Genomic DNA, 71,848 nt, shown 5'->3' on the forward strand with positions numbered 1-71,848 from the left:
TACTTGAGCAAAAACAGATGCCATGCTCGTGAGTAGCAAGCCTTACACTGGAGAACTGTGAGTACTGCACTTAGTTTACGTCATCTAGACCAATCAGTAACTAAATAGGCAAGTCTTTGTTTATTATTTGTGCCCTTTCTTCTTTAATAAGATTGATACTGCAATGTACAAACTTCACATTTAAGACCTGCATTAAACTAGTGGTTATCATGTTTGACAGTTAGCACTTACAGTTAACTGCACTGTGTAATAATTCAAATGTAGAAATGCCTTTTTTCAGTTTTTACGTCTGTTAATGCTGGGTGGCATCAGCAGATATAGATTTGTTCAAAAAGTATGTACTTAGAAATTGCTGTAAGTAAGTTGACAAATCGATTGTGACTCAATGTTTAAACTTGTTTTGTGTCTTTGTTCCCTCTGATATGAAATGCAGAGGATGCACTAGTGCCCAGACTCCAGCTATACAGAAAATCTTCAGTGATTGCAAGTGTGCGCAGAAAGTTTGCTATTTACTTCCACTTTGCTTTTAGAATGCAGTCTGACTATCTGTGTCCCAGCACTTGTTGGTTGCTGTAGATTCGTTGATCTTACTGGTATTTTACAGTGTACACAGTAACATACCAGAGCCCGCTCTGCTTAAACTTGTGAAATGAGTACATCCTCTTCAATCAATCTGAAGTGATTGTAAAAAGGTGAAAATTTGGATTGTCTCCTTCACTTAATGGGCTTGTGTGTTGGACAAAATGAAATAAGTGATTTGCATCAGGCTAACATGATGGTCTCTGTGTTAATTTTTAAGGACATGGTGCTGTAGTCGCATTGGATTTCATTTTAGTGTAAAACATTTCTGTTAATTCACCTAACCTGTAACCTATTTTCTGCTTGTGAATAATCTTTCTCGCTGTACAATGATGATTTATTAATCATCATTATCATTGAACCATTTGAGATTTTCACTTCAGGTACTAGGAGTGTGCTAATACATGCAAAAAAAAAAAAAAAAAAAAAAAATGAAATGCATGGTGAAATAAAACTTCTTACATAAGCTCTGGTACCAGGGATTGAATCCATAATGCATGATTCTGCACCTCACTGCACCTTTACTTCCAGTGCCAAGGTTAAGTGATAGTCCTGAAAGCAATGTTTCCTTTATATACTGAGGTAGAGATGGTGAATGGTTGTGTAGTGACACTGAATCAAATCCCTAACTATAATTCAGTTTGTTATTTGAGTGACAATTTTCACAATGTAATTGTAATAGCCACAATTCTTTCTTAATTTTAATGCCAGTGTCAGTGGATTGGATTACTCTGGAATTCTAAAATGAGGATAATACTTTTATTGACTGCTAATTTTATTATTGAATTAAATATCTGCTCTGGTTTTGGTATATATTCCTTATCAGGTCTTAAAATGAGGTAAACACAAGCTGAGATGAACAAGGTTACATTTTATAGTGTCATTATTTATTAAAAAAAACAAACAAAACAAGTTACAGAAGAAGTGTGTGAACAATTTAGTAAAGCCCACGATTCAATAGCTTGTAGAACCACCTTCAGCCATTATTTTCCGTTTGACTTTACCAGTCTCTCACATTGTTGTGGAAGGTTTTGGCCCACTCTAATTTAGATTGTCGAGGTTTATGCATAGCTATCTTAAGGTCCCACCACAGTATTACAATCATGTTGAAGTCCAGGCCTAGACTGGGCCATTGCAACACCTTGATTTTTTTTTTCCTTTTTCTGCCATTCTGTTGTAGATTTGCTGCTTAGGGTCATTGTCACATTTGACCTAGTTCTGGCAAAGCTTTAGCTGTCAAACAGATTACCTCACATTGGACTTTAGAGTTCACTGTCAACTCAGTGACTGCAAAACAAGCCCAAATATTCAGCCCTCCACCACCGTGCTTGACAGCTGGTGTGAGATGTTTGTGGTCATGTCCTGCGTTTGTCATGAACTTTAACAGTTAACATACTATCTGATGCCTGTAGAGTCTGAGATGCAGTTCTTGGTTTGTTTTTGACATCTCTCTGAGCACTGGACAGTTGAAACTTGATGTCAATTTGCTGGGATGTCCACTTCAGGAAGACTGTTAACTGTCTGTCGTGAATTTTTTTTTTAAATGATGGACTTTAAATTATTTGGAAATGGCTTTATAACAATTTCCAGGCTCATGGGAAGCAGCAACTGCTTATTGATGTCTTTCATCCTTGGTACACCTGAGCTACACGGGAGTTTTAGCAGCATGCTTTTTAGTTAAGCATTCTCCAGACCAGCAAGCCGCTAAAGCTCCTGTCTTTTATAGAGGTGCTCACACTTGCTAACGATCAGTTAATCAAGTACATTTGATTAGCAGCACCTGGCTACTACTTACCCTGCTCATAATTCTTAGTTTTTTCCACACGGCACTTCTGTTTAATTTTTGTTCACTAAATAGTAACATTTAACTAATTTTTAGACCCACTAGAGTTATTTTTATTAGGTCTTGTTTTGAATATCAGAATTGACTGAGGGTGTATGGCTTTATCTTACTAGCCACAACTTCCATGAAAAAGTCTAAACCATTTGTTTATGATAGCACATGTTTCTCAGTATATTCTGACTTCCTTACCCAGCCAGAGGTACCTCCTTGCATTTGAAAATGTAACTCTTTTGAAAAGGTCACAAATATAGTGTGTCTGCTGAATGGTATTTTCAGTTAAAATACACATTTGGTGCGCAAGAGAGTGTTTACAGTGCCTCAAAAGTGCATGTGGGATCAAATTAAAATAGACCACAGTGGATACATTCATCTTAATGTGCTAACATGTCACCCTGTGGAAAAAAAAAAATGGCTCACTGGTGTAATAAATTCAACTCAAGCTCTGTTGAAATGAAAACAGAATTCAGTGACTTGAAAAGTCCTAAAAGTAGTACAAAGAGAATATATAAACAATACATTTTTAAAGAATATGTGCTTATTTGATCCCAGCAACACATTGAAAATAAGTGACAAGATGACATTGAGCCAACAAACATGCTTGTGTCCCAAGACTATTTAAAGATTCTGAAGTTAATTCAAGAAGATAGATATACACAAAATGTATATATAGTTTCATACATTTCAAATATAAGGGAAGGGGTTTATAGTTTTGATCTAAAATGGACATCTATAGCACAAAAACATACATTAGGCTGCAGCCACTGAGAAAACAGCTGTTATCGGATCAGTTTATTCACAATAGGTAGCCATAATTTTTTGTTAAGGTAAAGTATAGTTAACTTTTCCATGGAGTTTCTGCTTATATTTTAGCTGACTGAGCTTAGTGATGAGCACCACTGTAATTGGTTCTCTCCTCTCTACTTCTTTCCCTCTGTCTCCTTAGCTCAGCACTGCAGTATTGTCAATCCCACTGGGAGTTTCGTTGCTGAACTCCCTCCTACGCACACCATCACACACAGACACCAACGCAATACTGTACCGAGGCAAACAAGCACCACAAACAAATACACAAACACACGATCTGGCACATGGGGGGTCTGTATACATGCCACTACATTCTCACAACCTCTCTCTACACTTGCAAGCATCACCACTGTTACCTCCCACGCATGTAATACACACACACATATGCACACGCACTCACACAACCTTGGACCAACAGTAGACTCGTGGCTGTGTGCGCGCTGCTCATTAGGCAATAATAGATTCAGTAAGCTTAACTTTAGGCCCTGGGAGAGCCTTGAGGTAAACTAAAACCTAATAAGCAAGGGTGACAGACACTGAAACACACATGCACATACAGATAGACAAAAATAATCACACCCAAAATAGTGTTCATCACCGCATTTATCAGTTAAATATGGGTGTCAAAGGAAAATGAATGTTGTTTGCTCACTTTGCTCACAAGTCTGCCTTTAGTTGCAGATGGCAGTCCTTTACTTATTCTCAATCATCCTGATACCATCATACATCCACCCACCCACACATACGCACACACACATACAGACACCTCTCTCTGCAAAATATACCTTTCTTCATAATCCTGTCTTCTAACACCTTTGCTTCCTGAGACAATTCACACTTAACAAATGCTGCAGTTTGCGTACAGAATACGCTAACAATGTCACATGCAGAAAAAGTAGGGAAAAAAGCAATGTATGAATCCCTGTACAGAAACACATGTACACCCTTTGAAGAAGCTGTGTGCTTTATGGCAATGGTATAAAAAAAGGTTGCTATTTTCAGCATGGGAGGGAACTTGCGGCTGGTGTAAAATCGAAGCACTTTTCCCTGTACATGCTCCTCGCTGAAGCCTGTGGAGGCAAAGTAGGAACATGGTTAATTTATGAAAGTGACTCAGAGTCAGCGGGATCCTCTCAGAAGTGGAAGACAGCGAGAGAAGGCAGTGGGTGAAAGTGTGTTTCATGAAGCAATGCATAGATGCGCACTTGCAGCCAGGGTCACGAGGTTTGGGCGTTGTTCCAAGTGATGAGCTCAGTACTTGATGTCAGTGGTCAGCCTGTCCCTGGAACCATATCAGCAGAGCTGAGGCGGACAGTGGAAATTAACTGAGTTTGATGCAGTAGAGAAAAGTGAGAGGACAAGGGCAAAAACAGGGAGAAGCTGGTTGGGTTACTCTTCAAAATAAAATAGGGTGTGCACTCACAGGCCAGTTTATAAGGTACACCTTTTACCGTCAGAAATCCTTAATTCTTTGTGGCATCAATTCAACAGGTCTCTGGAGACATTCATCAGAGATTTTTGTCCATGTTGACATGATTGCATCACATAGCTTTTACAGATTTGTCGGCTGCAATTCCATGATGTGAATCTCTTATTCCACCACGTCTCAAAGGTGCTCTATTGAATGACGATCTGGTGACTGTGGAGGCATTTAAGTACAGTGAACTCAATGTAATGCTAAAATACCGTGCTCTTAAAAAGAATGGACATGGTCACCAAAAATACTCGGGTAATGCTGTGGCATTTAAATAACGATCAGCTGATACTGAGGTGTCCCTTATGTGGCACAGATTTATCCCCCATACCATTACACCACTAGCAGCAGCCTGAAATCATCGAGATGAAGCAGGATTGGTCTATGCTTTTAAGTTGTTTACACTAAATTCTGACTCTACTGCCTACCATCTCCATATCATGACAAAGCGTCCTAAAAAGAAATTGTCCAATTTTGGTGAACCTATCCAAACTGCATCCTCTTTTTTGTGTTTAAGATCGGCACCTGGTGTGGTCTTCCTCTGCTGTAGCCCATCTCTGTTGAGATTCAGAGATGCTCTTCTGCATACCTTGGTTCTAGCAAGTGGTTATATGAATTACTATAACCTTCCTATCAGCAGGAAACAGTCTGGCCATGCTCCTCTGACCTCTGACATCATCTCTATGAACTGCCAATGAGTATTTTCTCTTTTTCAGACCATTCTCTGTAAACCCCACAGACAATCTGAAGATCAGCAGTTTCTGAGTTACTCAGACTCAGAAACTCCATTTTCAAAGTCATTTAAATCTCATTTCCTCCCCATTCTCATGTTCTGTTTGAACGTCAGCAGGTCATGGATTTGCTGCATGTGACTGGCTGATATTTGCGTTGAACAGATGTACATAATGAAATGTGTCTGGTGAGTACTGATCAACTGACTGCAGATGCATACAAACCTTTATGCTAAAGAGGCGAATACATATTATGCTGATTATGATTTCCATTTATAAAATTACACTGCTAATGTTTATTTCTCGTTCTCATATCCAGAAAAGACTGCATCATTTTCTTTCCTTTTTTAGACATTTTAAAAGTTTAAAATTGTCTCTCAATGTTTTCTCACTTCTTTAGTTTTAGTCAAGTTGGGGTGTTTTTCTCTGTAAAGTAGCTGAAAAGACTTAAAAGGAGATTTTTTTTTTTCTTCTACCAGGTCTCGTTCAATATACAATCAAAACATACCCAGTGGAGCTCATTAGCAGTCTGAGATAGCAAGTGCATATTATCTCTGACCATCACAGAGGCTTGAAACAGCTTCACTTGGCTTTTAGTTGAAAGTTGCTGTTCTCCAATGTAATGTCTCATTACTTTCAGTAAATAATATGCTTGAGGAGGCATGTGAACGCCACGTGATATGTAGGGTTTGTGAGCTGCAGCTCCCACACAGGCGATAATATCTGTAAGCTCTTTGGAGGAGGGCCTGGTTGTATATGACACTTCACTGCATTCACATAACTTTGAGGAAATTCTATAATTTATAGACTTTGCATTCATTTTGGCAAGTCTGTGAAACATTTAAGTAGCCCCGTTGTCAATTATTTATTGGTCGGATTTGAATTCATAAGAGAAGCACACAATCTTTTGGGAGATCACAGAATTATTCATGTGCCATGCAGCTATATATTTTAGTGAGAATCTGTTAAGGTTATGTAAGTCTGTTGCTGCTGTCAGACTATGTAATAGCACCCTGGAGCCCTTACAGCTCTGGATGAGGAGATATTTTAGCAAACTAGGTTTTTGTCTTTATTCCCCTGACTGGATTCAGTGAAGCAAATCACTGGTGCTTTAATGCTTAAAACCAGAATAGGCTTCTTCCCTTTTTCTTCTATTGACTAGATGCAGTGAGGCAATTATTAAAATGCACATCAAAGAATAAACAATCTCTCTTAACTTTGGTGCTACATATGAGGCTTTCAACCTAAATTACCACTGGCGTGATTTGTCTCCTCTCTCTGATATGATCTTCAAGAGCGCACAAGCAGGAGGACACAGACAAGCTATTAAAAATCAGTGTAGTGCTGTGCCGACAAAGCCATCCACCCTGAACTCCTCCCTACTGTTGCTTTATAACATCCCATTGTTTTCCTCTTTCAACAACAAGATAAAACCTATGCTGTATATAAAATCAGAGCAAATATTTTAGAGACAAGTTAAATGTGAAGGCATTCAAGAAAAACAAAGCTCAGAGGTTTCCAGATGTTCCTTCCATCTGTAGAAGCTAAGCCTCAGTAAAGTCCACACTTCATTTCACCATTAACCATTTTGTGTCATTACTGCTGAGTCATATGACCGATCTTGATTATTCTGCACAGTCACTGATTCCCCTCCGAGAAAGAAATGCATCCCTCTCAATTTGTAGCTGAGGCAAACAGACTCACTTGCTGCCTAATTAGAGTTTCATTTTGTCTGAATGCTTGCCACGTGTACAGCAGGGTGCCTTTTAATTTGCACGCAGTGCAGAGGTGTTGTTCGGTGAAATTGGTTCTTAATCTTTCCTTTATAATGGGTTTTCTTTTGATCAGTACAGCCACTCAACACAGTTGCACCATTGTTCTCTGATAAACACAATAGTTAATCAGTAAAACTTGTGTGTTTCACAATCAACTGGTATTTTAAACACATAAAATACTTTGCTAACTAATGGGTGAGTTGATTCTTTGCATCTTTTATATACAGTGAGTCCTAGACAATTATAGTGTCAATTAAAAGAGTCAATAAAAATTCCTGGAGCTGGTTCTCTCTCTCTTTGTGATTGTGGATTTTGCTACTATTTGATCATACCAAATAATTTGAGTTAACGGGACATAAAAGAGTACAGAAATGCACTCTTTTATGTAAACAAACAATCAAAAACAATATGTGTTAGTCTCTGATTAGTTCAAAGCAGTGAGTGTACATCTGATAGTTTAGACAGTAATATTTTTATGTCTTTTGTCCTGTCTCCCTCCCCTCACCTCCAAATGCTCACAGCAGTTGGCTGCCCTTCTCTGAGCCTGATTCTTCCTGTTATCAGAGAGTTTTTCCTTCCCACTCTCACCAAGGGCTTCCTCAAACGCAGTCGTCTGATTGTTGAAGTTTTCTCTCAATTATTGTTTGGTCTTTACCTTTCAATTTAAAGAGGTGACTGTTGTGTTGGGCTGTGATTTGGGACTTTATAAAGAAAATTTAACTGAATTAAAATGTCGCACAACTAATTATGCTTTAAAATTCTGAAACAAAATTGGAGTTATCAAAACTTTAAAAAAGTACTACATGAACCTTATGAATCACATGATATCTTGACGCTCACTGCACAGATCTTTATTTTAGCACGATGACATTCATGCTAAAACCCACTCATGTAGTCATGGCTTGGCTTTTCTGTCATAAGTGTATATAAAACACCACCTGCTAAGATGCTACTATGGAGATATGGCAGACAACAGGTGTTGATTGCTACTTCCTATAAATTTTACCCTAACCTAACATAATCCTGGTAATCGTGGTGGTGGGGCGGGTCAACAAAAACACTGCCTTGTAGCTCTTCCTACTTGTAATTCAAGTCACACTTTGACATTAGCTGCTAGAAATGCCGTCGAGCAGTATGAATTTAGAGATGAAGGTCAAGTAGAAAGTAATTTTCTCATCAGTGCAGCAGAGTGAGTAAACATTTGCTTCTAATTGCTACACGAAAAGCCATGAAGCCTATCATATATAAAGCGTATGTAATGGTTAATAATTCACGTGTTATTGTTTTACTTTTAAGGCAGCAGCCAGCTCGCAACTAGAAACACAGCTTTGTTTTTTTTGTTTTTTTTTTACAGCACACAACATCCATGAAAGCGTAACCGGAAAGTGATTCAGCTTTATTGTACACGGGTGTCAGATCAGGAAATTAAACTGCTCCTGCCTTATTGGTACAGAGGCAAGGGCATATGCATAGACGGGATGAGATGTGTGTCAGTGTGAGCGTGAAGTCCGGCTGGATCAAAAGAGCCAGTGACAGTGGTTCACTACCATTATCCCTCACATGCAGGCCTGCTGTGATGGAGACACGCATTGGATGTCACTGTCCTCTTTGGTCCTCAGCGATACAGATTCAGAAAAAAGGGGAGAAAACAAGGGAGGACTGAGGTGAGGTAGGCTGAAGGAGGGAGAGAGAGTGGGAGGAGCCAGCCCTGACTGCAGCAGAAAAATGAGTGAGCGGAGGGAAAAAGGGGGAGGGCAGAGTGGTGATGAGGAAACAGTGAAGGATTTGGAGGAAGGGAGAGAGAGACAGAGAGAGAGAGATGGGAAGAGAAAGAGAAGGGGAGGGGAGGCAGCATCTGCTTGCTGCAGAGCCTTTCATTGATAAAGTAGCACCGGAGTGAGCCAGAGGACTGCAGCTGGACTCATCACACACACGCTTCATCATGCTTTCATTCATGCACTTCGCGAGACTTCCTCTGTGCACTCACCCACAGTGCACCTCAAGTCTTTGCACCAGTGAGGACGCACACGCTCACCCACTAATCACACAGTGACATGCTCTTTTTTTAACAACACCATCGCCTCAGACTTGCTTCTGTTCTCTGCATCCTATTTTTGGGAATGTAAGCTTAGCCCAGAGAGGGACACTTGTAACTGGGAGTTGTTGGTGTTGGTGTTGCATCTGATCTGGGACCGGGCTTCGGAGGAGTCTCCAGACAACAACAAATAAAAAAAGACAGGCTGCAGCGGGATCAGCAGAAACCAGCCAGCGCAACGGCATAAAGGTAGGGATGGAGAAATTAGGCATTCATCCAGACTTGTAGAACCGTGCTTAAACACATCCATCTTGTAAATACACTCGTGGATGCACGTGTAAACTTCACACACTGCTGACATTCACTGAGATGCTGAGTGTGGGGTGCTGTAAACAATGCTGTTTCCTGCCCACATCAACAGGAGCCGGTGTATTTGTCTCTCCATCTCTTTCTTTTCTGTGAATTTCTCACTTTCTCTCTTACTTCAGCCCGTCTTCATCTCTGTTCTGACAGGTTGGTTTTGAGGTAATCTCATTCATATCACAGCGTCTCACCCTCAAATTTTTGGTCCATCTGCATCCTCCTGCTGCCTCTTGCTCTCGCTCTCCTCTTGCATCTCAAATCTTCCTCTCATCGCGGAGGCATCACTCCTGCTTTCGTTCCCGTATTGAACTCTTTCTCTTGCTCTCTCCCTGTCTGCCAGTCTGCCAGTCATCCTGGGATCTACAGAAGCAAGCGGTGTGCCGGTGTCGGCCATGAAGCTGGTTAATGGGGGAGGAGGAGGCGGCGGAGGAGGAGGAGGAGGGGGAAGCAGTGGCGTGGGAGGTGGAGGTGGGGGAGAGAAAACTGCCTTCTCCTTTAAGAAGTGCTCTGCCTTCCAGTTTGTCAAGAGAAAGGTGAGTTTGGATAACAAGCATACATTTTGGTGGGGGTGCATCTCTGTGCCTACACATGAGCTGCATATTGGCTGCGAGAGGTGGTGACACAGCCAGAGTGTGTGTGTGTGTGTGTGTGCAAACCAGAGATGATGTCATTGTGAAGGCTAAGCCGCTCTAATCAAGCGTAAGATTGGACTCCCTGCTTGTCTGTGTTTACAGCGTGTGTTAGGTTTTTATCTTTTTTTGCTTGTGTGTTTGTGTATTCCAAAACACTGTTGCACTTCGGGACCCACAAGTGTGTGTTGTGTTGAAATCACTGAGTTGAAGAGAGGTCCTGTGGTTAGGATCTAGTCAGCATATCCTGGGTTCTGCTGCAGTGCTGCCACAAGGCTCATTACTGGTGTGTAATGTTGATGGTTTGCATTAAATGTTTTCTGTGATGGTTTGTTTGTGTAGGTCTAATTAATGTACTTAAAACTGTACTTAAAACTGTACTTAAAACTCAAAACGGTACTTAGGTCTCACTGTCTAATAAGGTTCACCTCACAAGGATACATTATACCTGTCACCCTCACTAGAGGTCAATAAATCAGAATTATGCATATTGCATATTACTGTCAAATTGCAGAATAATTATATCAATGGGCTGCAGAACATCTGCAAGACTTTGCATTGCATATTTCAGACTATCATAGCTATATGTTGTAAAACTCAAGTTCTAGCTAAATAAATAATTGAACAAATAAATGTGTACTCATTAAGTTATTACATTCAATGGGGAAGTAAACACAAAAGTGAACAACACCTCGTTCTCCTTCTTCTTTCGGCTGCTCTCTTTAGGGGTCCCCACAGCAGATAATCTGCTTCCTTCCATCACTTCGTCCCTAGCATCTTCTTCTGTCACACCATCCCTCTGCGTGTCCTCCTTCGCTACATCCATGAATTTCTCTCTTGTCTTCCTCTTATCCTCCTGCCTGGCAGCTCTATATTTAACATCCTTTTGTCCAATATCCCTCCTCTGCACATGTCCAAACCATCACAGTCCCCACTCTCACTTCTACACTCCTGTCCTTCTTTCTCTCTCACTGCCTCTAAACATGCCTTCCCTCCCTCTCCTACTCTTTTGTATTTGTTCGGCAGTAGCGCACTACCCACTGGGCCCCTGCTGGTCAACTGCATTGGTTTCAGTCATCGTTAACCCAGGCTTCAACCAGTATGCAGTATGAAAAGCTCATTCGTATTTAATTTTTGCACCAGTTTTATACCGAATGCCCTTCCTATCTGCATTAGCCTAAATCTCGCTTAAAACAATAATGAATATATTACAACAATAGTTTGTACCACGCTTTTTCAAGTTTTATAACTGATTAATTATTAGTAAACCAGTCATTAGTTGTAGCCCTAAGAAACTAGCGGCAAGATTTACTAAATGGGGCAAAACAGTTGTGAGTGCAATCCAAAAAACCCACACATAGTTAGTTTTATGGGTGATTTACAAAAGTTGTACTGTTTTCTAAATACAAGCACAGAAAGTTCGCTTCAACATGAAGCACAAAAATAAAACATGCTTTTTATCTGCATTACATATTAGGGCAGTTATCAGTAAATTGCATGTCACAGATGTTAATAAATCAGTTTGCATACTTGATTGCATCGTGAGAAATGACCGTGTATGACTGCTGCAGGTTTGTTAGATTTCGAAAAGTCACTGTATGCTGTAATCTGACTAAAACATGTCAATCTTAAAAACAAATTTAATTATGCTCCCTGAATAATTTGCAGTCGATTTACATGAGATCAAAAGAAAAAAACACAAAACAGCGCGCAGTGCCTGCAGGCCATAACAGGAAGGATATGACTAACATTACTTCCCGCTTGTGGAAGAGAGGTAATGCACTCAGTCAATAATCACATTGCTGCTTTGGGGATACAACAGAACTTTTTTTATTTTTATTTTTTATGTAGTAAAATAATTCAAATTCAAACGAGTTAAGGGCTGATTGCAGCTGTTATTGACTTCATGTTGCCACAATTTCAGCCTTAGGCAGCGAACATCTTCCCAGATAGCAACAAATCAGCAACAATCACTTATGCTCTTGAGTCATATTAGTTTCTTATCCGGTAGGTTACTGGACAGATTTACATACATTTCTGATCTGATTGTGTCACTGCTGTGTTTTTGTTTTGTTTTTTGGTTGTTGTTTTTTTACTCAGAATATGAGTGGTCCAAAATGTGTGTTCTTGTGTGTCTGTGCTGGCTCAGATGGAGTACAGTATGGTGTGGATTACTGATGAATCGCCTGGTGAATAAGGACAGATTGCGTTAACACCCACACACACACACAACTACGCATGTACTCCCACAGGCGCTCTATGCTGCAATGAATTTCCCACAGAGTATCTATCGATGTAAACTTAACATTTTTCTTTTCAACTTTTCCAAAATGATTTCAATTTTGGCTTCCCTTCTGCTCCATCCAAGCGATGATAAAAAATAAAATAAAAAAACAGAACCTTGCAGAACATTCCCGAATCCCGGTTGATGCTATTGCTGCCCCTCAGGGTTTATTTATTTCTCTAATTGCTTCAGAATAATCCTAATTGCATAATAAGGAAAGCATGAGTCCAAACAGAGCCTTGGGTCATGCAGAACAAGGAATAGAAATGTAAAGTCAATACAGCTGCATTCTGCATGTAACTGTACTTTTATCGGTCACTGTATATTTGAACATTTACAACTTGTTACACAGGAGCAAATACGTAACAGCGATGATGTCGTGCACAGCTTTTCAGTGATCCAAAAGAAAGCTAACATTTTCACGTTCCAAGGAGCAATGGATGACTGTGTTTTTGTGCCAAATTCAGTGGATTCAGCACCTATAATTAGTTTCACTGTCAGCGCGGCGCGGTGAACAACAGGTATGACAGAACACTGTTTGATCTGTCACATTCCCTTACCTCTTTGAACCTGATCTCAAAAACAACAAAGGGTCATGTAATTAGATGGAACTCCAATCACGTGCAGCCAGTTCATGACTCGCGATGTGTGAAGAAGCTTGTGTTGCTTTCTTATTTTAGGTGTGTGTCATCCGTTTTCTGTGGCAGCCCTACAGCAGCTGGCTTGTTTTTGTGTTGACCTGCTGGAGTGTTTTTCCAAGTCTGTTTTCTCTTCGACCCGACATGCCTTGACAGGCTGTCGAGGCCGCCCTTCGACTTAGGCGTTCGATCTCAGCGTGTCTGCTGTATGTGTGTGTGTGTGTTACTGCATTTTGGACTCTGTGCTGCTCAGCCGCCACAGGCTACAGCCCTGTGGTGTGTGTTTTCTAAATTTTCGAGTCACGCAGCAGGATGAAATTTCACAAGGTTCCTCTCACTGTCAATCTCCTTCTGTTTCTGTGTCTGTTTATCGGTTTCCTCTTCACTTTCACCAAGGTTTTTTTTTTTCTGTGTTTCTTTCCTCGACACTCACACCCACACACACAAACGTAAACACACCGGTGTTTCCTGTAAGTGATAGTGCTTCTCTGGTCTTAGTCACTGAAGGAGCATGGTGTGTACAGTATGCATTGTTCTTGCGTGCACTGACTTGTGCCGCGTTTGTTGACAGCATAAGGGTAATAATTAGAACACGTGCTCATGACGTGAATGCATGAAGGTTTGACTTGTGGTTCTTCATCACAAAAGCACACTTGAAGACTGATGTTCTCCTCAGCTTTTACGAAGTATCGGTGAAGCAACACTGGTGTTGAAAAAAGACATGAAAGCCAAAAAACAAACCCGGGAGTAGACAAACAAGGCTGTGCTTTCTTTCTTCATCGAGACAGACTCAACATCATACTTTGCGCCATCAGATGTCTTTGTGTGTGCTTGCATGTGTGTGTGTAATACATATATGTCATTGTGTGAGTGCACCCCCTCTGATTAATGTGTGGCAGAGTGGAGACACAATCTGTGCCTCTCATAAGTGCATTCCTTCATGTGTGTATCTCTTTCTAGCCAACATGTAATCATGGATAAGATTACAAACAGCTGATGATGAGTTGCAGCTGGTAAGGTGTGTGTGTATATGCACTGTATGCAAATTTGCGTCTGTGGAGATGCGCTATTGCGCTATTACCTTTAACAACAGAGGAAGAAACTGAGATGTTATAAGTCAGATCAGAGCATTTTTTTTCTTATTTAGAATAAATATTGTTCTTTTTTTCCTGTGCAGGTACGGAGATGGATGAGGAACCCGAAAGTGAGTGTGGAGAAAGCTCAGGGGAAAGGCCTCCTTTACTCCTGTCCAAAGTGTCCGCTGGCCGAGGACCTGTTTTACACCCACTTCCCATCACCGTATGGCTGCTGTCATTATGCAGGACTGCAGGGTGGCCTGTATTACCACCAGGAGCCCTGCTCACCTTGTCCTGCAAATGGGCAAACGAGTGGCCATGAAAAAAGCAAGGGCTGCAAGGTAAATGGAAAAACAAACAGAGAGAGGACTTATGTGTGTGTCTAAATGTTGTTGTGTCGCTAATCGTGAATTCCATTGTTGGAAAAAAACTACTTTGGACTTCCAAGCTATTAGTTCACTTTGGTAATTTGACTACAGAGAAACTGTATCAGGGGAATCTAGTTTGGTAAATAAAAGCTACTTAGAAGAAATTTAAGATTAGAAGAAGTAAAAAACATTAGAAAAAACATGGCAAAAGACACATTTCAGCAAAAAATTCAGCTTGACTGAGTTGCAGCAAATGTCCAATGTTTTTCACAGGTCACACATTTAAAAAGTGCAAGTAATATTAGCTTTTGATCTTTGGTCTCACTCTGGCCTGTCATATATTTGCTTATTCATTGTGATATTTGGAAAGTTTGTCCATGTTGATGTCACTGTGTGAATAATGAACAGAGCTCACCCTTTTGCACATGCAGTACACAAAGTCAAATTTCTGACCGATGAAGGGACTGCCTGTACGTGGATAATGAACAAAAGTACTGTGCCACCTACACATTATCCCAACAGGGGCTGTGCTTCCATGGAAAGCAATGCCATGAAGCCATGTTAGTGCTGGAGGAGGTTTGGAACTGCTTAGTTATCGAGTCACCAGTGTGACTTTTATGGACTATGCTGCTCTGTATGCTCACTCTGTAACTTTCCGTGGTCTCCCACTGAATTGCTGTGGTTCCTAAACAGTTTCTCTGTTCTTTTGACTGATCAGACAAAACTTGAACTTTTTGGAAGTTTTGAGCTGGTGTCTGGTGTAAAACTAACACAGCATTTCATAAAAAGAACATCGTACCACCAGTGAAACACGGTGGCGATAGCGTGATGGTCTGGGGCTGCTTTGCTTCTTCAGGAACTGAACGACTTGCTGTAATTGATGGAACCATGAATTCTGCTCACTACCAGAAAATCCTAAAGGAGAATGCCCGGCCATTAAAGCTCAAGTGCTTCAAGGGTTATGATCCAAAACACACCAACAAGTTCACCTCTGAATGCCTCAAAAAATAAATAAAATGAAGGTTTTGGAGTTTGCTATATAAGCCAAGACGCTTTAACATGACCTTAAACAGGCTGTTGATGTTCAAGAGTGGGCTAAAATTCTTCCACAGCAATGTGACAGATTCATCCTCAGTTATCACAAAAGCTTGATTGCAGTTTGTTCAGGCAAGGGTGACACAACCAGTTATTAGGCTTAGGGGGCAATTACTTTTTCACACAATAGGTTTGGAAAGCTATTTTTTTTATTAATAAATAAAATCATCATTTAAGAACTGCAATTTGTATTTCCTGCAGCTTTTTGATTTCTATCAATTATCGTACCACGCAAAGTCAAGGAACAAAACCAGCTGTTAGGAACTTCTTCGGCTTGTGCCACTAAATACGTCATTGTTTACTTATGACCCATTACTTTGACTAGCTTTAGATTAAGTGTGCGCTTTCAACACATTTTGGGGACATTTGGGGAAATTCAAAGGATTTAATGTATTTATTCTAGATCTAAAGGGAAAAAAAAATGTTTCCACATTTGAAAATCTCATAAATCAATTTTCTGAGCACCAAATTCTAGTGTCAGTTCAACAAGAATGATTGTCTCCCCCACAAAATTAAAAATTAATAAAATTCCAATATTTGTCTTTAGTTTGCAGAAGGAAAAAAACATTTTTAATCTTGAATTTAAATAAAATATGTGTGAAACGGTACAGCCATTACAAGAAATAAGAAAAATCATCACCATCTGTAGACAAACTAAATTGGATTAATGTCTCTGTCACATAAGCTTTATTCTTACATGTGAACAAATTGTTAATTTAAAGAACAAGCGAAAAGTTAACAAGAAGAATGTGACCTATTTCATGGTAAGGGAGAGGCCGCCCACTCACCTGCTGCCTTTTCACCTAAAATCTCCTCATGCCCGCAGGAGGAAGCATATCCCCGACACACTCCAGAACATCACTTGACTCATTTCACTGATGTCCCACCGAAGGCAAACAAAACAAACCAAATTAGGCTTTAGAAGACTCTAGATAATGTTGTGATCCTCATGTTTTCCCTTTAAGCTCCATCACGAGTGCTGTTATGTAACATAAACAATAAGGCAACTGAAGAAAAGGGTGTTTTTCCAAAGTCCACCTTTGTTGTTGCTGTAAATGAGTGCAGGAGGCCTGCATTTAGCAGAGAATGCGGACACTCTGTTAAAAATCTTTACCAAAGAGGAAGTAAATTCACACCTGTGCACTGGAGGAAAAGTAACTGTCAACACACACGACTTGCCCAAACATGCATGGCAGGCCTTTTATGTCGATGCTGCTGCAGATGTACTTGGTTATGCAACTATGATTACAATAGCTATCCCACTGCCTATCAATCATTTTAGCCATCAGATGGTTCCCTGCTTGTGTGTTTTTCCAGACCCATGGGCATCAGTAGGGAATGAGTCATCACTATCCCACTGAGCTAAACTGTGTTTGTTGAGAAACCATGCTAAAGGTGTGTTTGGATATGAAACAGCACACTGTTGTTGCACAGCACTCTATTCCCTTTCCCGTGTCGCTTTTTTTGTTTCGCTGACTCTCCATCTATTCCACCTCTTGACCTCAAAACCAATAGATGTGTCTGCAGTAGTACTGATGTGTCTCAGCAGGTGTAATTGGTGTGTGCATGTTTGTGTGTGGCTCTGGGGTTAAAGAGGAGGGGGCTCGGTGGTGAGCCACGGCTTGTTTATAGTGTAGTGTAGTGTTTGAGCTGTGGTAGTTGTTCACATTTCAGACGTAGTCAAAAATGGGTTTTGATCCAAGATTTAGTTCAATGATTGACAGCATACAAACAGTAGCCCTCACTATGTGTCTTAATATGGGGAATTCCACCATTCGACTTGTTCTGCCATTGCCAAACACTACACAAACATCACATTTGGTCTTGTTCCCGACATACTGTGCTGTATCTTTGCATGCTTTGTCCAAATATTTTACAACTCAGGGCATCAGGCTCAGCTTGCCAAACACTGGCAGAGCGTGATGCTTGTTCAACAAATGGAACACTGATAGAAACATTTCCCTCGCACGTCAAGCTCGCTGCTCTGTTCTCCAGGAGGCCAACTTCAGCCTGACTCAAATTTAAATGAGAAAAATCTTCGCTATGAAATTTCACCAGCCCGTCAAAGCAAACTGCAATTTAAACAGCTGTCTCAAACTGGGACTTCAGAAAGTGGGATGATGACGCTGAAAGACTGCTGTCACTGCTGACACCAGATGACGGAAACGCTCTCGGGACACTTATCGCGGTCTGATACATTGCTCCTTGTTCTTCGCTTTTTGTGCTCTGCATTGTTAAATATGAATGTTCAACTTTAGCCCGGCTTACTGCAGCTTTTCTCATTCAGAGAAGAGGCTTTTGAAACTGTTAATCTGCGCTTGGCAGCAAAATATCATTGCAGTTGTTTGTTGCCAGAGGAGCTGCGCTGAACTTGAATTAAAGTTTTAACCAACCCACAAGAGGCCAGAGCAATAAATAAAATATGAACCGTGCAATATCTGAATTGATAAGTTTAGAAAAGGCAACAGTTTAAGTGTTGTTCTCTCTCCAAGAGAGTCCTCGCTGACAGAATGCCCACTCGCTCTAATCACAAAGCATCAGTACCATTAAAAATGCAGGTAGCTCAGCTTGGCCTTGACACAGTGCGCTACATCACCTTCACTCCACCGCCACAGCGCCTGTGAGCAATGCTAAATATAGACCGAGCTTTATGGTGATGATTATGTCATAAAGTGTGAGTGTGCTAAATTTATGACACAGCAGTTTTCATCGAGGGGCAATGAGGCTTACTGGAAGCAAGAGGAAGGTGGGGGAAGTGAATGTAATAAAACAGAAGTGGAAAAAGGTGGAAATATAATAATATTGTTGGAGAGAAAAATAAAAGGGAGGGATTGGGGGAGCTGAGGGGAGGGGCACAAACAGAGGAAAACAGTGATAGAGAGAGAGATGAGAAGAGCTGAGAGGATAGTTTTATTACGAGATTGAAGATGAGGTCAGCGTTTGTGTCCCACCGCCAACGCATGAACAGAAATCAAAAGTATATAAATCCTCCTGATAAGGAGGGCCTGCACTGTCCCGTATACACAACAGCAGACGGCCAGATACACTCACGAACACACACACACCCACACACATGGCTAATGCAAATGCAGCTTTTCCACTAATCTCTTAAATCGAGCCTGCACCGTTCTTGATGAAGACTTAATGAAAAATGAAAACAGCGTGAACCTTTGGTGACTACTGGTTGTCCCAACATGTGATTTCTCTCTCTCCGCTTATGATTTCAAGAGTGCCTAATTGCACATCAACAACCATTACCTGTGCTTTATTCAGGTTTTCTCAGAAATCTTTGAAATTTCGTTATATAAATGGATAAAAAAAAAAAACCCAAAATAACTGTCCATACTGTTATTTTCTAAGAATTTTACAAAAAATACAATTTCACAACTTGGACCATCTTATATAACTCATTAATATTTAAGTTTTATACTTAATCTTATCTCATTTAAAGGGCTAATCGTGAGTTTTATATCAGGGAACTTTAAGGAAGTGCTGTGTTGTATTTATTCACAGTTTGGAAGAGTGACTCCTGGATTACCTTGACACTGAAAAAGTCTTTAAAATGGAATAATTCTTAAGCAAGTACTGGAGTTTTAAGGGGTCCCTTTTTTGTGTTTTTTGAATAAGTGTATATTACGTCTGTGCATTGAGATTTGACTACATTTTGACTAACAGAAAAAACCCACATCCAATGTTAACTGCAGCGATGGCAGGATTGAGGATCATAACTGACCTCCAAGAGCTAATTGTCAGCCACTGCTATAGAAGTGCATCTCATCCCTGTTGTTTCCTAAACCGTTTTTTCCTTCTACTTACTTGTCCTCTCGCAAACCCCCTGACATTATACTGTATAAAATAATTACAGTTTAATAGTTTAATATAAGAGCAATATATTGTCATTAATCACGAAAAGTAATGTATTACACATTACTTGTTACTTTTCTTAAAAGTAATGCTGAAGGTTACCTAACGAAACAAATTTCCCACCTGTGGGACTAATAAAGGTCATCTTATCATATCATATCTTATCTTATCTTATCTTAATTAGTAAGTTGTTACAAGACTTGCTACTTTCTCATTACTCTGTAAAATGACATGAAAAGCACTGTCTCATTACTACCAGGTAATTATATAAACCTATAGACTACTGTCCCGCACACCAACACAATTCCCTACCCTAATGAGGACACACACAAGATCTCTCCTTCAGTTTTTAGGTTTGAGCACAAAGCTGACAAAGCAATCTTGGCTAGCTTAGCATTAGCATGCTGGTTGTGCAAATGTAAGCAAAGAGATAAATTTGTGTTAGCAGTTTGATACAATTGCTCCATCCTGGATGCAGTTTCCACTTTATCTTCATGCTGTCCTTTTGTGCAATAAAAATAAAAGTAACGTCCACAGTCCTCAAAAGCTGTCTTGCTGGACCAACTTCACCATTTTACTCCTGCAAGACCTGAACTAAAATCAGCTAACTGTAGCGCAAGTGCGCAGGAAGGAAAAAAAGAGCATGTTTGTTTGGTGGATTTCTCTCTATCCACCTGGTGCGCAGATAACTCAAGAATATACTATTATAACACAAGCTACAACATAATTGTAACTGTAATGTGGTTACTTAATTTTGCACAATAATGCATTACTTTGTAACACTTAACACTGTATAAGACTTCATTTCTCATAAGAGCAGCTCTGATTTGCTCAGTGAGATTAGTGTTTAGTAATTTCCTTACATCCTGTTCCGGAAGCTGATCAGGTGATATTGTTAATAAGTCCTTGTATTCAGTATGTTTTAAACACCAACCTTACCCAGAATGGCCTGGCCCAGTCTATTCCCTTTTCTGTTTACTGTCCAAAACTCATTCATGCAAGAGAAAGAGAGAGAGTGCATTAGACCAAAGTAGGAAGGAAGGAAGGAAAAAGCAAAAAGGATGAGGGCCAAAGAAATCCTGAGAGATGAGGGAAGTCAAGAAGAACAGTGATATTTATCTACGCTGATGCATCCCTGTGAGACAGGATTCACTATCCATTAACTCACAGCAAAGCACATTTCAAAAGGTTTCTTTTGAAATGTGCTTGGATCCAGAAAAAAAGCCTCATTTGACAGTTAAGTAAGCTCTTCTTGTTAATATTTTGTCAGAGTCAGCTCGATCATAGTGTACCTTTGTACCGGCTCAGATGATACCGGTGTCATCTGCATTTTAAAGCAAATGTCTCATGGGTCAGTTGGCCGTGACGTTTTGTTCTCCACAGAGGTAGGCGGTCTATCATAAATCTACCTTTTCTGTTCTCCTTTAGCAAGTGACAAGGCCCTGCGGGCTAAAGTCCTCTTCCACGAATGCTGATGCATTGTATCTGAGTCAGAGAAGGAGATCAGGGAGGAAGCATGATGCTAGTGTTAATTCCTTCGCAAGATCCTGTCAAGCGACTGTAGGGGTGATCACGAGTACAGCTGCGTGTAAGGTGTTGAATCACACATGCTGGCAGGTTTCAGAGGTAGAAATGGCCCTGTTGTAGGCCCACATATTGGCTGTTGACACTGACTTCTCAGATAAGTGGTATTTTTTTTTAAAAGTGTAAATGTGCTATTGCTGCACTTTGCACTTGAGACTCTGGCTCCTGACGTAGCGTTACCTAAGAAGAGCCCTTGCTGTACACTCTGTTACTTTTTGATGATGCTGATGGTTAATGACTTGTGAGTCATATTCAGAGATTCCACTGATTTACTTGTGACCTTTTCACTGGCACACAAACTCACTCTGGATTCCAGCCAGATCTCCCAGCTGGGGGATGTGACCTGTGAAAACTGGATGGAAACCCTCAAGCTGCTTCATTTTCAATTAAATTTATGAGTTTACAGTTTTTTAACAATGCACTCCACAAAATAACAAAATGACATGATTTATTACAGGGCTGCTGGCCCTATATTAATTGCAACTAGGTGTACTTAATGAACTGCTGAACTTTGTCCTCTGTTCACCAGCTTGAGTCGCATTTACCGTGAATTGCATTACTGTCAAAATATAGGTTTTAGCTACTACTGGGAATAAGAAGGAATTAAGAGTAACAACCCTCAAGGCCCAATTATATTTGATACAAAGAATTACACAGAGAGCACTGGGAGCCAAAATCCCGTTCCAAGTTGTTGGCTTGTCATGCATACTGTACCAATACCAGGGGAAAAAGACCTCTCATTCCAAACTTCTGATGGTACTCTTTTGAATAGTTTAGCTAATTGATTCAAAACTTCCTTTTGCCTATGTTCACAAATTTTTGCCATCTGTGTGACGGCAAAAATTTAAAACCACACCAGTCTGTTGAATGCCGCACTTGGTGAGGTATGATGAGGTGAGGTAAATAGATTGGTACTTATATATAGCACTTTTCTACTTTAATTGAGCACAAGTCACATTCACAGAAGTGTTTTTATTAACATTCACAACCTCACAGTGTCTTGGATACATCAGACGCAACTTAGGGTTCAGTATCTTGCCCAAGGAAACTTCAAAATACAGATTAGAGGACCTCGGGGCTCGAACTCAGACCTTCTGACCCTCCTCTACCACCTGAGCAGCCCCCACCACATATGGCACCTGCTTAGCACTGGTATGAAGATAGTTGCTATCAGTTTGGCCTGCTGCCTGCTTTGGCTTGCTCACCTGGAAAAACCTGAAGAAGTCAACTGGTTGACGTTTTCTTGACTGTTGCAGTTTACCTACATCAAAGGATGCGTCATATCATTTACAACCTTGATACTTTTACATTATTACCAGTTACGCCAATGACTAATAATATCTCCCCCAATTTAAAAATATTTAATTAACATATAAATAAAGGAAGTCTCCCAGGGACCCGGAAAGCAGTTCTAAGCTACCACTGTTTAGCATAAACTTAGCAATGGAAAACTGCTAATCCTTTCCTTTTCTTTTGTTCCACAGCCAAGTGCTCTGGCAGGCGAAGAATGTGGTTGGCGCTGCAAACTTGGAGTTGCTTTTCTCGCATGATCTCTCATCTTTGCTCACAGTGAATACATATATATGCTCTAAAATGGCACAGTGCATTTGTTTCCATTGTTACTGCAATATCATACAGGCGGGCTTTTTTCTTTGCCAAGCCCCAAGAAAAGATAAATAAACAGAGTGGAGGCACTTCATACCTTGGCTACAGTTTCCTGTATCTGCTGTGGGAATTTTGCTTTGTGGAGATTCAGCCAGATCTATCAATAACAAACTAGAGGCAGGTGAGGCAGAGAAAGTAAGGCAGATTGTTTGTGGTGTTAAGAGGTATTCTGATAATCTCTTTGAAGTTTGAACAGACATTGAAGGCATTCAAGGTACACAGGAAGAGATACCTGTTTTATGACTGCTTGCCGTGTAGTGACAGGTTAGTTTGAGGAAGTTTTTACCTGATATTTTGAACAAAGAGCGATTGAAGACAGGGTTAAACAATAAGAGTAACTGACACAAACAAATATTTTGAATTATGTTAATGCCGATGACTGTCTTGAGATTCACATTCATGTTACTACTTCTCTTCCTCTTTTCTTGACCCACTGGAAAAAAACTCCCTTGTTTCATTGTGAGGGAATTTGGGAATTTCTGTTGTTCTAATCTACCCTGAGAACCCCGCTAATCCCATCTTCCTCCTTGCTGTCCCAGAGCTAAAGCCAGAAATGCTGTGCCACAGAGGCTCAGCAGCTCCCTGAGAATGAGGCAAAACATTTGCTTCTCCCAGTAACATGCTCATCTCAGCTGGAAATGATTTTTGTGCTGTACTGTGGCCTTAGTACCCAAATACAAGCTGCTCCTGTTGTGCATTGTGTGCATTTTGCTGTAATTTGTGTCTCAATTTTGGCCTAAATCTGTACACTATGTGTGTAATGTATAGATTTCGACTGGATATTTGTTGTCCTATGAGAAAACATCCTAGTTTATACTGCAAGAGAAAGTAGCTTCAACTATCTTTTGGTAGGTGAGTCAGATCTTTATTCTAGCTTTAAATAATTAACCTCCTGAGACCCAAGTTCTCGTTTGGGAAACATTTTTAATTTCTCCTAGCTATTTGGGATTAGTTGGGCCTGATGAATATAAAAACAAGTCTTCGTCAGGAAGTTGAGCAGGAAGTTGTTATTTTGCTGTGTTTAAAAAAAAACTGTATGTCCTTAGATGGGTTCACTGTTTTTTTGTTTTTTTTAAGTATAACACATAAAAGTTAATGTTGCTTAACAAAGTATGAAACTATTGAACAGAATGAAGCATAAGGTGCAGAAAAGCCAACATGGGACAATGAACCATGAAGCAGCATTTTTAAATTCAACCAGACGTGTTGCCGCCTTGTTTTTTAATCAATTTTAATTTAAATGCTGAGGATTTTTTTTAAATGTATGGTTATCAATATATAATATATAAAGAAATGTGGGGAAAAACTTCCAAAAAATGGGAAAAGATAGCATTATATTATCTTTAAAAAGGGGCAATGGGCTGAGGCATAGTAAATGACCATGAATATTAATGTATTGCTAAGAAGACAGGGTTCAGAGACCTTGTCACCGCAGTCCTTGAGATTTAAAGATGAAAGCATTCAAGCGAGTCCATTGAAAATTAGAATGAGCCCAGATGAAAGCTCAAAAGCAGCTTAGGGTCAATATCCAAATCTTAAAATCCCAAATTTACTCCTTATCCACTTCCCTCTTTAACAGTGGTATTATTCTCTGTCTTGTTTTTAATTTCGGGTCTCCAGAACTCTCCTTTTTTTTTTCTGGCTCTGGGGCTCAATTTCCAGTTGGATATATTACACACATTTGGTGCTTTTATTCCATGTGGACTGTCTGAATCATGGTTTAGGCATAGCCTGTTCACCACTTGGATCAGATTTCCTACCATCTCTCATTAATTTTAAGACCTGTATGGCATCTAAGAACGGTTTGGGGAGGTTGGGGGACCTATAATTGGATATTTTATGTAAGACCATCTTGGTTTATCGTTTTTGTCTTTCAAACATATTTTTCTTTGTCTTCACGTCGCTGTTCAATTTAAGCCAGGTCGATTTAGACTTACATACTGAGGGGAGCTGGTGAAGGACATGAACGGATAAGCAGGACAAGGCCACAAAAGGGTTACCAGGAGAGAGAGCTGAGCCGTGGGCTGGCTGTTGACAGCACCAAAAAAACACTGTTGTTATCTGCTGTGCAAAGGCCTTAGGCAAGTGTTGTGTGTGAAATGGACAAAACAACAGAAAACTCTTGACTTGGAGCTTTATCATACAGTTTGATGGCCAAGTCTACTGTATGGGGCTTAAGGGCATACCTTTAGGCAGTTTTATATTAATTTATTACTGGCCAAAGCCATCTTTCTCCTTGCTGACAGGAAGCAGGAAGCTTTAAAAATTGCTCAGATTGAGTCTTCACAGAGCTATGTAGCTGATGTCTACTGGTATAAACATGGAAAATATTACTTCCTGAGTTGATGAGGTGAAAGAGCAGATCTTGTTGGAGAGTGCTTACATAATGTAACCACTGTTTTCTTATTGGTCACAGCACAAAACAAGGTCAAAGGAGCAGGGAAAGGACTGGGAATGTGGAAATGGCATACATATATTTGTATGTGTGCATGTGATATGCACTCCCTGCAGACATGAATTTTTATAACCCCAGAAGGAGGGTCAGAACGAGGCCATTCAATAAAAAAGCATGCATGATAAACATGTACGGTCCAATCTAATAAACAGCACTCGTTCGATTTAGACTTGCATACTGAGGGTAATACTGCACATAATTAAATATGATGAAATGCACAAAAACACACATTCAGTCACTGACAACTCAGGTCTATCACATTTCCTTTCTAATATGAAGTTAAATGTGTACATCCTTTCATACATCAACAAGTCTCTAACTGGTTTCACAATGGTAAATTTAAGTTTATTAAAACCACAGAGCTATGTTCCTGTTTATGTAAATTACTAAGAATTGTCACATTTGGGGAAATATATACATTCTCTGACTATATAAGATGACTGATATTGACTTCATGTCTGTAGCTACAGTAGTTAGCCTAGCAAAAACACAAAGACAGAAAATGCTAGCCTGATTATGTCAAAATACAAAAATAACACAACCTCAGAGACACAAACTCATATTTTTCCCTGAAGGTTTTTGGTTTTAATTTGCATATAAACAGACTGTCAGTAATAATTCATTAATTTATGGGGCATTACTTGGAATGCTAACTTATTAGCTTGATTTGTTAAGATATTCAATCATATACAGTTTGCCTCCACTCTAAAAGATTTCCAGTACACTTTATCTGCCTGAATCTAACCTCATTTTAAGAAGACACTGATTCATGGGTGTGCATACTTACTATTTTACTGAGGTTTTAAGTGTGAAGTGAAGTTCAGTAGCCATTTATCTGGGTCACCTGAAACAAGTCGACACTGGCAGTGAAGTATTTGTGTCACAGCTTAACAACACACTGTAAAGCACAAAGCTGTTAGTCCTCCTGGTGTGCATGAGACAGATGGTTTTTTTAAAAGAGAAACTGTTTTTCTTGCTACTTACTCCTTGTAGTCTTTTTTTGTTTTGTTTTGCTAGCCACTGTTCAGAACAGCAAAACAGCACCTAACGTGACTCTCTCACATTTTTCTACAAATATAAAAAACATATAATTTTTCCTCTTTCTGATGTTCTGGTACATAGATTTGATTAACTTTTGTTACGGAAAAAAGTTGTTATCACATATTTCACACCTTTTTTTATTCATTTTGCTAAGCTAGGCTGTTTGGCTGCTGGCGTTAGCTGAATTAACAAACAGATAAGGAAATCTTATCCATCCATTCTTATGTAAACCTCAGCCAGAAGCAAACACACATTTTTATAAAATGCTTAATTGTTCCTTTAAGACAGTGACTAAACTATGACTAAATGACATTGGAACAGTATGTGACCATGTATTTACCGGTTTAGACACAGAGAAAACAGCTCATTATGAACTCTCCTTCTAACATTGGGTAACAGCTAAAATCAAGACCTGAACTATCCACATACGGGAAAAATCTTTTCACCAAGTTGCAAAATTCACCTCAAATATGCTCACATGCAACGTCGCTCACATGCAACGTCTCTCACATACTGTATTTCTTCATGCACTCCTATGCAACTGTAATGTTGGGTGAGCGGAGCAGTGACCACTGATAGAGACCTTGATAAGATTCATTTGAAATGGCTCCAGTCACTGAACCTGTCTGCTCTGCATGCCAAGGGCAACATTTCCCTTACATAAGAGCTTTTCTAGGTCACTGGCACATATATCAGTGTAATTTGGCTTCCTCAAGAAATATTTGCACCTTGACTTTAGTTTGCACTGTCACATGTGTGATATATTTCTCTCCCAGACCTCCTCTCACTTTTATATGTGTGTGTGACAGAGCTCTTAAATTATTTCTGCTTCTGATATGTGTTCTGGCAGTGTTGCTGGCCACTCGCTAAGTAGTGATTGAGAAGAGGATGTTTGTGGTGAAATTGTCCTCTGGAGCATGTGTCACTGTGCAGCTGTCACAAGAGAGAAGATTACTGCTAAGACTGAGCCTGACTCACTCAGTTTATCCAGTGCAAAGCAAGTCCGAGTCTCAGTTATTTGATTCATGAATGGATCAAGCCCAGTACAGTTTAATCCATCAAATTTAAAAAAGTCACTCACAACTTACTTTTTAAACACATAATTTGAGGCATAATTTAACTAGTAAATTGGTTAAACTGCCTTGACAGGTAAATGTGTCATACTGCAAAACTATCTAGGTTTTTTACTGCTATAACCAGCATATCAATAAAGTTCTATTAGTCTTGGATATTATTCCGTTTGAAGCTTTATTGGCTAATGAAAGAACACGACTTCTCTAAATTTTCAGGTTAGGAAGTGGAAAATGCTGGCTCGGCATCATGGTGACAGTACAGGCAAGCAGAAGGAAGCAGAGCCTGACCTGCACCTGTGTGGCTGCTCATCCTGGGGGATTCACGCCTCACCCCTCTTGGCCAGCCCCGTCATGCTGGAGTGTTCTATCTGCAGCGGGCCCTACATCAGCTACGCCCTAGAGGACACCTGGCAGCCACGCCAACGTACACAGGCAAGTTTATTCTACAGCTACTCAGATTATTGCATCAAATGCTAACTTGTTGAGATAAACAGTGGATCCAAGAGTGATGGGAATTTCAGGTGTATTAAGCAGGAAAATTAAGGAAATCTCCAAAGAAATCATTACCAAAACCGTTGTTATATAATATCTATAATACCTGTATGTGGAAATGAAACATTTCCATTGTTTTCCCTGGGTTATTTACAAAATAAATATATTATATGTGAAAAGACTGATTAAATAAATGCACCACCAGGCAGTAGGAGTAGTTACTGCTACAGTGCTCCCATAAAGTAGGTCATGGAAGTCTTTGTGGTATTTTGCAGGATTTCTAAAGGTCTGTGTCAAATCCTCCCCAAACATTAATTTCAGCTCATTATCTTTTTTCTGTGGTGCAGTGTGTTTTCAGTGAATGTTGACATGATTTTAGAAGATAATGCTCTACATGAAGATCTGTTTTCCACGGCACCTACAGTTTTATTATGGATCGTTTGACTCCTACTCTCTGTAGTGCAAAATGCTGATGGGTACACTAGTTGCATGGCTGAGCACTATAGCCTCCCTTTTGTATTCAGAGTAGAGTTCACCTTTGTAGCAGCGTTAAGGACCTTTATTAGATAACTGCTTACCAGTTTTTATTAGCTCTTCGCCATTCTTCGTCTTTATGTAATCAAAGTGTCATTCACCTGCTTCAAAATGTTGCTACTGAGGTAAATTTATAACAAGTTAACATGGTTTAATATTTGTCTCTCTCCCCTTGGATAATAGGGCATGCCACATTCCTACTGCCCAAAATTATTCAAAGAACTCAAGTTCTTATCGCCCAGCTTAATAAATAATTAACAGTTTACTGGTTTTACCTAGCTATGGTAGCGGTAAGCTGTTAAGTTTAAGAAAAGAAGACAAGATTTTTTTTCTGTTGGTATTAATGAAGTTCTGTGAGTAACTCTATTTTTTTAATATCTTTTTTTTACTTCAGTGTTTTTGTGGATACATATAAAACGAACCCAGATCAGAGTTTCTCAGTCCTTTGATGGTAAAAGTCGAAATGCTTCTTTTCTTTTTTCGCTGTTAAATATGCCTCATCCGATGATTCACTGTCAAGTTACACAGACCGCTACCTCCCCTTGATCCCAACACAGGAAAAAAATAAAATAAATTCTTCAACCTCGTTCTCTCTGCTTCAACAAGCCACGCTTGTCTTCTTTTGGAAAATATAATGAAATATTAATGAACAGAAACCCCAGATTTACCATCGCTATGGATACAACTCCATCAGACCTTCGCTGAATCAATAAACAACCCAAAGAAAAGGAAAGTAAGTCAGGAGGGGGTTAACGGGGAAGGCAGAAAGACAGATGCAAGTGTAAATCCAAGGAGAAATGAGAAAGGAGCATGAATGGTGAAGCGATTGTAGACTGTAGAGAAAGATGTTGACAGTATGAGGGGATATGAACAGTGAGTCATATATTTATTTACAGTATTCGTGTCTGAGAGGAACGATGGAAAGATGCAGCAACTGTCAGCTATATAAAGACTTAGAGGTAAAATGACTGATGTGACAGGCAGACTGCTCAAAGCTTTGCCTCTGAATAAGTGAACAAACTGATGGGATTGGAATAACTTTTGTGCAGACACACAGGCACACGCATACACATCCTTATCCCTCGGCTTGTTTCAATCTTGAAAAAACACTCATGGGAGACTACTAAGTTTTCCGTGCTGCAATGTGGAATAACAAAGTAGGCTAAGACTGTGTTTACCAGGAGCCACTTTGAAAGGTTGATGACAGACGGCAACATCATTGAAAACTAATATCTGACAAGGCAGTGCACTTTGATGAGAAAGCCCTGAGATGCAAATGCTGCTGGTCCTGTGACAGCTGCCAGTTATGTTGTATGTGGAAAAAGAAAAAGTGGGACAAGCTTAAGTAGCTACTATTGGGACTTGTGTGTTTACACTCGTATTTGTGAGTCATTTCTGCCTGCCACATGCAGAGAAATGTTTTGACAAAGTAAAAGACTGGCTCTCAAAAAGACATCCAACTTCAGATGCGGATATGTTGACTCCATTACATTTATTTATGCTTCCCAGAAGAAGGTTTTGCATTAAAAATACATTTTTCCTTTTATACTTATCAATCTAGTCTTTCTACTCTGTTGCCTGGTCTAGTCAGGGCCCATTTTTCATGTTTTGGATATAGATGAGTTTTAAGCAAATTTACTAAAGAGTCATTTTCACATTCAAGTTGTTAGCTATTTTTGTTTTAAGCAACAGATTCACAGAAATCCAAATAATAGAGAACATTCTATGAAAGCTTAATTATAAAGAGCCATGCACAGAGGAAGAGATTAGAAGTGGTGTGATGACCAAAGACCATCAAAACTCAATGAAACTGAAAGACCTGGGTAATTGAACAGGTTAAATAATCATTTAGAAGAAGAAATGGTCACATATTGAGGTAAACACAACTCAGCTTTGAGTCAAAAATTAAAGTGGCTTTCAATGGAAGCAAAGGATACATGTGATTGATAAATTATAGGTTGGGAAGCATATCAGACATTTATTAACTAAGCCCCGTAGCTATATAATGCATAATCCATTATATAATCCCTGCATTTTGCTTCACACCTAGTCATAGGTCAGTTAGTGGATACTTTACTCCCATTGGTACCCTTTGAGAATATGAGAACTGTGTACCCATCCACAGTGATTACTTTTGCCTAGTCATTGTTATAAGTCATAGAATTTCTTTTATTCTAATCTCCACATTGCTGCTAGCCCCTTCCTGTGTGCATTGCTCTTTTAGAAGCAAATGTAAGCTCCAGTTTGTAAGTTGACTAGCTCATCTTACCTCAACAATAAAATGCTATTTAGACACCAAAGTATCATTAACAATTAAATTCTATATATTAATATGTAGCATAGTATATCAGCTTCAGAGGCACTTTTTTCTCCCTGCAGTCTTCCTGCAGCAACTCGTGTATCCTGTAAATGTCTTTGGCCCAACTGAACGAGATGAGTTTCATTTTGGCATTCTGTCTGACTGAAGAACAATGATGCTGTTATACTGTCGTTTAAAGCAAGCGATCCAACCACTTTTTAGAACAGGAAACCAAGAGAATCAGTGAAGTCTCACCCTGGGAATCCAGCCTTAATAAGACATGTCGAGGGGAGCTAGCTGGAATGAAAGCCTAAATCAGTCTGGGAGAGAACCAGCGTGCTTTAAAATGCCAGCAGTCAAAAAGGTCACACCTCATATAGTCACCATTTATATAGTTGAGAATATCAACTTAGACTGATGATTTCAAAACAGCTTAGCTTTATTTTATTGCATTTTTCCCCCTTTATATTTTATTCTAGCAAATCAAGCGAAAAAGCATTGACTAAAGGGAAGGAACAGATTTTGACCTTTTAATCAACTAGCAATGAATCAAATTTGTCTTGATATGGATTATTTCACTGTAGATAGATGTTATTTTGTTGTACTTGGGTGTTATTCTACTGTACATAGATATTATTTTACAGTATATAGCTGTTCCTTTAGTGTATTTAGATTTATGCCATAAAATGGATTTTAAAACTCCAACTAAAATAACAAGAACAATCTCACTTTTATATTTGTTTCTCTTGAGTATTTGACTTGCGTTTTTCTAAGTGGTGCCATATTTTTCCCCCAGGCTATGGACCTGTACTACCACAATGAGTCAGACCCAGACAGCTACTGTTGCCCTGGTGACAACAGTAAGTAACCAGCAACTAAGCCTGTTGTTTTGTATTCTTCCATTTCCTCCCTCCTCCTTCTTTCCCTCTGCTTTCCTACTGTGACTCCACATCACAAACTCGTATTCCTCTGTTATTTCTTTCCACCATCCCTCTCCAGCAGTCCCAGCTCATTTCTCTTTATTGTCGCCAGTGACGTTTATTTTTTTTCTGTAAGTCCAAAGTAATCTTCATTTTGCTCTACCTGTTTGTTGTTGCGTCTTAGTCCAAACCTAATGAGGTTGTGACTTCAGCTTACCTCACCACTTTGCCCTCTGATCCACCCTCTAAACTCCTGGGATAATAACTGTTGTTCAGAAACCAAGATTACTTATTTGTTTTGTGGAAACTGGCAAAGCAGTAGTTACAGAGGCAATCCTCAGGACCGATCATTATGCACACAATGCAGTGACCTTTTCTGTTTACAACCTCTCGGACGCTTGTTGCTTACATGTGTACAGTTGGGTGAAAGTCTATCTTGGTTTATGGCCAAAATGACAGTAAGTGACTGTACTTTAATTTTCCATCATGCTGCACAGTTGTGGCACAAATCAAGCTCCAGTACAAAGTGCATAGGCTGTATGCGTGACATGTTTTGGCACACACTGCCTATCTTCTTTCAGTGGCTGTCAATTAACACAATAGCCAAAGCATAGGCTCCACCGAGTATGTCCGTGTGTGTCTGTGTGTGTGCGTGCCCACGAACCACTTTCCTCCCTCTTTGCAAATTCAGTTTATTAATTCTAAGTAATATCAGATGAAAGGCAACATTTAGCATTTCCTGCTTTGCTGCTGGAATTGTACAGAATCTTTAGGAGCTATCTGTTTCCAATTAAATTATTTGCCTGTACTATCATTAACTGTGTAGAAAGAGCAATTTTAAATAATATGTAAATGTCACTTAGTTATATAAGAAACCATAAGAAGAACCATATTGCATTTAAATATCAGTGTTATATGACTGTTACTATATTGTTGTTTATTATTACTGCAGAAATAAGCTTTTACTGGCTAAGGTTAAGATAATTTTAACAATTCTATACATACTTTTTTGTATGTCTCGTCTAACATTCACAAAAACACACTGATGAATGCATCAGGGGCAGCTCAAGGCTCAGTTTCTTTGGGCAGTATCCTTGCTTGACTTTGACTTGCTAAGATTTGAACCAGTGACCTTCCAGTGATTAGATGGCAATCAAAGTGCGTCATTTGCAAAAAGCTTATCATATAAACTTTATCTCTACAGAAATGTTCTCATTCATAAGCATTTGTAGTGCCCAAAATATTTAGAACAAACATTTTTGTTCTAAGAAGTAAAGGTGCAGTACAATGGTGTGTGCTACTCCCTACACAAATCTGACTTTTGTCATCTGAGGACCTGTTAGGGGTCTGTTTCTTCTTGTTCACTTGCCCATTGATGCAGCTTATCTTTCTGCTGTGGTTTGAGGCAGTTGGGCTGCTCTGTGAAGGGAGTAGTACACACTCTGGTATTGAGATTTTAGGTTGCTTTGCATTGGAGTAACCAACAACTTTGCAGTTTTAGAAAAATGACTAGCCATTTTGAAAGTGTTCTCAAACGTGTGGAGGCTGATGAACCAGACACTTAACTAGAGTTTTTCAGTTATGCTCACATAGTTTAAAAAAGGGTTTTCAAATGATCAGTTAACAATTAATATGATAAATTTGCATTCGATAACAGCGGTGTGATAGTTGCTTATCAAGGCCTGTACAAAACCTCGTAAAATTCAGTGCTTTTATAACTAAAAAAATATATTTTTCTTTACAATAGAAAGGTATTTCATAGTCGGCAAAACATTTTAAATCTGAAGTATAAGTGCCTGTTTGAGCTTAAGCACAGTCCTGAAGTAAACTTGCATTCTGTGCTACTGCAGCAACTGTGCTGCAGATCTGCAGGTGCCTCCTGTTGCCTCCTGAAACAATCCCAAGTAAGAAATGTGACAAGAACCATAGTCTGATGATTTTTTTTTTTTTAGCTGGCAGTAGTGTGCCTGTTAATAATGGGAGTTTTCAGCGGATGGAGAGAAATCCAAGCAATTAGCGGAGATGGTGACAAGCTGTTCCTGTGGCCTCCGCTGTCATGCTGCTACACCCTGTCGATCCACATTGAGCAATTAGTGGCTTTTGGAGTACTTAGAAGTAGAGGACTGTCACATATGAGTCGTTTACAGTGATGCACCGATGTATGTGACACATGAAGCGGTGCAGAGAGACAAAGACCGAGGGATTGATCCAGTAATAATAATAATTATAGGGAGCAGGGATCTGACCGGCTAAATTTTACAGAGGAAACTATGCCTGTGTTATTTTTTACTCCTCTCAATAAGGGCAGTCTTATGTAACCAACACTACCTGCAAAAGAAACCCTTACTGGAAACACAAGTATGCTAGTGCTATAAATCAGCATGTACACATTGACTTATGGTGCTTTTCCCTGTGGCAGCAGGTTTATATAACATGTAATTGCTAAGCCTGGATTTGAGTGTGTGCATGCGGGGGTACGTGTTCTCAAATTTTCCTTTTGTTCTGATGTACAATATTATTAAAAGGTCTGTTTTAAAGCTGTTATTTACTCTTTTTTCCCAGCGTGTATGACGCATCACTTACCTGTGTCAACCTGCCTTTCAGCGCTTAACAGACAAACATGCTGCTCACGCCTACACACAGGCACGCACATATTTGCAAATACAACACAAATATATGCACATATAATTCATAATTCATAACCCATAATCCAAAGTCATATCACAGTACTGAGAAGAAAGTCTGAACACATTAGTTTGTATTACACCTCAAAAATTAATAATAAGACCTTTAATAGAGATCTATATAGGTCGAGATTAGCTTGCTCCACTTTTATCAGCTAAGCTACTAATCACAGATAAAAATAAAAATGTAACAGTGATGTAACAGTTCTCTAGTAAAACGCTGTGCCATCTCTGACACTATCATGAGTGTCTTCCTGGAGTTACATAAACATTTCAAGGAAATGGGAATTTTTGGTGATTGAGTAACATGCCATTTTACTTCAAGGAAGTGATTAGGAAACTTCAGGGCCAAACATATACGCCTCAAATGCCACAGGTGACCCAGCAGACATCTCCATCAAGACAAAGATCAAACTGGGAAGCAAAGGATGACGTAGCGATATTGATAGTCAGGCCATCTCACTGACAGTCCTCCATGTCCAAAATAAAAGCCTAGCTGTCCTCTGTGAATAGCCGAGGACTTTATATAACAGTGTCATTTGGTTCCTCATCGCCAAGGCTCATTCGCATTCATCACCAGATCAGCTTTACTCACAAGCACCCTCACCATCCTCGACACACAAAGAATGGACATTAGGACATGGACGGATGAGAGGCTGAAAGAGATGAGCAGATTTAATAGATGGATGTCAGGTGCCGGAAACAGGATGAAAATGGGCATATGCCGGTCTTTGTGTATGTGTGGCTATGCTAAAGGTGGGTGGGATGAGGCAGCAGGATTGTGTTTCCATGTATACTACAACTCTAATATCCTGCACCAAGTCAACCCCATCCTGTCCTTTCATGGCTCACAGGGTCTCTGTGTGAGTCAGTTATTTCTTTGGCATTGATGGCAGTGCCACTCACGGGTTATATAACATACTAGTGTCTCACACACATAGGCAGCAAACACACAGCGTGAGTATTGTGGGAGCCTCCTCTTGTTCGGGCCTGAGCTTGGAGCAGCCTGCGAATCCTGAGGCGAAAGCAGGCCAGATAGGAAAAACACTGAGAGAACCTTTTGTTACTGCCGCTCCCTCGCTCCAATTTCTTCCTCTCTTCTGATCTTCGCTCAACACTTTGCTCTCATTTCATTCGACTCTTGGCTATGACCAAACAAGTGCAGAGTGAAGATCAGTGCTTACACCCTGACGGAGGTAAGGCAGCGTCTTCTTCTTCTTCATCGTCATCTTTTTAAATCTTCTCCCTCAGTGCAGAAATGGCTATATTTTCAGCCATTCCTCTGAGGACAAAATGCAAGTCATTCTGCTAAAGACTAATTTTTCAAGTTCAGCACTACAGTAGCTCTCTCTTGGTATGTCATTTTCCTGTCATCTTGCTATTTTTTGAAGGAAGAAATATTAGATGCTTCAACTTGTGTGGCATTTCTGAATTTTCCGAATGCTGATAAAAGATGTCAGTTTTAATCCCACGCGGAGTGTTGCTGAAGTGTCACGCAGAATCGTAGATTAAATGCCCGTTGAAGGATGTCACTACCCCACGGCACCTTGCACTGCCTCAATAATAAATATCTTTCACTCAGTTCTTGGTGGTGCAGTGAGGACGGGCATGTGGAGCGAATTTAGGATGTGCTTCCAAGTACTCTTGTGCCCTTTCTCCCTTTTTTTAGAAAGTGTGCTCTGTGGGTCTCTCTTCAGGCTTGTGGGTGCTTGTGTTTGCGTGTGTGTCCTTTCAGACTCCCTGCAGGTTTGTTTTGCCCTCCGGCTCAGCGTTATGTGTATGTGTGAGTGTGTGAATCAGGTGGCTGTGGTGGGCAGATTAATAATAGATTTTGCCCTGAGTTAAGGGAGAAAAAGAGACAGCAGTAAAAAGTTGAGGCTGTATTTAAAAAACTGCAGAGTCACCCATGGATACAACCTGACTCTGCACAATTCTCATCTTTGAGTGTGAGACTAGAAAGTTCGATTCAGAACACCAAGACTGGCAGGGTAGTTTTATAAGTGCCCATGAGCAGAGCCCTAAAACCTACAGTGTGCAGATTCCTATTAGCCAACATATCAATCAGACTGTGGGGGAAATAATTATTTGATCCCCTGCTGAATTTGAGAGTTTGCTCACTTACAAAGACGTGAACAGTCTTTAATTTTTATGGAAGTTTCATTTTAATGGAGAGAGAAAGAACGTCAACTAAAAATCCAGATATAAAAAACACATTACATAAAAGTTATAAACTGCTTTGCAAACTACACGGGAGGAGCTTGTTAATGATCCGAAGGCAGATGGGACCACAGTCACCAAGAACACCAGTGGTAACACGCTACGGTGTAATAGACTGAAATCTTGCAGCGCCTGCAGGATCCCGCTGCTGAAAAAGCATATGTACAGACCCTTAAGTTTGCCACTGAACGTCTAAATGATTCTGAGAGGCAAGGAAGAAAGTGCGGTCAGATGGAACCAAAATGGAGCTCTTTGGCATCAACTTGACCTGCTATGTCAGAAATGCTGAGCATGCTAAGGGTACAGGATGACTTCTTAGCACTGAGGGTCCAATGGACGGGGCCATGCACCATCAAATCTTGGCAGAGAACCTCCTTCCCTTAGAGAGAACACTGAAGGTGGATTTTCCAACATGACAATTGAAACTGAAAGGTTTTATAGAGTTTCTGTAAAGAGGAGTGGTCCAAAATCCCCCCTAGTAACGTGTGCAAACCTGGTGAGCAACCACAAGAAACATCTTACAGCTGTGCTTGCCAACAAGTGTTTCTCCAACAAGTACAGAGTTGTCATGTCATAACATGCAAAGCAATTTATAACTTTTATGTAATCTGTTTTTAACCGGCTATATAAATGTTGATGCTTGAACCTGATCAAAAAAGAGAAAAGGGCTTCTCAGAATAGACCAAGGCTAAATAATTTCATGAAAAGCAGACATATTTAAAGGCTCCAAGGTTCAGCTCATTAATCGATAAGAACTCGGCATTGCTCCTGTTGCTCCTGACACAGGTGTGCCAAGGCACTGTTAATAAATAGCCACAAAAAATTAAGATAAAAATAACATAAACTGCATTGCACAACTTTTTTTTAAAAAAGGCACAGTTTACGTCAGAGTTCGTCATTTGTATCCTCACCTCCCCTCCTTCCTTTCACTTATCACTGAGATGACTTATCTCACTCACTCCCAAAGACTCCCAAAGAAAAAGAAATATGGGAAAATTCATGAAAGACATTACCGTACGAAAATATCAGGTAGATAAAAGTACTCAGGATAATGAGAAAGCATTTCATCAATAGACAGGTTAATTAAAGGCCCAAACACTGGCAACGGCCAACTTGCCAACTCTGTGAATTTCTGCATCTTTTTTAATTCTGAGCCCAGCGTGTGAATGACCTCAGGTGACTGGTGGAAAAACACTGGATATGAAAATGAACTTTTTTTTTTAAAGGGAAAATGTTATTATTCTTCTACACTTAGCCTTTAACTATAACCCAGTTTTGTAATGCTGTCACAAGGAAGTACAGTCCCAAGTATACAATACAGATGGATGATGAGGATCATTAGCTCATACTTAATATTAGCCTTACCTTTAAATCCATGTCAATGTAGGTTGGAAATAAACATGTGCATTTTATTGTGTGGACACTTTTATTCATCCTTTTCCACTTATCATGAGGATCACGGGGTATTTTTTAAATTAAAGTTCAAAGTTTAAACGCTTAACTCAAAACTCGAGCAAACTCAAGGGGAGCATTTGAAGGCAGCAAAACCCCCGCCCTCGAGTCATGCAACCATGCAACGAAACACAAAACTTGGAGAGTGGAAGGAAATAGAGGCGGGACGTCTCCGCCCTTTTAAAGAAAGAAGGAAAAAAAATGCTGGATGAAGGTCTTCAAGAAAAGGAATGCGGCGTAGTTCGATTACCTCCCTGCCGAGGAGCCAAACCGTTGTTCTAGTAGTGATTGGGATATAGAAGCATCCACATGAAAGACAAAACGACATCTCTGACGTGTAAGTACGCTCAGTATACTTTTGAAAACACCGGCAATCGTTTTACAAAGAAAGAAAGAAAGAAAGAAAATCGCAGTTGTATTTGGATCGTTTTTTTTATATACACTTACGGCGCAGGTATGCGTATTTTAATAGTTAACTAATGCAAAGCAAGCGCTTCTAACACAGTTTGTGCATGTCTGTGTGTGTCAGTGTGTCCTGCGAAGAAAACACAGGCACACATACTTGGTGTATGTGGGGTGGGGGGGGCTCCCATTCATCCCACAATCCCATGACCTGGATTTATGATGCTCATATCTATTTAATTGTCTTGCTGATAGAGAGTCTCTTTAAAAGCGCAGGTGAGAGCTTGGCAAGTCTCTCTTGCAACTTGTTGAGCTCCGGTGATGCTGCAGATAGACAAAATGAAAACTTCCGAGCTGAAAGGTTTGTTTTCTGTGGAAACTTATTGCAGTGCAGTTTTTTCTTTTGATATAAACTACGGAATTGAGATCTTTTAAAAATGCATTTTGCTTGTGTTTCAAAAATTGTGCGGCGCCACTTTGGTACTTAGAGTGCGTTTATCTCCGTTCTCCTTACGTACAGTGATAAGCGTCTCGATTAAGTGCTTTTGGCCTTCACATGAGATATCATCTTACACACATTCCACGGAGGGGTGTAGATAGAACTTGAACCAGGTGCCTTACATAACCGTGTATAACTGAGCCCGTCTGCTCTTCAAGTGTGCCAGCGCAGAAAACTAATCATTTTCTGCATTGTTACACATATTTTTTCAACCCTCATATTCTAATACTTTGCTTTTTTCTTACTGGTAAGTTAAAAACAGACTGTTTAGTCTCTGTTTTACTTTGGACTGACTGTGTGCAGGAGTTTCACTCTGTACTTTTCCACTACCAGTGGCTTTTCTTGGCATCTGGCCTCCCTCGGCTCAGGCTCTCCCTCTTGTCCTTTGTGTGCCGGGATAGCCTGCGTCACTCCCGACGGTTTTAAAAGAGGAACAGCCAAACATTGAACTTGATAGTCCTCGTGACGAGGCTATCAAATTATTTGTACTGAACCTTACTGTACACTCAGCGCGAATACACACGGTGTAGGAATGACAGAAACAAACAGGGACTTGTGGAACAGTCACGAATGTCTCGATCAGTTCTGTCTTAGTGTGTACTCATTTATAAGACAAAGTCCATTCTGTATGCCTGAAACACTAAGTGGCACCATATGTTAGGCTGTTTACTGGATACATCTGGATTTCATTTGCCCATAGGGTTTGTGTTTGCAGTTTTTTGTGTGTGTAGACTGAAAATGTGTTTACTTCGTGGTCGGTTCAGACTGCCTGACTCTCGCCTTACTCTCGGGGGTGTTAAAGTTGGAATGGTATTGCACAAACCTATGTGCAAATACCGGCTTTACAGTGAGTACAGTGGTAATCACATCTTTTTTTTCTGCCTTTTGTCCATGTTTTTGACGCAAGCACGGCTGAGGTGCGGCCATGACGCGTTGAGGGCGCAACGACCGCTGATTTGTCGAAAAACGGGATCGATCGCCTTCTCTTGGTTCACTTACCAAAGCTAAATGTTTACCGAGGATCACGCCCACCCGGGAGGTGGAGTAGGGGGTAGGGAGTGTTGTGGCGTATGGGGTGGAGAGAGACAGCTCCTCCCTCTTCGTGGACCTTTATAAAGCGAGTGCCAGGACTAGATGGTTATAGTTTGGTTTTTGGCAGTCTGGAATCGCAGAGCTGCTTTTTAACTCATCATGACGGTCATAACAGAAACGCAAGAGCCTGTGCTGACTTACTCGAAGTCTAGAGGGCTAGTGGCATTAGTCACGGGTATGGATAACAACAAGATTTTAATTTATTATTATTTTTTTAGTGGACTCTCTATGTTGCTTTTTTCCTTTTTAGTCCAGTGTAAATAATCTTTCCACCCCTCTTCTTTTTTCCATTGTTTTGCAGCTTTTATGAAACAAAGGAGGATGGGTCTGAACGACTTCATTCAGAGGCTTGCCACAAACTCCTATGCCTGCAAGCAGTGAGTATCAGCTCACATCTGACTCATGTTATTGTTCTGCGCTCAGTGGAGGTTGAAACATTGGGAAACCCAACCAAACATTCTAGTTATATTGCACTGAAGAAATATTTGATGTGTGGAATGATGTCAGTCTTTTCATATTAGTGCAAATCTTTGGTCATTTGTGTGGAGATGAACTAAGTTTAAACTCGGTCTGGTTGTTGTTGTTTTTCAGTTCCGAGGTTCAGTCCATCCTGAACTTGAGTCCTCCTCAGGATCCTGAGCTCATGAACACAAACCCCTCTCCTCCTGTAAGTGAAATGAATTGTGCAATATACGGGCATATCCTCTGTTTTCATGCTTATCATACATGTTATGGCTCTAACGTTTTTTTAATCATCTCTGTCCTTCCCTCACAGCCCAGTCCATCCCAACAGATCAACCTCGGCCCATCATCCAATCCTTCGGCCAAGCCCAGCGACTTCCACTTCCTCAAGGTTATCGGCAAGGGCAGCTTCGGAAAGGTTTTGCTTGCACGCCATCGCACGGATGACAACTTCTACGCTGTCAAAGTCTTACAGAAGAAGGCCATTCTCAAGAAGAAGGAGGTATGTGTGCTTGCAGACATGTTTTTGAATTTGAACTCACACACAAATTGCAAGCATACCACGCAAGGTGTGTTCATGTCAACCCCCCTAACCACCTCTCTTTGTTTCAATCAGGAAAAACACATTATGTCAGAGAGGAATGTGCTGTTGAAGAATGTCAAGCACCCGTTCTTGGTGGGCCTGCACTATTCTTTCCAAACAGCGGACAAGCTGTACTTCGTCTTGGACTACATCAATGGCGGAGAAGTGAGTTACTAGCTCAACTGCTGACACGTAGAAAGATGGACAGTCTGATCTATTTAATGCTGGAATTAAGGTCGAATAAATTAGAGGATAACTTCGAGATAAAGGAAGAAACGAAAGGGAACAGAGGCACCAGACGTGACCTGTAAACTGAGAAGGAGTTTAAAGGAATAGTAATGCCTTTCCAGATCAGAAACAAAGATGAGACAGAGCAGAGACAGACAGAGGGGATATCCTGTCATGAGAAGAAGAATAGAAGCTGCTGCTCTCTGTTTTTTTTTTTTTCTTTTAAACTAAAGGAAACACCTCTCAGGAAATCATCGAGGAGGGGGGGTGGGGGTGGTTGGGACAGCAGAAAAAACTGTGGGCCAAAATTAGCAGCGCCATTCAGACTTGGTGTGCCTCTAATCGAGCTAATTTCCTGTGATTGTTGGACGAGCAAAGACAGTGCTGATTAAATATGGGCCTCATCAGGAAGCAGGATGCATTTGCTCTCTTTTTTTCCTTTCTCTCTTTTTCCCTCCATCCTGCTGGTCTCTCACTCCACCTTTGGTCCTCAATTCATCTGTCTTCTCTTGTCAAACTTTTTAAGCTGTCGCCATCCTGCCTCTTAATTTCCTCCCATCCGGTTTCCTTTCTGTCTCTGTCTTTTTTTAATTGTAGCTTTTTTGTCCATTAATTTCCTACCCCTACTTATATATATAATTCTAACAGTGTAATCAAGTTTGTTTAGTTATCAGGAACAAAACTGCTCTCTGCACTTGTTTCAAAGACATTTTTTTCTGTTTTCCTCTATGTTCCAGTTGTTCTACCACCTGCAGAGAGAGCGCTGCTTCCTCGAGCCTAGAGCCAGGTTCTATGCAGCAGAGATCGCCAGCGCACTGGGATACCTGCACTCACTAAACATTGTCTACAGAGACCTGAAACCAGAAAACATCCTGCTTGACTCCCAGGGACACATCATTCTCACAGATTTTGGACTCTGCAAGGAGAACATTGAACCCAACGGGACAACATCAACTTTCTGCGGTACTCCAGAGGTAAGGAGAAACTGTCCAGTGTGGCTCTGCTGTTAAGGTTTTCTCACAGTTGTCTGTAATAGCTGACCTTTTTAACTTACCATTTCTTATCATCTTTTGTTTTTTTTCTCCCTCTGCAGTATTTGGCTCCTGAGGTGTTGCACAAGCAGCCGTATGACAGGACAGTAGACTGGTGGTGTTTAGGAGCTGTTCTCTATGAGATGCTGTATGGCCTGGTGAGTACTTCTAATCATATTACATTACTTTAAATTGGAATAAAATTAGATATTTACTGTTGTCTTATTTGAAACACTGAAAATATTATAGGCATTTATGCTAATTTGCTCTTTTTTTCTGCCGCCAGCCTCCATTCTACAGTCGCAACACAGCGGAGATGTACGACAACATCCTGAACAAGCCGCTGCAGCTAAAACCCAACATTTCCAACTCGGCTAGACACCTGCTGGAGGGCCTGCTGCAAAAAGACCGGACAAAGAGACTGGGCTGCTCAGACGACTTCGTAAGTCTCCATCTCATTTGATTGTTTACACACCACACGTGGTGACGAGCGTCATTTAATTGTTTTGTCATTTCTTTTCCAGATTGAAATTAAGAACCACATATTCTTTACCCCCATCAACTGGGATGACCTCAATGCAAAGAAGATCACCCCTCCCTTCAACCCCAATGTGGTATGCTCCCATTTTTTTAATACTCTGTTAAGCCCTGAGAAAGTCAGGTTTATGAATTTTCACTGTACCTGCTCTTAGTATTTACACAACGTAACCAAAGAGCATGAAACATCCTCACTTAATACATTTCCAACTATGGTAAGGTATTTTAAAGGTTGGCTAATTCCTGCTTGTCTCCCTGCTCCTTCCTCTCTCTTGCAGACGGGGCCCAATGACCTGCGGCACTTTGATCCGGAGTTCACAGACGAGCCGGTACCCAGCTCCATCGGTTGCTCCCCAGACAGTGCACTCGTCACAGCGAGCATCAAAGAGGCGGCCGAGGCCTTTGTGGGCTTCTCTTATGCCCCATCTATGGACTCCTACCTATAGGATTTAAACACAGGCACTTATCATAGACACTAGTTTAGACTTATTGGGCATGAAACGAGGCATGCCCGTGGACTTGCATCGTGACCCCACTCAATGTTTACCATCAGAATGATGGACATCTCCGAAACCCAACCCCGTGACAACTCTGCATCTACAAAGACGTTAAACATGTGTACTTTGCCACATCCTCTGCAACTCTTGAATGCTTGCCACGAGAGGATGCCCAGTTGGAGTTCTGATCCTCAAGCTTTTACTTTCACTACCTGCAGTCCCCTTTCAGCCTTCAGTTGTCCATCTATTTCCTGATAGTGGAGGTCGTTTGCACACAGGACTCAGGCAGCTTAAAAGCTCCCCTTGATCCCGACGCCACGAGTGACAAGCACACGTCCAAGTTCCCACCTTTTTTTTTCAAAGAGAGGAAGGCCGGACCAGGCCCAGAGAAGATTTCCATTTTCATCTCTGTAGCGAAAAAACCTTCCCTCTTGAGATTTCTGCTACCACCTGTGAGGACCTTACCTTTTGAGCGCGAATGAGTAGCTTGGAGATGACATTCAGTTTGGTGCTTTAGTTTCTTTTCATGTACTTTCTGTGTGTTTTGAAAAGGGAGTTATTTAAAAACCGAATGTTACAGAGAGACAGATGGGCTAATTTAATTTTTCTACAAGGTGCCTTTATATTTTTTTCTCTCCATCAGAACTTACATCATTTGAGTTTGACTGTGTCGACACTAACATCAGAGTTTTATCCGCTCTGCACCTGATTTTTTTTTGGTTTTGTTGAAGTCACTATCGAGGAAAGATGTAGCACTAAGTTAATCCAATTCTTCTGTCTTCTGTCTTTAACATGTGACATGTTAGAACTCGAATGATGTTTCACGTCTTCTTTTGCACATAAAACAACAATGCTGATAGAGAGATGGAAAGAGAGCGCACTGCTGCTGCTAGGTGGCGACAAGAGGGATGTGTCGTGCAATGTTTTGGGGAGAGCTACTCGCCGACCGCGTTCCCCCTCATTCCTCCAGTCTTCCACCCGCCACGCAGTAATGTTAACGGTGGCCTGCGGACAGGCTGACAACACTTTAACTGAACATTCCATTTTAATATTGCTGTAATGCAGTTTGACGGTATTTAAGTTTGTTTGTATATTTGGAGTTCTGTGTACTAGTTTTAATGTATATTCAACAACAAAAAAATGACTAAAGGTATGCTTAAATATGTATACAGTATGTAACAATGTTAAATGTACTGTAAATTGTAAAAATTGTTTAAGATTTACGTGACCATGTTCGGTTTGCAATAAAAGTTTAACTTTATTACACCTTACAAATGTGTTATTATTATTGGTAAATGACTTGTGCACGGAAAAGCTTAGCTGATTCCCCTTTGGCTTGAAATGTCTTTGCATCTACAGAAAATAAGTACTTCAGAGTTAAAGAAAAACCCATAAGCATGAAGAAACATTTACTAGTCCTGGTTGGAACACATTTGAACTACTGACAAATGTCCCACTTTAGGGTAGAATGAACTTTATCCTCCTCCATGCGTCAGCAGCCTTACACAACAGTGACTATGGCATTCAGCTGTGTCTGTCTGGGTGTGTGAAGGGTCAAAGTATTTGCTAATAAAGCCAGTACAGGTTAAAAAAAAAGTCAATGCACCCATGAGCAATGCTTTGCTTTGAACTAGAAAACAGGCACATAGGTGAGAGGCATTTTGTTCCAGTGCTAATAAACTAATGTTAACAAAATAAACTAACAGGTTGGCATGCTGATGAGCTACTATGTCCTTCTGCTAGAGTTCAAGGTTGTGTCACTACTCAATAACATCCAGGGGATTGTTGTGAAGGTGAACCCTGACCTCCATTTTCCTTTGAGGGGAAGAAAAGGAGAAAGAATTGGCCACCAGAGACAAGTGTTATAAGGGGGCAGAGGTGGCAAAAGTACAGACTTTCTTTACTTAAGAAGGAGTACAGATACCTGGGTTACAAAATACTCCAGTAAACGTTGATGTTTTTTTATTCAAGTAAAAGTGAAAAAGTACAGGCTCTGAAATGCACTCAAAGAAAGAAAGTAAAAAGTATCTTCTTGATGGACAATTCTATGATCTATTTCTGTACAAAGGTAACTGAGCCTTGTGCTATATTAATATGTTAGTAAAATAATAGTGCTACATGAAAAACCAAGAATTATTCAAATTTAAATTCAAATTCTAATGAATCTGTTATCTGTTAAAATTCCCTTTACTGAACCCTTTACTTCAGCAGGTCGGAAAACCCTAAGATCGGCTGTAGTGGATCAGCATAGGGAAAAGAATTACAGCTCACAATAACTTCTAATGTGAGCTCCAGCAGATTTTCTTTGTGTACATGGCGTGATCAGCTGACCTGCTGCTCTTTGTGGATTTACACAACTGAATTAAGCAAGATGTCAGCAGTTTCACAAGCTATCATGGCTGATGTCCATCCCCTACCCGGACACTATACTGTTTATACTGCCTTTACACCACACGGTATAAAGTAAGAATTCAGCGAATTCATCTAAGCATCATCAGATTATATACAAATTAATCTCTGCTACACTTGATGTAACCTAAATCTGACTATCAGCACCTCAGCCACTGTGCACCAGTCCAACACAGTGCTTCACTGTGAATTCACATCAGTACTGCAAACTAACCTGTTTATCTTGCACATAACTACTAAACAGTATTTTCATGCATCATTTGAATAACACAACATTAGTGTAGCTTTGTTTGTTTTGCAGGAACGTTTCACAAAATGAAAATGCATAATTAATCAAAACACATCATATATAAATCCATCATGTTATTAAAATTATGACATCACACGTAAGCCTTAAATTTGCCATTAATCAAGCGTCACTGAGAAGTCCTTATCTTTACATATAAAGTCTCTCCTTTCTCTCCTTTCTGTCTTCCTACATGTTTCTACATCTCTGAGTGAAGTTATCGCGCACTCTTGTCTCTCCCTGTGAAATACAGCAGCTGGACCTTTAGTTACCAACACACCGTGAGGCAGACTGCACACAGACAGTTTGTGTTTGCTGTTGTTTGTTGAGCTGATAGAAACATCTGAATCTGAAATGCCACGACCACAACTTATGGACACCTGGACCTCTTCAGGGCTTACTTTAACCCCCGAGTATAAACGCTATAAATGATACCGTTTAACCTAACGTAACAAGCCTGTTAAAGAAGCAGAAGGTACAGATATCTGTTTAAAAATGTAGGCAATAAAAGTAAAAAGTTTTCAGCAAAATAAATACTCAGTTAAAGTGTTGATACATCAAAATTCTACATAAGTACACCTCTGTAAGGGGGCTCAGAAATGTTTCCTGGTCGGTTTGTACCAACAGATTGCCATGTTGGCCTGAAATCTTACATGCAAACATTTCAGAACCACATGATGTCAGCCTTTTTGGATAAAGCAGAATTAGAAAATCCTGATTTGTCTTTTGCAGATGCTACTTTCCTAACAGGTTATCACACAAGCACATTTCTCTAAATCCCTTTAACCTCCGTGAAATACTCAGAATTCAATCCCCGTATACTATACGTGGCATTTGCAACTCATTTTTTTGTCTCATTCATTTGTTCTTCCTGCTGTATCGAGCTGACTGTGATGACGCTGCCTCTGCCGAAATAGCCATTGTCATGCACTGCCATCTGCTGGCTAAATTTCTGAGCTACAGGTGCCAACACCATCTTTGTGGTTGGTCAGACGATGCTTCATTATCACCTGGACAATGTTTTATCAGACAGAATGATGTCACAGCTCTACAGAGAACTTCATTGAATTCAGCTTGTGCACTGGGAGCCAAACAAAAGGTAAGGACTGGAAGGATGACTTAAAAAAGTAACAAGAAAGTAGAGAGAAGGCTGAAGGAGGTCAAAACAATTAATTTATGACTGTAAAAACCTTTGTTATACAATACTGTGTAAACGTTTTAAGTAATCACTAATTCCTTTATATTTTGCTAGGGAAATATGGGAAATACATGCAGGAGTTTACTGAAACGTGCAAACGTAAATGGCTCTGGGGAGGCCATTGCATGAGTGATAGTGTTTCATTATGTATTTGTCTATCCAGGTATGCTTTACTGTAGTGATGGGTTTGGGATCATTGTCATGCTGAAAATGCATCCTGTTTCTTTGGGAATTACTTTGTAGGTGCAAAATACTATTTTACGCCTGTCAAAGTGCATTATCATTTTTTCTTTGTGTATTCAGCTGAAGAAATTGGAACAAAACATGTGTTTTTGCAACAGGCTGCAAGTAACAAACTTCCTAAAGATATAATTTAAAACAGACACAATACTGGTTCATCCCTTGAATTAGGTGATTTTTTTTATTGCTCGACTGATTCACAGGTCAGTGTTAACTGGCTTAAAAAACAAACAAACAAACAACAACAACAACAACAACAAAAAACATTCCTCTGAAAATAATTGGGCACAAGCACTGCATGATATAAAGCAGCCAGTGTCCAAAGAAGCCCTTTGATAGACCTTCATAAAGTCTGAAGAACTATGGCTCAAGACCACTTTAAAAATTACAAGAAATTCTGGCTCCTTGGAAGCAAAATATAAATAAAATAAAGGGTGACTCAAGACTTTTGCACAGTATTATAGAAAGTATTATAGAAAAAAATTAAAGATTACAACCCATCCATAACCTCTGGTGTTTTAGTTTTCAGGGTAATGGTTAAATAATGTACAGGAAATGTGTTGATTGCTTATTTTTGTTTGAGATGTGTTTTAACTAAAAACATTTTTTCTCTATTAAAATGAAACGTTTGGTTTCAATTGGCAGTCCTTAAGAAAGCTTACAAAAGCCCTGATGAAGGCCATCAGAGTTGGCCTTCCTGAGATGGAATTTCATGGAACACTCATGGGATGCAATCTAGTCATTCTTATGACATCACAGCTATTGCACAGTTACAATGCAGGTTTAAATGTTGCATCTGAAACTTATTCTTCACTTCAGCAACAAGCAGATACGCACACAGCTGAACTAGGATGCTTTCATAGAGCAGTTTCTTAAAAAAAAAAGAAGGTGAGTTTAGGGGAACTGCTTTATAATTACACTTAACTTCGATGCTGTAACATTGATAGCTGATGGTAGATATTTAACCCTGGAGAAACAATGGGGTCAAATTTGACCCCATGGTTTCCCTAGAAAACCAATGGGGTTGGATCTGACCCCATGGGTTCTCCAGGGTTAAAGTGAGATTTTTGAGAGTGGCCTACAGTAGAGCTGGGAAATGTACTGTTTAACTTGAACAACTTATTTCTTTGTGGTATCTTTAAATCTCAGATGATGGGACAAGGAGATGGGGCCCATGCTCAGCCTAATGAGGGTAAGAACTTGATCTGTTATTGCACAGAAGAAAAGTAATATAGTGTTGAAGTTTATTTTGATCAGCTGTGACTTTGTTAACTGATCTTTCATGTAGAGCAACCACATGAAACGGCTGAAGATGGTGACGGGGTAGAGAGGTACAACTTCATTGATAATCCTGTGTATCCATTTATAGCCATTATACCACGTTCCTATGCAGCTGCAAGACCTCTGCAGCTTCACAACAACAACAATGGTGATCACATCGATCTGGACAATTTCTTCAACGTTCATTTTGAAATTGATGACAACAACCCTGATGATGGAAATGATAACAGCAACGCTGATGCTGAAAATGACCGCAATAACAGCGATATTGAACATGACCACAATTATGGCAGTTATAATTTTGCCGATGATAATCAAAATGCTGACAGCAGCAACGATGAAGAAGAACAGAATGAAGGTCATCAAGATGAAAATGCCCTTGCTGCTGCTGAAGCTGACTATGAAGTCAACCCGGATGCAGGAGAAGCAGAGGAGGATCTGCTTCCTAGAGGATTTAGGAGACGGTTTAGAGAGGAAGACAGTGAAGATGAGACAAGTCCTGCCAGCAAACATTTCCGCTGGTGGAACGAGAGGTGACTCCAAATAGTGACATGACAAACGTCACTCACAGTGACTGAATGGAACCTTTTTTAATAAAAATGCATCTTCTACTCAGTTGTCTTTTGATTAAATGCGAGCACTGCAACACCCTTGTTTTTAAAAAGAGATAAAACTGCTTTTGTAAAACCAAATTACTCTGGCAGAATAGAGGTACCAAGGTATGGGAGTATTCTGATTCTGATATTTAAACACAATCAATGTGCCATCCTACTAAAAACAACTTTACACATAAACTTTAAAGGTGTAACAAGATGCTGAAAAATAGTGCTAAACCATCAGTCCTCAACCACAACATTTACTGTAATCCAGATGCTGATATTTGCTGATGCCTTTCATTCATTTGTTAGATGTGACATTGACAGGATAGGTTAGAGTGTGTAGCAGAGAAAACAGAGTCCACAGACTACTAAATGTTTAACATGTACGAGGGAAACCAGCAACATGACGAGATACTATGAACATCTCGGCAACAAGAGGTAAATGGGCTGGTACTTATGCAGTACTTTACTACTCTATTTGAGCACTCAAAACACTTTCTGACTACAAGCAACATTCACACAAAAAAGGGGAACTCTGGATTCAGTAATTTGCCCAAGGATACTTCGATTAGAGGACCCAGGGGATCAAACCACCAACCTTCCAAATGGTGGACGACCTCCACCGTAAGTCGTCAGGATCGATAAATGTACTGAGCTTAAGCAAATTATTATTATCATTTTATTATTAAAGCTTCTTCTGAGTTTTAATTAATTTCTTTTTTAACTTCAATGCTTTCTAAGGATCTAGAATGTCATATGACTGAATACAACTGCACCACTCAATATAAACCAACAGAATGTCCACCATTTTCCTTCCATAACCTTTCTTAGCCCTAGAACACTATCGCCGGGTGATTTTCACCTGAGAAGATAGATTTACATGATTTTCAATATGTTGCATTTGTCTGAGTGTCATGAGTCCTTGGGTAGCTTCAGCATTGTCTTTGACGTATTCGAAGGCGTGGGTGTTTCCCTACCCCAAAGCCCGCTTTTTCCTACAGGCATGTGTTTGGGTGATTTTCACCCAGCAATAGTGATAGAGGGTAAAGTAGGTTTTGGGTGGATTTCACCCGGTGATAGTGTTAGTGTATAAAATCAGACGACCTTGCCGCATTTCAAGTCCTGATCTTCAGCGTGCACGACATCCCTACCCCTGGCACTCTTGCAGCTGAGGCAGGACCAGTGGCAGCAGAAAGCAGTAGTCCCTTAGTGAGGTGTGCTGACTGTCCCGCAGGCTTGGACAGGAAGTGTGTCCACACCATTACTGCCCTGCATGTATTGACTGCATGTAAGGAATTAAGGAAGTAAAAGTGGTCCTGGAATTTGCACGTTATCTTAATTCATTGCAGTGGTTATGAATACATATCACAAAAGTGTTATTTCCAAGGGAATTCATATGATGAAAAAAATATTTTAGTCAAATGTTCATTTTTACCCACCAAAAAGTGCAATTTTTTTTGTTTCTCTCTCCTGCAGATGTTTGCATGTCGAGGAAACTGTGCCTTCACCAGAGAAGTCTCAAATGTCCCAGGAATGGGTGGACCAAAGACCAATTTTCCAGTGTCATTAATTTTTTGATCAGGAATTTTTTTTTTCTCGAATTCCTAATTTTTCAGTAATTTTGGAGCATTTTTTTTGGAGCATGGCACAGCTGAAAATAAAAGAAGACCACTCTAATTTGTCATGTGTTTTCATATTTTGATATATTTTGATGCCAAGTGCTTTTTGTTAGGTATATTATATCGGGTAAAAATCACCTGGCATTAGTGATGGTGTTGCTATTTATAGCGATAGTCTTCTAAGGTTAAAGGGCACAAATTGTACTAATTTGTTTTTAGTTTTATTTCAGGATCTTCTTGAATAGGTTTAACAATAACATGAGTAATAATACAACATTCATTATAAATACAGAGAGAATAGAATGCATGTGATAGACAGATATGATCTGTCTCCTGCTCACCCTGTTCATAAGAGTATTTAAGCCAGATGCCGGGTCCGTGGTTTCCAGTTTCTATGTGGGTTGTATATGGGTTTTTTTCAACATTTACAATGATATTTAAAAAGGCTATAAAGGCTTTATAAATAAATCCTATCTTCAACATCTTCCTTGGATCAATAGTTTAGATCCTCAAAGTTCTCAGTGCTGCCCCCAGGTGTCCCTTGGTAACATTTAATGAAGCCCCTCTAGCAACAAGGAAAGAATGGCCCTACTCTACATTTGATTCAAATTCAGTGGGTGTCACACCACGACACACACAGCAGCCAACAGCAAAACATTTGGTGTTCTTAGTTGATGGCTGAGGCATTTTAGAGGTAGAGTTAGCAGAATCAGTTGTAATGATTTACTTTGAGGCAGCCAATGTAACACTAATAAACTCTAAGAGATGTGTGAAAAGTGGCAGTGTTTATTTAATAATAATATTAACACATTTTATGTTAAGCAGCTTTCAGAACACTGAAGGTCACCTTACACAGAACATAAAAAAGAAGAATAAAGAAAAAACTATCAATTCAATAGGACCTGTTTACAATATATAAAATCAATCAAGAATGGAGGATTCATCTGACAAATGAAAACAGGATGTTTTAGGACGATGCATAAAATTTCAAATATGTTTGAACCAAGTTTCCAGTTTGTCTCCTTTGCATTTCATTGCTCTGTTGTTTACAGCCTCTGAAAGTTGATACTTTGGGCAACATCACATGTCATATTTCTAAATCAGTTGATAAGATGTGTGAAGATGTTCTTGTGCAAGTGAGCAGTCAAAACAATTTGTGCGCATGCGTCTGTGTTTATCTCTCCAAAAGATTATTGATGTGTTTTATACATTATTGATGCACGCTCGTACGCACTCCCTCATTAGTCACTAAATATAGCATCAACTTCAAGTAGCAGAACTTAGCTGAGTAACTTTTCTTAAGCATCTAAAACACGGTTGCACTTTCTTGTACTTTTTTCTGTAATATTGTTCTTTCTTCCCTTCACTTATCAGGTAGCATGAAAAACCACTTTTTAGTGATTTCAGTCAAAGTACTGTCAAAGTCAAAGTATGTGACCAGTCTGTAAAATAGTATTGGATGCATGCTATCCATTCAACTACAACACTACATGACTTAACCTCCTAGGGCCTGCCGTCCACATATGTGGACATCACATTTTTGGTTATTTTGACCAAAATACTCAATTTTGCTCTACATGGGCTGATATCTACTTACGAGGACATTATACTGCTACTGTTCTATCAAAATTTTAAATGAATATCCTCATTTGTGTCTCATATTTGTCTTAAAAACAAAAATAAGGTAAAAAAAAAAATCTGGAAATTCTTTGTTTTTACATTCATCGGGCCCCAATATGCCCAAATATCAAAGAGAAATTAGAAATGCATGTCGTGGAAGAGTTCGGGCCTTAGGAGGTTAAATAGACAACCAAATAGATCATAATGCAATCTATCAAATCATTTAGTTATTTAAGACAAGGGTCAGTCTTCTGTTTGTTTTGTGCTTTTGCTATAACACCTTCTGTACTCTACATTATACAAATAGAATTTGAATATGTTTACACAACACCATGTACTTTTTGGCCTTTAGACTATCAATAGGTGTGCTTCCTGATTATTGCTGAGAGATAGATAGGGGCGATCGTGGCTCAAGAGTTGAGTTCTTGTAATCGGAAGGTTGCCGGTTCGAGCCCCAGCTCCGACAGTCTCGGTCGTTGTGTCTTTTGGGCAAGACTCTTTACCCGTTGCCTACTGGTGGTGGTCAGAGGGCCCGGTGGCGCCAGTGTCCGGCAGCCTCGCCTCCGTCAGTGCGCCCCAGGGCAGCTGTGGCTACAATGTAGCTTGCCATCACCAGTGTGTGAATGTGTGTGTGAATGGGTGGATGACTGAATGTAGTGTAAAGCGCTTTGGGGTCCATAGGGACTAAGTAAAGCGCTATACAAATACAGACCATAGATGAATAAAACTTTTATCCTTTGTTACATAAATAAATGAAAAAGAACAAAAGATTGAGAAAGTTTGGGTTACATCAGAGATGTCAAGCTCATTTTACATTGTGGGTCACATACAGCTCACTTTGATCTTAACTGGGAAGGACCAATGAAACTCGTCTGGAGAATACACATTTAATTCCTGAGATAACAGAACTCTTAACTCCTTCAAAGCTTATGGGAGCAACCCTTAAAGCTCTTTTCTGTCATATTTCAGGCTTACTTACAGACCGAAATCACTGAGTGTTCATCAGGAGAATAATCGGGAGAATAATTTCTACATATTTGTCTGCCCTTGTAAGTAATCTGGGAAAACATTCTAATTGCCGTCAATCCCCGTCTTTATTTTTATATATGGACTCATCACTAAGGGTACAGGGAAGGCTATCAAATGTTGTATTTACAGGGAAAAGAGTTAACAGAAGGAAAAGAAATGCAATTTCAACAGCATCTCTCAATTTATCATCATGATAAAACAGCAAGTTAGTCACAGCTAATCAGGGGAGCAAGAAGAGCTTGACACAAGGGAAAACAGGTACTGGACAGAGAAAAGATAAAAGACAGACAAATATAGAGAGAAAACAGAAGGAATGCAGCGGGAACTAACTAAATAGAACAAATAGAAACACTAATGGAACTACATTACTATAAGAAATAAGGGGCTCACAACAACTTAGGAATGAAATTAAAACAGGAGTAATAGTAATAACAAAACACAATGAACCAAGCATAAATGACTAACATGAGCATGAATCAAAACTAAAGGCCCATTAACATCAAACTCAAGCAGAAAAGAAACCAAACTCCAGAAAACTCACAACCCTCGGCCCAAGGCCATCACCTGATGTAACTGCAATGACAAAAGTGTCATATCGGGTGAGATTAGATGTGCACAAAGTGTCCTGTTAAATTCTAAAAAGTATCAGAAGCCCACAAGTTTACAGTTACAGTGTTATTGTTTAGTGTCACTTTTATTTTAGATTTACCTCATTGGTTTTGGTATAGCAGCATTCTGTCTTCAGCATCTTCTTCAGCCCATCACTGTTTCTTGTTCAGTGCTGCCGAGCTGTTAGAAATGCAACCACATAGTGACCACAAACTTAGACGTTAACATCAGGTTGTTTTTGTTGTAAGATTGTATTTTCCTGTGCAAGAACTTGTCATTTTCAAAATCTCAGTTTTTGATAAAGGCATACTGCTGTAGTGAATCAAAGAAATCTGCTAGTATGAATCTTTAGGTTTGAATTGTAAGAATAAAATATGTAAATGTGGAATTGCCTTTACTGTCCTGCAATCTTAAAACAGAAATTATCTGATAATTCACTGAAAAAAAAATATGTTTCTATAGTCAATAGTGAAGAAACAGGAACTTCTCTGCCATTTAATTGTTTATCTGTTAGTAAAGTACTTTAATGTAATGGTACAGTGGCCATGAGAGATCAAAAGGACTGCAACTTATGAAAACACCAGCAACTAGAAAAAAATGTGGAAAAGCAGGGGGGCCCAAAATGCTGCCAAAGCTAAAGAAAAATAATAATGACGAAATAAAACAGAAGAGAGACATTAACATGACGTAACAGCTGCTGAAGTGGCAACCTAATATTAAACACCTACTAGCAAACATGTATTTACAGTATTATATGAATCCTGTGATTCAAAAACACATTCCTTGTATTTTCTTTTGTCCCTGATAAGACCTGATAACATCCTAGTTCTTATAAGCATGCCGCAGTCCTTTTGACCTCTCAGGGCCACCCTAGAATGGCTGTCTTTAGGTGTGAATAAGTCACGAGCAAGAAATTCCAAGTTTAAATGTGGAATGCCTCCTTCGAAAGGAATGCCTTTCGAAGCAGACCTGCATATCCTGAGTTACCAATACAAGATGGCAGTACTGAACACCAACAACAGCAAACCTGTAAACTTTTAATCTGTAATGCCACTGTTGTGCATTTTTGACTCACTAAAATAAGGCATACACAGAGACACTGATCAGGCTCTAACCATGAATCTGTCTAAAGTGCAAAAAGGGGAAAAAAGCATTATGCCGTATTGCAAGTGATAGCTGAATAGTTCTACCTTTCTAAGAACCAAAACAAATCCTGTTTTTCCTGTTATTTTCTGGAAAGCACTAACTGGGGAGTGACAATTCTGAATGTCTGGAATGTGGCATTTAAAAGTACAAAAATATATCTTGTCCATCATATTTTCCAAAGCCACCCCTGAGCCGGATTGCAGTCTTCGCAAGGCTGCTTCTGGTTCCCGGGCCTTATGTTTGACATTCCGGGGTTACATGATCAGATAACTGGTTAAATTAGGCACCTCGGGAAATGAGACGGTAGATTCTCGGGCTTTATAACAAATATCCCCCTTTTCAATAGAGGATATGACAAGTCCAGTATTTGCTGACTCAAATATTGTCATAGGTTATGAGCGCAGGCATGTGTGCACACCTTTGGCAAACTTCTAAGAGGATCAGATGACGGTGTTTCAAAAAAAGCTCAAACTGGATCATATAGGTCGGAACATCTAAATACATATCAGTGAAAGTAGGCCAAGCACAAACAGAGCTCCCCAGGCATGTTAGGCCACATTCTGTCATCTGTGAAGTAAGAGCGGCAGGTGTTACTGAAGCAGTTGAAGAAAAAGGGCATGGGAAACTCAGTAAACAGCAGGTGGCCGGGCTGCTTGTTGTCACATGCATCCAGTGCCTTTATGAGTGACTGAGCATTATTGATACAGGTGCATTTTTTATATCCTGCTTTATAGTAGAAATCACAGCTGAAATCACTACATCATATTTATCTGTGATTACAGCTGGAAGTCATATCAAAGAAAGATCAGAAACTCGGGTGTGCATTATTCAGTAGAAGGGGCACATGGAGATACACTTTGGTCCAATAAGAGGTCACGATAGGAGGTCCAAGGCTAAAGAGAGTTTTCTATTGGTAGTGCCGGGAATAAGTGGGCGGGGTTATGCAAATACTTGAGCAAAAACAAGCCGAGAGCGTGCAGTAACACGAGCGAAAGTGGAGTCCGGGGAACACTGGAAGTGTGAACGGCGAAGCTGTGGATACGAGAACGAATGGACCGACAGACTCGGGCGTAGGCCAACAGCAGAAACAAAGCCTGTGGCGCCAGGTAGGAATACTGTCACTGCACTCGGCTGTCATTACAACCTAAATGTGTACTCAAAGAAACTTTTAGGTAGCAAAATCGGTTTGTTTGCATGTAACACGCCCGTATTTGAGCGCCGGGGGCTTTTGCACTAAAGACGTCTGTGATTCCCGGTGCTCAGTGCTGTCTAGCCTCTACAGAAGTGCACTGCAAGGGTTTAGCTCAACTCTTATATATGTAAGAAGCAGAAAAACACGCGATCGTGGACTTTGTCTGTAGTATCACTAATTATAACAGTGATCTGTTGCAACGTCGAAGTAGCATTGATCACATTGCAGTATCTGGTCACAGGTAAAGGAGAGAGCACAGTTTCTATAGCCATTTCCAGAGCTTTTGAAGAAACACGTGCAACACTTGCAGCTTTAAACAAATATATGCCGCACAGTCAGTCGTCAGCCCTTTTCTTACAGATCCAGCTGCAGCTGTCCGTGATGAACTTCACACAGCTGGTATGTGTGACAGGGCTTTCATATGGAAACCTGCGTGTGCCCAGCCAGAGCCACAAAGAGGCATCAGCTGATTCGTGACTCGGGATCCTGTTTGACGATTAGTTATGTTTCGTTTTCTGTCTGGATCAGTTCATGTTACTATATAATAGATATTTTATAATGATGCCTGGGATGTTGATGTGAATTAGAGCATCATGTGTCGGTCCTTGTGCAACGTGAGTAATATCTGCTGTATTTTTTCTTGCCTTTGCACAATGATTTGTTTGTTTGTTGGTTTGTACTTGTTTTTAGGTCTATTGTTGGTGGCGGTTAATGATGGAGTCCAGCAGCGAAACCAAGAGGATGACCTCTTACCTCCCAAGCAAACCCTCAGCTGAGAACCAAAAACTGACCTCACCCAGAGAACCAGGTATGAACAGGCACCGATGTTGTCTTTTATCAGGTTTAAAAGTGTGCATGTGCATGTTCCGTTTAGAGCTTATATCTTGCGTCATTTAAAAGTCTAAATAGGGTTCAAAAAAGGGGGATTCTCTGCTGAACATTGATAAACACTTAAATCCCTAAGAATGCATATAGTGAAAGTCAGTGTTGGCTGTGCCTTAGAGAAAGAAGATGTAAATGATTGCTCAAGGAATACTGTCTAGATGTGGAACTGAGATGTAATAATTAGGCTCAACATCTGGAAAACTCTGCAAACCTGCTTCTTAGAATGGATACATGAATCCTATGATTATTAAGCTGGAGCAAAACAAAGGCATTTGCTGCATGAGCAACTTCTTCACATTAGCTGTTTCTCAAACACTCATTTATGATTAAGCCAAAACATGTTTATGACAGCTTTTTATGCTTGAGTCCTGGTCATGGTGACCTTGGTTGCATAATAGCAAAAACGTTGCACAGACTCTTCACAAGTACCCATCCATGATGTTAAAAACATAACCCAGTGAGCTTCATACGTGACTAAACTACATGTTAGAAATATAAGTCACTAAACTGAGATATATTGATTCTCCAAGTAATAATTTGCATCGATCAGGAGCTAGGTTTAGCTCAGCATCCAGATGACTCAAGAAACCCGCTTCTTAGAATAGTTTAATGAATTGCAGGATTACGGAGCTGAGCTTTTCGAACAGTGATTTATGATTAAGCCAAAAGGTGCTGATGTCTGATTTCTTGTGTCTCAGTCACGATGTATTTATGTGCCAAAAATGTGACAGAGACTCTTCACATAATGCCCACCCACTGTTTGGAAAAACATCAGTCACCTTGCTTTTTGCCTTCACTACATGTTGGAAAGAGTGCATTTTATGATAATCAGATACTTATCGTGCTGAATACAGAAGTCAGGCTAACTGGCTGTGTGTTCTCTGAGGTAAATAGTGTACAGTACATCCAAGTGTGTCTTAAAATCTGCTTGTGTGTACTATTTTAATCTTTCAGTTTTAATCAGCAAAACTGTGCAAAATAGTACCGCAGATACTGAAGTGTGGTACTGCCAGGCTTGCACTTGACCTGGATGCAGAAACAAACACTTTGCTTTCACTGCACTGGCTCTGCTGTACATGGACTTCATTGGTAGTCAGATAAGGACAGCTAACAGGTCACGGTAGGCCAAAAAACATTTCCCAATGGTGGACCCTCCAGCCACAGTAAATGTGTGTTTGTGTGTCTAAGGTAGGCCAGCACATGGTTGGAAATAAACAATTCCTTGTTTCAAACAGTGTGTGAAAATGTCACAGCTTACAAATTTTTTTAAAAAAGTGGGGTTGTTCTCCAGAACAGTATTAGTAAGTGCGCCAGTGTGAATTTTGAGTTAAGGTATCACAGACTGTGACATGCTAACAAATGACATAAAATCCTATTATTAGACAACCATTTAATGGAAATGACTGATATGGGGCTGAGTGCTGGGGTTATGGGGGGTTGCAGCTGAACTGTCAAAGCAAACTTTGCAGCATTAAATAGTTTGCAGCTGTGTCAGATTTCCTTGAATCGTGTGTAATAAAATCATATGCAATCATATCTAATAAAAGCTCTCACTAGCGTGGTCGTTAGATACACATTTGTGTTTATAGCTTTAGAAAGTACAGTTAATAACAGGTGCAGGGATATTATCACCTAATGTAATATAACTAATGATGCATTATGTAAGATAATGCTAAGGTCATCTTCTTCCCCTTTCATCTGTAACAATAATCTATTAGTCAACGTGAAGCACTCCTAACACATGTTCACAAACACACAGAGGCTTACCAGATTGCTTCATTCTTCTTCTGATCCTTGACCACTAATTCCACACAGTCAGCACTAATAAAGTGACTTCATGGTCGGGTGAACCTTCTGAGGACTCTTCGTAAACCCTGACTTGATTGAATATTTGTTACTTAAGAGTTTTTTTGTTGTGGAAGGTGAACGCACACAGTACCGCATTAGCTTACGCAATATCATCTACTGCCCCTCCACACTCTGTTTACCAAGTTCTTAATCCTGCATATGAGCTTGACAAGTTATAAACAAGAACATATTACAACACTCTGATTCTGATCCATACAGGTTGTTTGTATTACTGTTTAAATGTGAGGCACAACAAAGCAGTATTAAGAAGATGGCATCCATTCTCGAATAAAGTTATTTTTTAAATTTAAAATGTTTAACTATTTATTAGTTTGCAAGTAAACCTTTTTCAGATCAAACATGTCTAGGACATACTAGTTCAAGATGTTAATATTTCCTACTAGTCTTTGTAACCGGCCATAACCACCAAATAAAAAGGACAAGCGGTAGCTGCTTAAGGGATAGTATCAAGTATACATAAAATTCTCATGAGGCTTTGTTAAAGATACAGTCTTTTTTTAATCTGTTTAATAGAAAAAAGAATATTGTACTCACTAACATACATAGGTAAGTGTATAATTATATATCCTAATTATGTATAAATTATTAATTGATACATTCGCAAAAACTTAGAATTAATACATTAAAAATACACAGAAACAGATGTCGGTTTGTGGAAGAAGCCATGTCATTCCACCACACTGAATACAGTGGTCGTCCCTTCTAATTGTGCTTTGGCAGGACAGCCTAACACGATTACACCCCCGTCTCTAAACAACAACTGATGGTTATAAGCTAGCATTAGTATCTCACGTTCCCTCTGACAAACAGTTTGATTACATTCACACATCGTATGAGAGCTTATTTGCTAAGTGTCCGAATCCAACAATGTTACATTCACACTCACTACAACTGAACAGCAGTCAGAGACATTTGTCCTGTTGTGGCCACCGTAGCTAGGATTGTGGACTTGAATTGGGAGGGATAGGAAAACAATGCAATTGATTGCATTCTACAGTCTACTGAAATCTAGTGGTAAAATTTTACACACTGTATCTTTAATAAATTAAGCCACAGATTTTTACACACTGTAACTTTAATAAATTAAGCCACAGCACTGTGTGCTTGCATAAGAAAACATTAGATGGTATCAGATCACCTTAAGTGAGTTTTTAATCCTTTGAGTTACTTAATTGTAGTCAATAGCTATTTAAAAACTTTTAATCTTATCCGGTCTACAGGCAGATACACATGTTCTGGAAGCTGTTTTAGGAATTGGGTAACATGTTGTAAAAGCATTTTACCTGGGGCAGAGTCCGTTTTGTGGCCAATCAAATAAGGTTCAACCTGTTCCTCCATTCTAAACTAAAGGACTGTTTCTGGCGATGACATGGGGGTGCAGTGATTAGCACCTGTGCAGGAAACATCTGGCTTTGTATGTTGAAACTCCAAAGTGATGTGTGTTAGTTTAGCTGATTTATTTCTAAACTGACTGACAGGGATTATGTCGGCACACGTTACTAAGGCCAAAAAAGGCATTATTGACACATATTGTGACTTCATTCTTACATGCCATTTTCCCTGTTGAGCGGCATTGACTTGAGCCAGTCCAAATGTGGAACTTTGTCACAGAATGTGGGACAGGGGGACCTGGATACTCTAACCGCACCTCTTGCCTTATGTAGCCCACAACCCTTTCTCTGTATTTCTCTGTATTACTGATAATGTTCGAAAAACACAACACAGTAAAACTAGGCCCACTTGCTGGGTTAACCTACAATCTTGGTCTTGTTTTTTTGGGGACAAAAAGTGAAGCTAGGAGATTGGAATCTTGCACTTGAGTTTAATTCCGTATAGCTATCATCTTAAGATACATTCTCTCACTGTGTTCTCTGTATTTCTGTCCCTTTCTGCAGGCTGCAGCTGGCTGGTGGTGGTTGCAGCCATAGCGGCCTCCCTGAGCGGCCTGATGTTGGGCTACGAAATGGGCCTGACCTCTGGGGTCCTGCTGCAGCTGCGGGGCCTCCTCTCTCTCTCCTGCAGGGAACAGGAACTGCTGGTCAGCTCCCACCTGCTCGGTGCACTCCTCGTCTGCCTGGCCGGAGGAACATTTTTAGATCGCTACGGCCGACGCTGCTCTTTGCTCCTGAGTGCTGTTCTAGTAGTTTTCGGCACCGTTGTGCTCATCGCTGTGGCTTCTTTTGTTGCACTGACACTTGGCCGTGTAATTGTGGGCATGGGAACATCTCTTTCAGGGACAGCAGCTTGTTTGTACATTGCAGAGATCTCACCGAGGGAGAGGAGGGGTCTGCTGGTGACGCTGTACGAGTTGATGTTGGTTGTTGGTGTAATGCTGGGATTCGGTTGTAGTTACGCCTTTGCTACCGTACCTCATGGCTGGGTCTATACATTTGGACTAGTAATTCCTCCAGCACTCCTGCAAATAGGTGCGCTCATATTCCTCCCACCCAGTCCACGCTTCCTCGTTGCTCAGGGCAAAGTGGAACGGGCGAAGAAGGTGCTGGTCAGAATGAGAGGCGCAAGTAAGGAGCGTGTGGAAGTGGAGCTCAGGGATATCCAGGTTGGACTGAAAGAAGAATCAGAGCATAGCTTCTTGGAGCTTTTCAGTGCCAAAGCTAATCTGCGTTCACGGCTCCTAATAGGTGTGGCCTTAGTCTTCCTCCAGCAGGCTACTGGACAGCCCAACATCCTTTCCTATGCTTCACCACTTCTCCGCAGCGTTGGCTTCAACAGTGATGCTGCAGCAACCCTGGCCTCCACAGGGTTCGGAGTCGTAAAAGTAGTCGGTACCATCCCTGCCGTGTTGCTGGTCGACCGTTTGGGACCCAAGAGCTTTTTGTGTGTGGGTGCTGTCGCTATGGGATTGTCGCTGGCTGCCCTTGGTACATTGACTCTACAAAGTCACACTCACCTCACAAGCCTGTGCAATAGCCAAAGCCCTCTAAACAACACTTATATGCCATGGGATTTAAACGAAACCTTCACAGACTTTGAGAATAGTGGCACTTTGTCTACCCACCTCGAAAACCAGTGGAACAGTGAACAGGTGCAGGGGCTCAAAACAGAGAATGATGCAGTGTGGGAATCAGCAGGAGGAAGGACTCTTGTTGAAGTATCTTCCTCACTGAAGTGGGCGTCATTGATCAGCCTGCTGGTGTATGTGGCAGCCTTCTCAATTAGTCTTGGACCAAGTAAGTACCCGTACATTATGGTTCACATACACATACAGTGTCTCTGTATTTATCTAGAGACTCGACATATAAGATGGACATTGCTTCTGAGTCTGAAAAGTGACGCTAACTCATTTGCCTCAAACATACATTTTTTCTAACGGCCAGCAGGGGACGACTTCTGTGGTTGCAAAAACCACTTCCTGTTATGTAGAAGTGTATGGAAAGTTAATCCAATGTTTTCGGCATTAGTAAAAACACTTTCCTGGACTCAAGTCAAGTTTTTACTTTTATTAAAGTTTGAATTAATTAATGATCATGACATCTGGTTGTCTGAGATGGAAAGCAAATATAGTCAGTTTATGGTAAGACAGTGAGAGTTCATTAACTCTCATTAACCTTAAATGGTTAAGAGAATGGTTATATACAGTCTTCCATGTGTGAGCATTTTGCGACACTTATATTTTTTGGCATCTAGCAGCAGGCCATTCTTTCCCAGTGTTAATGCTTGTAGTGCTATATAAATAAAACGAGTTAGACTGAATTTCTTATACCCCCCTGTTTTTTTGTCTTTTATCTCTTTTTAGTGGTGTACGTCGTTCTCAGTGAGATCTTTCCGATGGGAGTCAGAGGTAGAGCTGTATCAGTGGTGTCAGCTGTAAACTGGGCCACAAATCTGCTGATCTCCATGACCTTCCTCACCATCACGGGTGAGTACTTTACTACTTATAATTTACAAATTGTAGGTTCCAGCTAATTGTGGTAGTGCTATACTTACAGCAGCTATACTTACACGACACCGACTCTCTGCCACCTACAATGCCACATTGAGATCCTTTCCCTGGTGCCTCAACCCCCACTCACATCTTACATCAGGTGATCTCATTGGGTCTCACAATGGTTTCACCTAAAACCTCTGGTGATAATGAGCCACGCCTTTTTCATACCTTGCCTCATGTGGTGAGACACATGATCAATCAACAAACCCAACAGAAATTTCCAGCTGGGTTTAAATACCTGAGACTCTCAACCATTTGGTTTTAGAACTGAACAAGTTTCTTGGATGAGAAGTGAAACATCTTTAAGAAACTTAAAGACTTGAACTTAAAGCCGAATCGCTTTCTTTTCCAAGCTCCTTAGACTACCATGGCCTGAACGACTGAGAGCCTACACTGACATGTATTTGCATCAGACATGTTTAAACTAGTGCAAGAATTCACAGAAACTCTGTGTAAATTAACACAGAGTTTCTGTTTGACAAGTGATAATCATATTAAAAAACACATTTTTACAATTTTACTATCCTCCAACAGAACTGCCAAGGTCAAGCCCAAGACCACACCTAACCCAATTAGTCAGTGTTCACATTTTGGCATCTCTTTATTTTAGCACCTGGTTGGCATTGTTTGCCAAACATTTGCCTATATAGTGGACCTAAACTAGGTTATGTAGCTATATTTTAAATGTTCCTGTATTAGTACAATGTAAAAATAAAAATACATAGTTATCATACAGAAAGAGGCAGGGTAAACTCTAGACAAATTCTCATAATATCAAAAAACAGACAAACCCTCACTCTTATATTCATACTTGTGACTACTTTGACTTTAAATTTGACTTTAAAGAAGCGTCCAGAAGTTTTTAAATTAGAAAACTTACTATGAGCGTAACCAGTGCATTGCTGTGTTGCCCAAATGTCAAAAATGAGAAAAGTTCAAAGCAATTGCAGACCTGTTGCTCTAGTTTTCTAATATGCCAAATGTTTGTGTGGTTTTTTTAATGATTGACAAGTCTGGACTGCAGGAAGCTAGTTTAGCTCCTGGACTCTTTTACTTTTTAGTCATACTGTTGTAACAATGCGGTATGTGTATGGGTTGACATTATCTTTTCGAAATAAGCATAGCATAATTGAAATACTGCTCCCTGTCATGTCATGTAGGGTAGCTACACAAACAAAGCTCAAACCAGTCCTACCATTCATGCTAAAGGGCAAGTTCCAAACTGTATAATTACTGCTGCAACATGCAAATTAGGAGCCTTTTGTTTCCTTAAGTAAGTCAGTCTGTAAGTCTGGCAGGTAAATATTTAATTAAAAAAAGGGAAATCTCAGAGGTGTAGTAGCACTATTTAGTGTGTGAGAAGTAGTGTTGCTATGGTAACACGAACAGTCAAACATTTGTGTTTTATTAGCTGACTTATTGCGCTATACTGTTTGAAGATTTTTGTTTACATGTGGTTTGGCAATGGCTTGCTGAAATAAGCAAGAACTTCCTTGAAGTAGATGTTGACCAGATGGCAACATATAATGTCCCTGTATACATTGCTCAGCTATAATCCATTCAAAGATGTGGAAGTTATGCATGTCATACATTGTAGTGCACTCATATGACCTTACAAATTCCTGAACTCATGGAGCAAATTTCAGTTTTTGCTTTTAATACGCTGCTGCCTGAACGTCATGGGCAATCATGCAACTTAATTGTTATCCCAGCTTTCAAAGCAAGATGGTGGTGTATAGCTTGGATGTGTTGTTGGTCTATTGAAGGAAAATGAACATACGTATAAAATTCATCAGTATCAACATTTGGCCTTTTTAAATTAAATTTGGATGATTTGCAAATCATTTCTTATTTATTTATTTTTTTTACATAATGTCTCAATTTTGGGGGAAACGGTGTTGCTTATGCAGCAAGTATTGCATTATATTAAATGTTTCTTTTTTTGTTTTTTAAAGAAAACATTGGTGTGCCCAATGTTATGTTCCTGTACTCCACCATGAGCTTTGTTCTGCTGGTATTCGTCATCCTCTTTGTCCCTGACACCAAAGGTCGCACACTGGAGGAGATATCAAAAGAGCTGGCTAAGAAGTGAGTGGTAACATTCGACGTCTATGCTATCAACGTCTAGTAAACTGGTTCGTGAAACTGATTTTTACCTTCTGTTTCTCCACTCCCTGTTTAACAGGAAGACTTTTAAGGTGAGACTTTCCAGGCCGGTTCAGCCTCAAGAGAGCCTGATCAGGGACAGCAAACCTACAGAGTCCAGCAAACATCTGACTACTTAACCACACCTCAACACAACACCTGACCTGCAAGTCAAGAGCAACGATCAAGACAATATACAATCAAAAATATCCATATATCTCATCTGCGTTGCTATATTGGCTGTAGTTACAGCTGGTTCTTGATGATGATGATGCACACATGTGATTCCATCATGGAGCCTTTGATTTTTTTTAAATGAGAATAGCTAGTATTAGGTTCTAGTATTAATTGTTATATTCAAGAAAAAGAAAGTCCTTTTCTCAGATTTCCATCAGTTTTTACATTTCTTTTCTCCGTTTTGAGTAAAAAAAAAATTAATCTAGCAAATCTGGCATTATACTCACTAAAATCAAACACTAATAGCCCAAACTGGTACTTGTTATTTGTAGGAGGGCAAGCTTATTCCTAAGCACAGTGTCATTTTATTGGTGCCCTCTATCATATTTAACGTGGTACACAAGGGGTCAAACCAGTCATACCAGTTATGTTAGTGGATGTGTTCTAACCCACATGAAATATGGAAGGAACTGTTTGTCTCATTTGCATTTTATGGGAACATGCAGCTAGCTGTGTAAGACTGGTTACTGAATGTTTAAAAAGAATCAAAGAAAAGCAACTCATGAGGTTCAGGAACCATGTTTGGCATGAATTGTGATAAAGACTGTGATTTCTTCTTTTATTTTCTATTAGTATGATGCTGTAATGAGTTTAAGAATACAAATTCTATAGTGGATGCCCTATGCACGAGTAAAACATTTACATTTTATAACTTGTACTTTGACTTGCATCACCTTTTAAATGCTGCAACGTGTGTTTGCAAAGCCTGACATGGAAATCTCAGTCGTCAATGACAGTACAGAAGACATTCTAGGGAAAAAAACAAATCAACTGAGAAGTGCCTTCTCTACATGTACTCAGGATATGGTCACACGCACAAAAAACAATGTCATGCAAAGGGGAGCAAACACACCACACAGTAGTCCAGTGGTAGCCTGTTCACTTTTATTTTTTTTTTATACAAAATACAAAAATTCAAGTGCCACAAATTTTCAGTTGACACTAGTTCAAAAAGTACTCCATCATACACACATTTAAACAGCATGTCTAAGCTTTTAATCAACGTTTTTCCTAACAGATGCATTTATATACATACATACATACATGTTGCCTTTATGCCTGTCCGAACACTCATGGTTGCCGCAAAAATTCACATGAATGTATTACGAAACCTTTTCAACAAGTGTTAGTGCTGCCATACAACTTTGTACGACTCCACAGAGTGGCTGCTTTTGTAATTATGAGTCAGTTATGTTTTTGCTACTTTGTTTGTGTGTGTGTGTGTGTATACTGGCAATTGTGGACAGTGTTTTAACGATTTCTTAATCCTCTGCTAATAAAAATCTCCTCAATATTGTCTAACAAGTGGTTGTGTTCAATGAACAGCTTAACAACTCGTCACTTGAAAACTGAAAATATTCTTAACCTTTGAGAAGTGTTCAACATGTCAAAAGCATATTTGCAAAATGTTCCAAGTTCACAATTCTTTTTAACTATTAAGAAACAACAAGAAATGAAATGTGCCTTATTGTGAACAAAAGGAAGTAAATTTGAGGTGTGTTTAAGTTGTAAGCGGATGTGTTTCTGCATATCGGCCTGCTCTTACATTGTGTACACTGATAATATTCCACTTCTCTGTCTGCTGTTTTTCTCCTCTAGCAATAACACGGGTAATACAGAGTACCTGTGCAAAACTTTTACAAACCTTGGACGGCGATTTTTCCAAAGGAAGTGGAAAATGGGACGACTTTATATATATATATATTTATAGATATATGTATAGTTTTAGAGTTGAGGCGTGTTGGTCTTAACATACATATTAGCAGAGGTTATCGCTAAATCTTAAATAGTTTTAAAACGGTCTTTAAGTGTCCATGCAGAGACATCCAAAAGCAAATAAGCTAGAGCAAATAACTTCCTGCCTCTTCACTGTCAGGTGAGGAGGACGGGTGTCTGCTGAAGGATATTAAGTTTGGAAGACATTTGCAGGTTTAGGCTGTTAAAATCACAAGATCCCAACAACTCCACAACAACGTTAAAATTTTGTAAAAAAATAACGAGGACATTTTAGGACGTTACAAGTGTGATATCCCAAGCCCAGCCTATGAATGAGTTCAGACGTTTGTGGCTGTTGCCACATAGTGATGAAACCAAAGCAAGCAATTCCAAGGATAAGGTGCTTCTTCGTCCGTTTTGAGTACTCAATAGCTCGAGTCCTTCGTCTTATATCATTTCATTTGCAGAGGGGTTTCTGACACTCAAACAGTAGCGGGTAGACTTGCTCCACTGCTGTGGCCACGTTCTGGACATTTGGTCCTAAGCCATCCAGTGGTGACGTGAAAACAGAAAAACAAATTAGAAGAAGCAGGAGATCAGCAAAAATATATCAGGACCAAGAAAAACAACAGAACTGGAATAGAAGCTTTATTAAAAAAAAAAAAAGAGCCCGCCTTGGGTTTCAACCTTAGCCTGATAAACAGCGCACCACACGAAAGGAAGCACAAAAAACAATTTCACTCGAGTAAAATTCTTGGAGGAATTGGGTTATTTACAAACCGCTTTCCTCATTGAAACAAGCTATAAAATACTTTCATTTTACATGACCTCAATCCCTTAAGCCAATGTGCCTTCTTAGCCGTACATAAAAAGGGGTAAGATACTTAATGTGTCTGTGTGTGTTAAGCCTCGTAAGGAGTGAGATACCTGTAACCGTGAGGCTGCCAGTTGAGAACACTTGTATAGTCGCCTTTAGATCTTTGATCCTGTATGTAGCAGCTGGGTGGAGCTCAGGTTCATAACTGTAAATGGTGAAAGGTTTTTAGTACATGTGTACACATCGGAACAAGCTATACCTACAGCTTTGTGAGTAACGGACATGATGCATGTTTAGATGCCAGCCTATATTCTGTCAGATAACATGTACAACAGTAATCCAAGTCCAACAACTAGAGTACACACACACATCCTTCTTCAGCCTCCTTGCTCCACTGTAGTGTCAGTTACATGCACTCAATGCGGTGAGGTTTGCTCTAACCACTAGAGGTCATCCTCCACTAGCAAACATTAAACTTTAATTCCCCGTTCACCTTGCACATTATTGCTGCTCATGTCAGGACTTGAAATCACAGTTGTCACTATTTTCTTTCAATATGGTATCACACCATGAAGCTAATGAACCAAAGAAAACAGCATAAAGCAATAAGACTGTGGATAAATGTATGCTACAGCTTGATCAGGATATTTATAATGACGATGACAATGATAGCATTGATTTTAATTAATGTTGCAACAGTTGTGACTTAGCAGCACTGCATTACCTGGCAATGGGTCGGTTATTCTTCGTGAAGTTTATAAGATTGACTGCAAATGGCATGGAGCACACTGCCAGCACATTCACAACTTTGAAGGCTGAAAACCTCACCTGAACAGACAGCATAAACATATGAGACACAAAATACACGCATTTATGAGTTTACACTTCTTTTTATTTTAGGTGCAATAATTAAAGAAGAAATCCAGTTTAGGTTTTATGGCCTTAATGTAGATAACTGCAGTTTGAGGTAGTTTGAGCTTTGTGACACTGTGTGTTACCCTGCTAGTAACAACCATCAGAAGATGGGGACTCTGTGGTCTTAATAGTTGGGACAATACTCAGGTAGGCTGGGTTTAAACAAATAACAGATTGTGTATTTCCATGCAAAACCAGCTGCTGTGATTATTCTTACCTTGAAGCCTAGTTTCTGCAGACAGCGTGCTAACCTGCGAGCACCGAGCTTCGCCTCATCCTCACTTTAAAAAAAGAAAGGAAGAGAAAAGAAGGGATAAATGGCAGCATAACTCATTGAAATGAATGGCTTGGTATACAAACCATAATCAGAAACTAGCATCTTTTTGAGTAATTGAGTAATACTTACAATCAACCTCTAAACTGGGCTAATACAGATGAGGACAGAATTATTATTCATGCACATTCTAGTTTTACTTGGGCTGCTTATATTATTTGACTTTGCACAGAGAAATAAAAATATTTGACAAAAACTACCAGGGTTAAAATCATTAGCCTCCCGACGCTAATTTTCAATTGCGTGGATGCTGCTGGATAACAGCCTCTAGTCATTAATTGTAGTTTTCAGCAAGCCCCACACAAGTCTCCTGAGCAGTCTTAGCCCATTGCTCTTTAGCAAATCTCTCACGCTCCTTCAGATTTAATGGGCTGCTAGCATGAACCTTGGTCTTCAGTTTATTCTATAGATTTTCAATGATCTGCAAGTCAGGGCTTTGTGCAGGCCAGTCAGTAACGCTCACTTTGGCCTTCTGGAGGTAGTTCCACGCGAGAAGCGATGTATGTTTTACATTGGTGTTGTGTTGGAAGACCAAGCAGCAACCCAGACCCAGTTTTGCTGCTGAATGCTTAAGGTTTTTTTGCAAAATCTTCGCATAGCTTTCTTATTTAGGATTCCTTTCACCTTCCCAGTTCCAGACACATTGAAGCATCCCCACAGCATAGCACTCCCACCACCGTGCTTCACTGTGGGGATGGCATTCTTCTTTCTCCAAGCATAAACAGTGTCTCTGAGCTCTAGTGTGATCTCATCTGACCAAAAGATGGGCTTCAAGTATGTATAATCCTTCTCCAGGCTGTTCTTAGCATGCTTCAGTTTGCCCTAAGATGTCTTTTCCGCAGAAGTAGAGCTTTTCTTGGTCTGCATCCTAGTGAGTGTCTTCTTTGTTACCACAATTCTTGACTTGGCTAAGTCAGTCACTAGTGTTTTTGGAGTTGGTCTTTAGACACATATCTCACGACTTTTCTTTCCAGAGTGTTTGCAATCTTTTGCTTCCTACCTTTGCCACACTTGTACAAGTACTCTGTGGCTCTCTTTAAATTTCTTGATGATGTCCCATGCGATAACTTTGTATATTAATTTCCTGCTTTGTGAGCATAAACAATTCTTTTTATAAAGTCCGAACTGATTTCTTTTGAGTATGGCATGATGCTTTCTGTAGTGACAGCTCAAACCCTTGCTGAAATTTCTACACTGCTGATAAATTGAAACATAATTATACTAATTTTGTATTTAGTTTACTCAATACTTTTAAATTAAATTAAAACTTCAATTTCATTCAGGGGACTAGTAATTCAGTTCTCATATCTGTGAGAGAAATGCTAACTGCATTAGTTGCATATGATGGGGGACGTAGCAGTACAGCCCCAAAAATAAAGTAGCAAGACTTCTGAGGCCAAAAGAAGCAAATAATTTGACATTTAGTTAGGTATAGGTGTGTGTATGCATGTTGCATTATGAGTGTCAGTCTACCTTGTTGCTCCAGTGCAGATGATTTTCCCTGAAGACCAGATTGAAGCAGTTATCATAGGCTTACGAAGCTTCATCAGGACTTTCTGAGGACAAAAAAAAGAGAAGTCACAATTTCATGTCTCGGTTCTAACTGTTAACATGAATGCAGCATTCTCTAGTTTCACCAATAACAATACACTTACCCCTACTTCTGGCTTATAGATGACATTTGTTCCTTCTAAGGCGATGGTGCGGAGGTTGAGGTGACACCGAGTCCGAAAGGTTGCCACCACATTGGTGATAATAATATCAAGTGCCTCATCATTGCTTGAATCCATGGGGAAGTGTGTGGTGCAGCAAGAGGACCACAGAGGTTTTTCTTCTCACTTATTCATGAAAAATGCCACCCCTCACCATTATTGCACCGATGGGAAAGGAGACAAGATGGGCTAAACAAAAAACAAAAAGAACCCCAAATGAAGCCATTTTTCAAATATTTCTGATTTGATATTTTTACAAATTTCAAATCAGAAATACTTCAAGGGGCATTGCACTACACGAATGAATATGTATTCATTCATGAATAAAAATATGTATTGCGGTGCCCGCTCTATATCAGAATTTTGCAGATTTATTTTGTGTTTGCTGCATTCATGAGTCCAGTTAGTATGTTAGTGTAAGTAAAAATGCTGTTAAAATGCTAAGAAGATGGGTTATCACCTCAGTTGCACACCACCATCTGATTATCTCCTCGCCCGCAAGGTGTTCTCCTCCACTTGAAAGACTTGACTATGTCTCAAAGCACGAATCACTCAGATATCTGAAAGAAAATATTATTTTGTCAATTATTATTATTCTTTTAGCTGAGCGTCCAGCTAATTTCCCGATAAACTGATACAGCCTAACACGTTAGCTACTTTCTACTGCTACTAACAACCAAGAAAGTAACAGGAAAATATGACCCTCGACGTCAATAATTCGTTACTTATAGACACG

The 71,848-nt window shown here is 39.9% G+C and overlaps 3 protein-coding genes across 7 annotated transcripts in view; 2 read left to right on the forward strand and 1 right to left on the reverse strand.

Moving 5' to 3' along the window:
- The first annotated feature begins 8,995 nt into the window (after window positions 1-8,995).
- On the forward strand, window positions 8,996-44,566 carry sgk1 (serum/glucocorticoid regulated kinase 1). Of its 4 annotated transcripts, XM_063494905.1 has the most exons (14): window positions 8,996-9,490; window positions 9,945-10,137; window positions 14,333-14,572; window positions 27,593-27,808; window positions 31,498-31,561; window positions 40,269-40,344; window positions 40,559-40,634; window positions 40,743-40,931; window positions 41,046-41,177; window positions 41,978-42,214; window positions 42,334-42,429; window positions 42,558-42,713; window positions 42,796-42,885; window positions 43,087-44,566. In XM_063494905.1, exons 2-14 carry the CDS (start codon window positions 9,997-9,999, stop codon window positions 43,252-43,254), a joined length of 1,881 nt encoding a protein of 626 aa, XP_063350975.1. In that variant the 5' UTR covers window positions 8,996-9,490; window positions 9,945-9,996; the 3' UTR covers window positions 43,255-44,566. The 4 variants fall into 4 exon arrangements, with proteins under 4 accessions (XP_063350975.1, XP_063350977.1, XP_063350978.1 ...); XM_063494907.1 differs by lacking the exons at window positions 8,996-9,490; window positions 9,945-10,137; window positions 14,333-14,572; window positions 27,593-27,808; window positions 31,498-31,561 and adding an exon at window positions 35,236-35,501; XM_063494908.1 differs by lacking the exons at window positions 8,996-9,490; window positions 9,945-10,137; window positions 14,333-14,572; window positions 27,593-27,808; window positions 31,498-31,561 and adding an exon at window positions 37,973-38,311.
- Window positions 44,567-56,346: 11,780 nt separating this feature from the next.
- slc2a12 (solute carrier family 2 member 12) lies at window positions 56,347-66,485 on the forward strand. Its single transcript, XM_063495811.1, has 6 exons — window positions 56,347-56,447; window positions 57,224-57,341; window positions 61,183-62,478; window positions 63,045-63,167; window positions 65,192-65,324; window positions 65,422-66,485. Exons 2-6 carry the CDS (start codon window positions 57,245-57,247, stop codon window positions 65,519-65,521), a joined length of 1,749 nt encoding a protein of 582 aa, XP_063351881.1. The 5' UTR covers window positions 56,347-56,447; window positions 57,224-57,244; the 3' UTR covers window positions 65,522-66,485.
- A 106-nt stretch (window positions 66,486-66,591) lies between these two features.
- tbpl1 (TBP-like 1) overlaps window positions 66,592-71,848 on the reverse strand; it is a 5,763-nt gene continuing 506 nt past the window's right edge. For both annotated transcript variants that reach the window (XM_063495812.1, XM_063495813.1), the window contains exons 2-8: window positions 71,573-71,672; window positions 71,056-71,301; window positions 70,874-70,956; window positions 69,284-69,347; window positions 68,876-68,979; window positions 68,262-68,356; window positions 66,592-67,874 (exon numbers count right to left, since the gene is read on the reverse strand). In XM_063495812.1, coding sequence (XP_063351882.1) covers window positions 67,792-67,874; window positions 68,262-68,356; window positions 68,876-68,979; window positions 69,284-69,347; window positions 70,874-70,956; window positions 71,056-71,190 — 564 coding nt within the window. In that variant the 5' untranslated portion in view covers window positions 71,191-71,301; window positions 71,573-71,672 and the 3' untranslated portion in view covers window positions 66,592-67,791. The remainder of the gene's footprint in view (window positions 67,875-68,261; window positions 68,357-68,875; window positions 68,980-69,283; window positions 69,348-70,873; window positions 70,957-71,055; window positions 71,302-71,572; window positions 71,673-71,848) is intronic.

Source organism: Pelmatolapia mariae, linkage group LG15 (assembly GCF_036321145.2).
Source record: "Pelmatolapia mariae isolate MD_Pm_ZW linkage group LG15, Pm_UMD_F_2, whole genome shotgun sequence".
Classification (NCBI taxonomy): domain Eukaryota; kingdom Metazoa; phylum Chordata; class Actinopteri; order Cichliformes; family Cichlidae; genus Pelmatolapia; species Pelmatolapia mariae.

What these genes read in the sequence shown, in the direction of transcription:
- sgk1 (XM_063494905.1), top strand. Translation starts at nt 9,997, where the DNA reads ATGAAGCTGGTTAATGGGGGAGGAGGAGGCGGCGGAGGAGGAGGAGGA. An exon ending in AAAAAAGCAAGGGCTGCAAG is followed by an intron (nt 14,573 to 27,592) that starts GTAAATGGAAAA and finishes CTAAATTTTCAG; the next exon opens with GTTAGGAAGTGGAAAATGCT. An exon ending in ACTACATCAATGGCGGAGAA is followed by an intron (nt 41,178 to 41,977) that starts GTGAGTTACTAG and finishes TCTATGTTCCAG; the next exon opens with TTGTTCTACCACCTGCAGAG.
- slc2a12 (XM_063495811.1), top strand. Translation starts at nt 57,245, where the DNA reads ATGATGGAGTCCAGCAGCGAAACCAAGAGGATGACCTCTTACCTCCCA. An exon ending in GACCTCACCCAGAGAACCAG is followed by an intron (nt 57,342 to 61,182) that starts GTATGAACAGGC and finishes CCCTTTCTGCAG; the next exon opens with GCTGCAGCTGGCTGGTGGTG. An exon ending in TCAAAAGAGCTGGCTAAGAA is followed by an intron (nt 65,325 to 65,421) that starts GTGAGTGGTAAC and finishes CCTGTTTAACAG; the next exon opens with GAAGACTTTTAAGGTGAGAC.